Source organism: Hetaerina americana, unplaced genomic scaffold (assembly GCF_022747635.1).
Source record: "Hetaerina americana unplaced genomic scaffold, ioHetAmer1.1.p SCAF_4, whole genome shotgun sequence".
Taxonomy (NCBI): Eukaryota; Metazoa; Arthropoda; class Insecta; order Odonata; family Calopterygidae; genus Hetaerina; species Hetaerina americana.
In genome coordinates, this window is record NW_027286985.1 from 14,959,116 (window position 1) to 15,031,204 (window position 72,089).

Consider the following 72,089-nt stretch of genomic DNA (forward strand, 5'->3'; position numbering starts at 1 on the left):
TTAACACTATTGACGCTCGTTTTTGACCTTCAGGCACTGTCTTCTGCGCCAAAATTGTATTTAATAGCCGGCGCCTCATTAATGGTTATATTATATAATATATGTAATTCGATTATGCAATGCCGGTGGGAACACTCAACTAAAAATCCAAGCTTTGTGATTCGATGAGCAAAGGTTCACACTTGGATCCCGATAGCTGCACAAGGAAAAAAGTTTGCACACCACCTTCTTACCTTAGACGGGCGATTTGTATAGGCTGTAGTGCATAGAATGGGACAAATTAATCATGTGATATAAAAAAATATAAACACAGTAATCAACCTGAAGGTCGGTTTGGTGGGTGATGGTAGAGTTCACTCAGCACTGAGCCCGATGGCGTGTGATATTCGCACGTCAGGATAGGGGGGGCAGTTCCTTTCCTTGTGCCGGTTATGGCTCCCCAGGAAGACCTGGGAAATCGCTTAAATTGGGAGGAGCTGTAGATGCCCAGAGAGGCTTGCCCGGGAATCGAACCCAGGCCCTCCAAACCCGGGGTTTAGAACCGGGTCAGTAGTCCAATGAGCAACCTCTGGATTACCGCGCCTCGTGCAATCTAATATAATGACCCAATAAAATGTATGATTTACATCAACAATATCAAAACATCAGTTTCCACTAGGTCTAAAGTAACTAATTTAGAAGTATTTTATCCTGCTAGTACAGAAGCTAGCGAGTCACTTTTAACAATTTGGTAAGGCACAATAATATCATATATTATTTCGAATGTACCTAAAACCATGAGAGTAATAAAAGTAACTTACGAAAATGTGTTGGGAGAGAAAGATTTAACACACTTAATACTACATTCTTGTCTCGTTGTATGTTTGCAGAAACAGCTAAAGAGAAAATGAACGAGCCCTTAGACCAAATAAAAAGTCATGGTAATATGGAGACCAGAATAAAAAAATAAGCGATCGGCCCTAGGCCCTAGGTGGGATAGAAGTGATGCCGAAAAACATGCAGCGCAGAGGGTAAGTAATTCATTGAACCACGACTGACCGTGTATATTTTGCCACTCTTTCCGAGGAATTTAATTTCACTCCCTACGAAAATTTACAGACACAATAGCTGCTCTTCAAGGTTGTAAATTCATAACTTATTTCTGCATCATTATTTGAACAGTTTATGGTAACTATTGTGATATTAGAGGCAATGTAGTTCATCACCAGAGATGTTTTGCCACCCAGCTCTCTTCAGAACTTGAGCTTATTTTGCTTTCCCAGGAATTTGTTTATTTATTATTATTTTGAGCACTTTTTGTCGAAATGAAATAATAACCATGCATATCATTTCGGAGGATCCCCTCCCAAATATTTCTTTGCAAGAATTTTGTGAAATTTTGTCCATGACGTATGGGTGAGATGCCTTTAATTAGCGCTAGAGTAGGAATAGGGCAGAATAGGCTTACTCACTAAGATATTGGATAAAATATTGTCAGTTATATTATTTATTTAAAAGTACCAGTGAATTTGGATAGAAAATCCAGCCTCATTTCAATTTAACAAATTATATGCAGTAACCCAACCATGTGGAAGTTTTTGCTTCTTACGGATGTTAATGATTTTTGTATAAAAATATTTTCCTAAGGTTTTCTTTGACATTTAATGCCCCTATTCTTACCTAAGGGATCATTTGGCCTTTCTATGATTGTTGTACTGTTGTTTCTTTGTTATGAAACAAATGAATATATATCCTTTACTGAGTTGGAGCAACAATAATTCTGGCGAAACAATTTCCCTAAAATATCACGTAAAGGTTATATTCCAAAACTCATGAGAAAAATATTTTTTCTCATGAGTTTCTGAATATATGCCCAGCGTTAATGCTTATTTTTAAAAAAGAGCGACGTTTTCAATTCTCCTTAAAATTCCATAACAAATCCGTGGAAAATATTAGAAATCGTTTTCTCTGAAGGTTTTGGACAACTAATAAGTAGAATAATGTGCATACATATTTTTTCACTTTAGTAAAGAGAAATCCTGTTAAAAAATGGGTGAAAGTTAATTTATATGAAAGTTTTTCCATCAAAATTCAGGAATTATTTCCTTCGTATTTGGGAGGATACGAAGAAAATAATTTTTATCATTTTTGTTGTGAAATTTTTTTGTTTGATTCGGTGATTTATTTTTATTTTCAATGAAAATCAATGACGCACTTGAGCACGGTAGCCTACATGACGTTGAAAGTTCAGGATTTCTAAGATAAACTTTTGTTAGATCAAATATTTGAAGAAAATACTAATTCTTACAGTGAATGATCATGCCAACAGGCTTAATGAAATGAAATCGCCTCCATCCACCTCCGGGATTAATTTATTAAATGCCTTTTTAAAATTAAATAGAATAAAATAAGGCAAAACCGCCAGGAAAGCGCTTTATATTAAGGGTTTGAATTGAAAGTATTCATTAAAATCGGTAAATCTGTTTATCTATTTATTTTACACCTATTTATTTTGTGGGAAGAATAGTTTTTCAATATTATCGGATAATTTAAAATCTCTCATTAGTCAATTTTGACTCTATTTTATTTGTTTTGTCTCATTATTTAACGGCTTCATACAATGCTAAAAAAATTTATTCAATGGTGTCTGGGAATAAGTACACTATTTGACACGTGAAATATTACTCTGTGGTAAAATACGCACATAATTTAAGAGAATGTGGTTAATGGTTATGCCCAACTGACTGACTAACTCTGCCAGACTGTCTCTGTGGTTATCAGATCTCAATTAGTCACAATTTTTGAATTTATTTTCTCTTTGATTTATTATTTGTCCCAGATATTCTTTCAGTTATTGTTTATGGAACAATGCAAAATAGACGTCCACATTGACATGGTAAAAATGGTAGCATATAAGGGAGCGTGATAGGAGGAAAGTTGATCTAATTACCTATTCCTAAATTTAGACGGTTATAAAGTCTGCATTGGTTTCAAACCCTTGTGGTATTGCATCATCAATAGTAATGAATGTGTGAAAGTGAGAGAAAATTTGTTTCTACTTTGAAAAATATATCTTCTAAAAAGAGTTATTATTCATCCCGACCATGGGTGAGCGAACAGCTGGCTCATGCGATTTTGTTATCGGAATATTTTATTTATAAGGGCATGATTTCTATTTCAAAATAAATCCCGCCCAAGTAAAAAAAGTCAAATACAAGCAAAGAAGAACCATACCGACGAATTTCACCCTATAATTTTTACTCCACGACGGTTAGTAGAGTAATCCAATAATTCAAAGTGACTAGATTCCACTGCGTAGTAAACACTTGAAAAGTTAGTGTCGAGCGCCTCAAAAATATTTTATTGAAAATACTCTTCTTTTAGACAAATATTTGGGGAAAAAGGACCTCATTATTCACATATAACCTAAAGATAAGTAGTATGCTTCTAAATGCATGCATTAAAATATACTTCCCTTGAGATCTTCAGGGAATGAATCGAAGAATTACAATCCAAAAGAGCCGTGACCTCTCATAAAGTAAGAGGTAGCATATGCAATTTAATTTAAAAGGTTTTAAGATTACACTTTTATATGAATCCTAATACCAAAGAAACATATTCGAGGAATCATACTCAGATGAATTTGAAACAATTATCCCCGACGGGAGTGTTAATCATAAAAAAAATCTGCGACCGCATTTAAAACATTTTACTCACGTAATCCGAAGACAGGTTACCTTCTCTTCTGCAGGTGCCTCTCCATCACACCTTTTCCGAAAACTTAACAGAGCAACGAATTGCAAAACCATTCATTTCCTCCTTCCGGTGACAAATCCGGTGACGTTTAGCATCACCGGGCGAATGACACGAAGAATGCTTCATGTCTAAGATCCTAATTAAGACAATTCTGTAACAGCATTAAGGCATTGTCTCCGAAATGGGATTTACCTACTCAAGTGGCATAATATATGTCCCCCCGGAGCCGACGTCTTTTCGTCATGGCGTGGAAGGAACTGAACTGTAATTATTACCATTGTGTCTGGCTGCTGGTGACGCAGGGGAAAGCGTCTCGCTGGAATGAAATTTCGGTCTCTCGCTCAGTCGTCCACACATACTCTCTCTCTCTGCTCCCCTCCAAACTCCCTCGCTTCTCACCGCACACAACCTCAAGGGGTTTCTTTCTCTCTCTCACACACCCCTCATTCTTCTAACAACCAACCCTCCTCCCTTCCACCTTGGGGACCCACCTTTCATTTCTCTCCTTTTGGGTCCTTTCAACTTACCCCGAGTTGAACCTGCCCACCCATGTGCCATTCTCCCCGTTCGTCGCGCACCCTTCCGGGCGGGATAGGAATAAGGGGTGAAGGGGGTGAGAGAGAGAGTGGGCTCTGCTACGCCTTCCTACTCGGCGGCACCTAGCACCGGCACCGGGGAGTCACACCTTTTGTCTCGACGACTCCGCTCCCTCCCCGCTATAAAACAACGCTATCACCAAGAGGCAAGCATCGCTGTTATTTAGGGCGGCGGCACCTCTACCACCACCACCACCGCCATAGCCACCGCCTCATCCTTCTCCTCACGCACGAAGAGGGAGGGAGGGAGGTGAGGGTATGTTTCGCCCTCACGCCTCGCCTATAAACCTGTCGCTCCGAGTGCGAGCAACGCGGAAAAACGCGCCCCAGGAGCACACACCAACATGCTCCCGTGCAGCGTGGGCCGTAATGAGTTCAGCCTCGTTACCGAAGGCTTCCTTCACGCTCTTGCGTTCTTGGGTGTATGTAAATCGAGCCGCGGGCCAGACATTTAACGCTCGCATCGATGAAGTATGCTGAAGAGAGGGGTGGAGGACGATGGCTCGACTTGCATGTAACTCGCGACCGCAGTTGTCACGCTCACTGGGTATTTTTCCAAGCGCTTATGATTAACGTCACCATGGGTTCTATGCCGCGAATGATGAGATTTTAAACCTAATAGTATATCTCTATTTTATTAAGGGGTACCGGAGGATTTGAGAGTCTCCATTAGCAACTGACCGCTTCTCATGGTGAAATCACGGCCCAAATGAAGGTTAAATTACCAAAAAAGGAAACACTTTATCATACTTAATTATGATCGATAATCCCGCTACTTCAGCAATATAATTTAATATATAAAAATAAAAAAGAATCCCGCAAATATCGGCTTCCAAATCATCTCCAACAAATAGATGATACTTGAAGAATATTCTAAGAACAAGGAAACTGTTTTTGAGGCATGAATATCGTATAAAGATGCGGAAAAATGTATGATGCTTAAAATCGAACTATAACTTAAAGACGAACAAGTTATATTAATTACACCAGTTGAATTAAAATAGGTACGCGGAAGGCTTCGTGTAAGATTAATCGATTAAGATTGTTATTTGTTTCCGAGGGAATTTATACCACATTCGTTTCCTTTCAAAGGCGAAACTTTAAACAAACAGGAACTTAAGAATTTAAAGTGCATGCTAACGCTGGCATTACATCCCACAATTGGCCGCAAGGGGGTGTGGCATGGTGGTTTACTACGGTATACATTGAAAATTGGCTAGAACACATTCTGTTTAGGAAAGATATCTATTATATATCATGTTGCTGTTAGACGGTGTTTCCGTTTTTCTTGTCGTGGTCACGAAAAGCGCGCGAAAAAAAATACATAGCCTTCATTCTGCTGTTTTAGCAGTCTGTCTTAGTTACTTTGCTACCTGACGGTTACGTCCATAACGGAGTTGCCATTGGCATAAAAACAGGATTGTTACATAAGTATTTCGGCATTTAGCGTAATATAGAATCGGGCTACAATTCAGCGAGAAACATTACCGAGGCAAAGAATTGGCGTTATGATGATATGATGATCTAATGTGCTTATGACGCAAAAAAAACAGATGAAGCATCACGCATAGAGAGGAAAACATTCTTTGAGTAATTTCGTGTCTATCTGGATTGAGAGAGCACTCGGGAACACCAGCCGCCCATTTCAAAATACGTATCGCCCCGTTCGGCAAAGGGCTGGGGCAGAGAGAAACGGTGTCCGAGAAGACCGATAGCTGCGGCAGCGGAGCAATGACGGCATGCGGTGGCATGCAAGCAGAGACCCACAGAGAGAAGACATCGAGCTTTCGCGGGATTAGCCCGCTGAGAATACGTTCATCGCCGGGATAAAATTGCGTATCCTCTCCACTCCTCTGGGGTGACGCGACACAGAGCGTGGGATTGTTGACAGACGGGATTGGATTAGGATTGCTGGCGGTCTGCGGGAATAGAACGTGAGCAACTTCAGGGAGGAAGCCAGATTTAAGGCTTTTAAGAAGGTACATGGCGCCCGAGTTTACTTCTGGCACTGAGGGAATTATTACTCTGTTCCGGCGGAGACGACCACCCGGTTGAAATGAGAGAAATTGACTGCGGAACCTATAGATTTAACTTGGTTTTCCTCGCACAATCCGCCTTCAAACCAAAAAGTTAATAAAAAACCGTAAGAAGAAAACGGGGTACCTTATCTTCACTTCTGCGTCATACCGTTCAATTTTGGGTTTTGCCATTCACCAAGAAAAACAACGCTTTGCTTTAAAACGGGAAGAGTGGCTCTACCAAGATTGCGCTTCCAATTTTGCACGGTCTCTCCCGACACTATTAGTATTGGAGAATTCATAAAACACACTCACAGTGTAGTTATTAGGTGAATGGAAATTAAATTGCACGACTAAAGAAAAGAAATAAAGTCCTACGTAGAAAAATAAATTCTTCCTTTTGCGATCGTAATCGATAAACATGCAACGAATGTGTAATGCAAGTACCCATGGTATGAGTAATATGATTTAGAACAGACTTCCTTAAAAATTCAAGTACATCAATAATTGCATACGTATATTTCAGCAAAATCTGATTGGGCAGTGATGGAGGGGTGAGACGAGGTGAAGGGTAGGGGTGGATATAGGAATGAAAGTAGGTAAAAAACCAATTACATTTAGATTTGTGGATATATGAGCATATATATCTGAGCAATCTGTCAAGAGATTAAAGTTATTATGAGATGCGTATGTGTGTGTGTGTATATATATATATATATATATATATATATATATATATATATATATTTGTATATACGCGTATATATACACACATACGCATCTATATATATAAAGAAAGAAAAAAATATTAAGAAAAATATTAATTTTTTTCTTTATGATACAGGCTTGAGCGGTGACTCGTGATCACGGAAGCGGGTATGGGTCTTAAAAATAAATTTTTATATACAATAATTATTTTAAAACGTTTTCTTTGGACACTCAATCAATTCTTCAGAGAAGAAAGTTTTTATACAGATATTGACCACCAACCAAAATGTTCTCATTGGCACCGTTCACTTATGTTTGGGCAACACTGGTGAAGACAAAAAGAAAACGGGGAAATTGATTTATCACCCAATGGTTGATATTTATTTAGGGTTAGCTTAAGGGGCTTTAAAGTTCAAACTTGTCAAAGAGCGCGTAGTAACTTCACATTCACTGGGCATCGTTAGGTATAATTCTACCGTATAGGCTTGTCATTCTCACTTTCACCCGGGTAGGCCGGAGCAACGCAGATTCATCATTTCCGTTGCAATGGCTTGTTTATCGGTAATCGTTTTATAATATATTCATGTTTGATTCAAGATTGATGTACTCGGGGAAGAATAAATTTATAGCTGCGTAAATCAGAGACAAAATTTATTTGCAGAGATTAATTTGCGTGATAGAATGAGGAAATGATAAACCATCAAGTTTACTTCTATCTGGGAAGGGGTGCTGGCCCAAAGGATATTTACGGACTATAAAATAGTATTAAGTCAATGGATAACACGAGTATTTTACTAAGGGTATCTTATGAATCATCAAAAAATTTCAAATTAATTATTTATAAAAAAAGGACTCCAAAACTAAACAAATCTTGTGATAGGGCAAATATTCACATTATTAACAATTTTTTTATTGGTTAGGATCTAGATTTCAAGAATGGTAGCAAAAGGAAAATTGCCGACTCATTCTTACGGATAAAGAAGTGCCCAGAGTTTTTTTTTTAAATTTGGTCCGGATCAAAATGTTGAAATAAATAATCTTGTGGACAGTGTCTGAAATGAACCTTGTTGCTTTGTTTACCTGTTGTTGCATCGTCAACATAATACAGTGAGTATACCTAAATAATATCGACTTATATTAGCACTCAAATGGATAAACCCAAAACATACGACCTTGGTAAACAGGGAGACTATGGTAGAGGTGGCCAATAATCCTAAATAAAGCCCGGCTATGATTATTAGACCAAGGTTAATCTGGATAAGATATTTGGGCGATGAGTCGAAGTTGATCATAGGAAAAGTTTCCAAATTTTTAGAAGGTAACACTTATTACGCAAAATTCACCATATAAATCCAAATGAGGTATGCTTCGCCGCGTTTTATTGCAAATTTCGCCACTTTTAGTGCCCTACAGCTCTTCTTGAGTCTAAAGATGAAAGCACTTCGTTAAACGAATGGAAAAGGAACCATTAAACATTTGGTATGGTCCAAAATCCAATTCCTTTCCGTTCTCCCAGAATAACAGCTGAAAATACAAGAAATCCTTTCATCATACCCTATTCTTTCACCCTTCCCCACCCTTACTCTTATCACACCAGCATATGCAATTCTCAATCTTGAATCTCTTGTTACTTTCCGTACTAAACAAAAACAATTATATAAGCTTAAAATTAGAAGTATCCTTTAATACCAACAATCAATACTGGGCAGACAAACTACGTACTTGTTCACTGACATTTTAGAATCACTAGCTCTCGCGAGTGAATAGCTGCGTGCTAATTGGTGTGCCTGCCTGCATGTGACTAAGGGCTGAAGATGATAAGGAGTACTCCGTTTGAATTGAGTGCCACGATCTTCCTGCAGCGAGAGCAGTCTGTGTCTGATAGGTCGAGTGCACAAGTTTCATTTACATTTTCAAGTATTAACTTCGCCAGCAAAAAAACCGAGACGTGTTTCTAACTTCATACTTCATACTTACGCTTGAATAATGACTAGACCTCTACGCCGCTGGATATTTCAGTATTTAACTACAAGGGTAACTTAATTAATGTTTTCCAATTCAAGTAGTGAAATTATGGCAAACGAAGGTGGTTTTTCCTATTCAACTGTCCTACATGTATTTCCGTGAAAGTATTTTCCATCAATCCATTAAAAGAGACAACTTTTGGTGAATCTCGCCTTTGCTTGCTAAATCACTTCTTGCAATCAACTCCGTCCTTTTTTAAAACTCTAACACATGATGTTGTAAGGAATTGGCAATTTATTTTGTTTTCCATTATTTGATTTTCAAGAGCTCATCTCTGCTCTACATATACATTTGTTGGGTAATAACAAACATTGGACGTTTTTTCTGCAGAATTTCGAAAGAAATTCAATTAAAATAAAGATAAATGAACAGCCAAAAATGGTAATTCAAAATTCATCATAGTGTTTAAAAAGAAATCAAAATGTATAGTCTTCCTTATCTGAGGCCTCGTTATTAACAATATTGAATTATCAATAATAATGCGTTTTAAATACTTTTCCAATGCTAATTTTTAGTAAATCCTTGGTGTAATATTGCACATAAATTTACTTCTTTCATATCATTGAAGAGACACTTTCATTTATGTTATGCCAAATGTTTTCTCCTATGTTTTCCTTATGTTATCTTTATGATTCTGAACTTTCCTTTTCACTGTCTCAACTTTATGTCATTGCCTTATGTTCTTGTTCTGAATGCATTTGTATTCATTTTAACATGATGCCGGAAAATAACTTCTATTCTTTGGCGTACCACTCATTCCTTCTTTCTTTCAAATTAATTGCTCTGTCACTCATCATGTTTTACAAGCTATTTCAAGTCAAATCTGGGTGCTATTTATTAGTGGGCGTTATCGATTTCTTAAATAATACCGCTGAATAGAGAAGCAAAAATTTAGACTGGAAAAATGGAAGCTTGATGATAGTGAAAATTGATAAAAATCTCTTGTAAATTAACTTGATATTCGAGCTCGGGAAAATGCTGAGTAAAGAGATGAAGTAGGTTGTTCTCGTCACAGTTATGCCGAATAAGAACCCTTAACTATGGAAATCTCAGTTACTTCATTAAACATGAAATAAATGCTTGAAATCTCATGGCACTTAAAACCTACTCTAAACATCGCGTGATGGGATCTTCACAACAGTAGTAAGTGGGAAAGGCACATATTTGAAATACGTGGTAAAAATTATTGAAAATTTTCTAATGGTGAAAGCATTTATAGGAAGATTTACTAGAGAAAATACATCACCAAGGAATCAGAAAGATTTGAGAGCTGCAGAAATCAATACTATGATCGAATGATAACATCAAATGGAAGTCTTTTAGTCCCCGATAGAAGCCCATATAGAAAATTGTCATTAATAAATTTTCATTTCATCGAAATTAATTGAATTCTTTATGTTTACAATTTTAATTCAAAGTAAAAATATTGAAGGCTTTAATCCTTATCCTTCCGCGACGTCTATCTGATGAATTCATGCTGCTTCTGGGAATTACCGTCGCGTAGGCGAGCTGATGGACAACTGTTTCGTCCCCAGTCCTAGAGATTTCTTCAGGTCGAAGTGACTTCCTTTTTGACCTAAAGACGTCTCCAGGACTGGGGGCAAAACAGTTGTCTATCAAATCACCTACGCGACGGTAATTCCCGGAAGCAACATGAATTTATTGAAGGCTTCATTCAAGAATAATGGAAATACCATGAAATTTAAGCATTCAACTTGAAAAATCTGCAAATGACGTAGATACGAAGGTTTTAGTACCAATCAATTTAAAATTCGTGATCATATTTTGAAAATTTTAGGTCTATAGAAGATCTGACATCCCATTTTTTTAAACGTAGTCTTCGATTCTGATAAACTCAGCAATTAAAGATCGGGCGAGGATAAATTGAAAATCTGACCTAGAAATTCAAGGAATTATTGAAATTTCTTGGAACAAATTTGACCAGCTATTTATCCAAGCCATTTAATAGGTTATTTAGTAAGCCAGTATTTTATAGTTTAATAAAACCGTCATTCCTCTATGTAAGGGCTATTAAAAGTCGCATGGAATACCAAAATCTTCAAATCCTTTTTTTGATTTTCACTCGCCGCACGCTCACGATGTCACTTCCCTTCGATTTTAAATGCCTTATAATGTCGCACCACGCATTGCAGTGAGGGCATACTAACACGAAGGCAAGCCAAAAAGTCGCCACCTCCAGTTACATCCGGGGGAGTGCCAGAGGGATATTATATATGGGTCACCATCTTCTTTAAGGTCTAGCAGTCCGAAGACTGGTCTGAGACAGTTTCCACGATCTATTTATTTATTTAACATTAGTCCGAAAACAGCACATTTCGGCCTTTACATTGGACTATTATAAATTATAACAATGGCCACATTTACAAACTTCCAAGCCCTAGATAGAGGAAAAACCCACCGAGGCCGGAATCGAACCCGCGACCCTTGGAATGGCTGACGAGGACGTTACCCCGCCTCCACCAGAGTCGGTATTGCTCTCTTGTTACCTGCCTCTCTCTCCGTAGCCACTTGCGTAACGTATTTTGTCACGTGATTCGCGTAATTCGTCTGAGAAGCTCATTCATCTATAACACTATCCCGCTATTGTGCCTCCCATTTTTTCTACAATTATTAGTGCCTTGGGATACGTTCATTTAATGTATTCTTCTCTTCTTGCGAAATTATTTAAATTTTGCCCAGCGCCAAATCTAGGAAATATTTCTTAAGTTACTCATCCTATCCATTTCATTTTCCTCATTTACAAATAGTGTAAATTTTTCATCACTTCTTACATTCTCTCAGATATTGATATCGCAAAAGTACGGGGGTCATTAATTAAAAAAAAAGTTTTTATGACCTTGCGCTATCTTCACTTCTCCGCTCTGCGCTGGTCACAACCTCTTCTGTGATTCTTTCATTGCTGGTGATAATATTGCCTGAATATGAATGATATTTAGTAAAAAATATGTGAGGCAGTAATTTCTTTCATGAGAAGCCAATGGGCAGAATATACTAGCAACGTATCAATCGCAACGCAACTCTTTTTTTGCCAGTGAGTGAGCTGTGGATTTGGTTATTTATAATACCGTTACTATACTAATTCATCAATAGATTGAGATATCAACATACAAAAATAAGTCAAAATGAAGTCAATATTAACGGATATTTTAATGAGATGTACACTGCGGTAGCTATAAAATACTTGGTAAATGTATCCACTATTCCAAACAAAATAGTAGCAAGAGAATAAATCTTCACTAAGCTTCACACAATAACCCCATTGTGGAAGCTCTGATAATACCTTTCCACATTTTGATAGTTAGTTTCATGCGCGCAGTGGCACAGATTAGAGAGAATTTCAATACAGACTCGCATTTAGATGGCCCGCGTCAAGTGGCCTCATTTCTTTTGTAAAGTAGTCACAAAAATCTACACCACACCATTCATTTCTTTCAAAATAAAGTATATCCTCACCCTCTATTTAATCTTGTTTTACAAATTCCTTTCTTTGGTATTAGCGGTCTTTCAATTGAAGTATACGGGAAGCGTCGATGAAATGATAAGGAAAATACGAACCCAGGCCAACTATTCATATATTATTTTTAACATTTGCTCCCGGAAATTTTTTAATCCAATAATTCTGTTTACCTTGGAATCAGAGCCTCAATCAATCCCAATTATTGTATATTAACCCTCCTCATTGTTAATGTAATTTTTTTTCGATCCAGCCTAAGTCACACATGGCAGAATATTCAGTTGTTCAAATTAGATTGCTGATCCTTGTTTTATGTCTATTGGCGATTTAGAATATGTATATATATATATATATATATATATATATATATATATATATATATATATATATATATATATATATATATATTAAATACATACATATATATATATATATATATATAATTTTCAATTTTTAGGTGTTTTCAGGAGAAACAGTAAAAACGGCTGTCTAAAAACTTGCTACGGAGTTAAAAGAGTGAAATTAGTTGGTCTAGGTTAAAAATTGTGTCCAATGCTTTAGAGAATTGGATTTAGATTATTATGCAATTATTAAATCCCCATAACTTAGTAATTTTCACAATGTTTTGTTACGTCTTAACAAACTACCGGTTTCAATCGAGGCGACATTATCGGGTAAACCTTAAGTCCATGTACATAGTATATATCTATTCTGTATACATGAAATTTTAATTTACAAAGATTGCAGTTAAAGTAATTTAAAAATAATTTTTTTCATATAGTGGACAGTATAACTACGAGTAATAAATTCACCGAGTTAGCTAGATTAGAAAATATATTATATTAAAATTTGAAAGTATGCCACCAATACAGTTTTTGGTTATGCGGATAAAAATAATTCACATCACAATTGTAATGCTATTGGTGAAATTCCACAAAAACCTGTAACACTACTGAATAAGTACTCTTCATAAGTCTTTTTTTTCAGACTTTTCAATACCTTCCTCTTTCCGCGTGTATTCCTGAGAATGATAAATAGCAATACATATAATCAATTATCTAAATAATAAACTATGTCAATTCATGTAAAAATAATTTATCTATTTGAATGTAGTCATTCTGAGGAATATTAACGCCATGAAAGCTATGCAACTCGGAGAGAAAATTTAGCAAACAGAGCCACATGGTAAAAACGATCTTTCCTAAACAAGAGGTCAATCGACCCATTTATTTTTCTCTCAAATTAAGCCACTGACAGATGATTCAATCAATAAAAGTCAATAAATCTGGTGCATTTAGCCTACCAAGATTTTACCTCAGTGCAGGATAAAATCTGTAGAGTATAGGAAAGAGGTGAATTAAGCAGTCGGTTCGGACGTGTTATGCCAGATACATTTTAAGTGCTGACGTGCGTTTATGAACGTCGAAGGAAGCGATGCAACCGGTGAACCAGTGGGACAGAGAGACAGGACGTGCTGTCACGCAACCAGTGACTCGATGTTGAATTTACAAATTTGTTTTACCATTGTAACCTTACGAAGAGACAAAAAATTACACGCAAATGCATATATTTTCCTAAAAACATCATTCACCCCTCGATAAAAAGTCGGAACAGTTCTGGGAAAACTCAACTGGCTTCTTTTCTCGCGTCAGCCAAGTTGGGAGAACGCGGCTATTTGTATAATGAAATTCAGAATGCGCTAAAAAATACTTTGCGTGGGCTCGATCGAGTTTTGCCTGGTTATGTCCTCTCTGCCATTATTTCCTATTTCAATGCATCAAGATTTTGATCGACGCCGGTTTTCCAGTTTTCTCATCATTTGAGAGACCACGTCAAATTATCTATCCTTGGCGGAGTGGTAAACTTTATAATGGCGTTGTTTCATTTCAAAGTTGAAGAAAAAACTTATTCCCAGGCCTTCATTCGCCCTCTCATCTGCCCCAAATCCCAGAGTTCCGCCCGCAGCGTCCTTGACACGTTTCCCGTACGGCCAAATATGGCACCAGGCAAATGCGACGCCGAACGAGAATCGTGGCACCATCGCTCCTTTTGTTTTCCGCCTCCGTTACTACTCTCTCTCCGGCCTTCCCTAATCCCAGCAACTTATCGGATACCAGCATCTCCTCCTCATACTCTAACGCCACTAATCTCTCTATAATCCTCTCCTCACCCTCTCAGATTTGATTATAACGATTGGAAGTTTCTCCGGACCGCGCAATTTCCTTCTGCGATCTTCATGGCCCTCAAAATTTCCGACTCAGTTCCAGAGAAATCGCTGGGTCTTTAGGCATTCTGTGTGAAGAGGGGGATGTTTAAAAGTTTAATATCGGCTCCCGATTGAGTCTTTCTTTGAATGCTTAATCCTACTTCCGAATGCTTCAACTTACCCCATCCTGTCAAATTTGTACACTAACTCATCAAATTCCTTAATTAAAAGTCCGCATCTATGAAGTGCATTTCATTCCGTCAACAAGGCCCACCAGAGGAGGACGTGCACTCAGAAGAAATGGGATTAAAAAAAATTCTACGAGAAGAGAACCTTTTATTCAATATATCAATGTTTCCTCTTCCGTTTTCTTTTTCTTCTGATATTTGCCGGGGAAAAAATTCGATCGTTCGGTAGTGGATCTCTCATAATTTGTCATGTTTTCGAACCGGCCAATGTATTTGCTGGACTTTGATTATTCTCTCGTGGAACTATTTCCTTCAAATGGTGAAAGGGCTTGCGCATTCGCATGAACTTTACTCTCCGGAGTAATAATAATTACTCTGATCAATAAATTTATTTCCAGTACGGCAAAGATTGAAGATTAGAGGCCGGGTGAGAAGTAATCATATGTAGCGTCTATTACTCAGTGAGGTGTCTATAATTGTGCCAAATTAAGTAGCCATCAGGTCATAACTACATAGTCACTATAGCGCTAACTACATTGTACATGGTTTGAATATTTATTTGAGTAAACAAATGAAACAGCAAACGCCGTGCGACTCATGGGGGTATTTGAAACTAAATCCTTTCTGCAAATACGTAAGCTACGTATTCCTTTAATTTTTAACTCTCCTTAGAACCCTTTTTTCTACTGATGATGCTTTACTAATACAATCGTAGCCGGCAGCTGTTATTACTCAGATCATTCCCCAAAAAACGTGTGGCTTTAAATTTGATGATACGATTAAAATATTATCCAGTAGTACTTTCTCCAAATCTTAACTAGTAATCCTTAAGCTTTTCGCTTGAATGTTATCCTATTTCTGTCTACCATATACATACACGTATAGACTGCAATAATACCCTTCATTTTTACACCTTTTGCGTCATTGACTCGTTCCAAAAGTGCTTAAGGGCTAAAAATCCATTTTTTAAACATCAATTCCATCCACCAGATGAAAAATCATGAATCTTATTTAAATAAAGATAATATTATAAGACTTTATTGAAATTAATATTAAAAAAATCATTGTATTCAACTCTCTAAAGTATTTGGAAATAATTATTTAATGCTTCTAGCTTTTAGTAAAGGAAAGAAATAATGAATAGCCTTTTGAGTGAATTAAAAGGAACGGTAACTATAGGGGGTCGAGATGGTGCGGTGATCTTACTGGCTTCCCACCCAGAGGGCCCGGGTTCAAATCCCGGCGGTTTTGAATATTTTTAAGTGTTATTTCGATCCGTACTTGAGGTGCTTTGTGGAGGGCACTTTCCCTAATGGCGCAAATGGCCTGAGCTGTTGGCCGCCTCCCCTAAATACTACTACTGCAGAAACAATGGCCGTATGAATATTCTGGGAAGAATCAACCCCAGCCGTACTCTAAATTCTAGGATTAAGAGTGCGGTTGGGGTTAATTCTTCCCATAGTAAAAAACAGTTTGAGTGTTGTAATTGAAGCACGCTTTCAATACGTAAGTGTAGGCTCATGTTGACGTTTATATCCACTCAATCGACATGAATCAACTGATGATAACTATTTGGTTAATGAAATTTAGAAACGTTGTATATACGAGAAAATTCATGCATTCAAAAATAGGGCAAAGGAATATTCTTACATGAAAACTACCTAGTAAATTAGATGGATACATATGGATGGGAATCCTACGATACTGTACCGCAAACTCATTCAATGGTTTCAATTATCCTTTGCAATTCTTTAACCAAATTAACAAAAATAATTCGTTTTTGACACTAATATTATTTATATAATTAAAAATAATTGGCAGAAAAGTTATTGAATGGTATATTTAAATGATTTTTACTATCTAGTACCTCATAGAAATTCTCGGCATGGATTGAGCTCCAAGAGGTGGGCTAAAAAAACATTTTTCTCTGGCGTAAAGAGCGGAAAGAAGAGGGCGAGAAACGGAGATGGAGAGAGAGTGAAATAACTCTCAAATTTGGTAATTTCTTTTTATTTTCGTACGGTAACCGCGCAACGCTGCGGAATTCCGCAATGTTCGGATTCGGTTGGTTTATCACCACACACCTCCCTCCCTCTCTCGCCCTCCGTACACCCCCCATCTACCCCCGAGCTTACTGGAGGAAATCCGGATTTCCGCCTCGCCTTGCGGGGAACGCCGCGGACTGGCGTCTCACCCTGCCCCGGGAGGCCTCTTTCACCTGCACACACCCGCGACAGCACGACGCACTCCCCCTCCGTTGGGAAAGGGGGTCGAAGGAGGAAGGGACTAGCGGCCTCGAAGGGGTGTGGAGAGTGCCCGAGGAGGGGGGAGCTGGGGGGATGAGACACGCTCAGGATTTACGGGGGTGATGCCACGGGAGGGTGACGTGGAACGCGGGCGCCTCGGCTCTCCCCTGAAATTAATTTTGGAGGGGAGGTGTGGGATTTCGTTTCCCCAGGGCTCCGACTTCCAAGCTAACTACATGGCGACTTGAAGCGCAGGAAAAACATAATTACTGGCTTGGGGGGTGTGTTTGAGATAATCTCCATTCGCATCCAAATATTCACGCGACAACAATGAGACTGCTCGAGATCCGTGCTGACGACGCCTAGCGGATGGCGAATGCCGGCGCGACTTGCCTCTGTTGGGAAAACGACAATTCGCCTCGTACATTTATACACTATGAGTAAACAGTGTTTAACTACACTTTAAGGACACACTTTGTACCATAGTAATATATGCAAATATATTTTCCTTATGTCTATGCCCCTCTTACCTGCTCTCTAGAGCCCCCATTCACTTAAGTATCTGAACATTTTACACGCATACAGTGTCTCAAAGAGGGAACTACAATAATTGGGATCTGGACTTCCGAGTTTCTCCGTGGGGATAGAATAACAGTGTTTACAACTTTTGCACTTGTATCCGCTTAATTAATATGTAGAGTGGTTTTCAAACCAGTATACAAACATTTTATATTATTCCATAAAATAAAATTAAATTGTTTCATAGATTTGGTTTTTTCCCCTGCTCACGATCGCAATGAGGTCTTCGAGGGTTTTCACTTAGTCGAGGGACTGAGTTAGTCCTGAAAATGTCGGCGGCTGACATTCTGACTAGGAGGAAAACCCGCGAAGACTTCACCACAGACATTCCACAGATCTCAAACTTCGCCAAAAATACGGTTTAAGTATTGAAAAGTCTTATTCATTCAAAGTTTTCTCATTTCTCACTAGAATTATTTAAAAGAACAATGTATAGAAGTGCGAATTATAATTACTTTTATTGAATTCAAGTGGTTGGTCACCGTAAATATTTCATTTTTTTCTAGAAATATTCGCACCCGTTGCAACAAATCATGAGTCATTAAACACCACAAACAAGCTTGTCAGAGAACTTTCAGGATGACGAGCAGTGGCTGATAGGTCTTGCAGTGATTGCGCCAAAAACATGAGTTCACAAGTCTAAAATATAGGAATATCGTGCATCCATTATTTAAAATACATTATATAAAAAATGGTACCATGAAAACTATAATACAATAATTAGGCAACTGCTTCCCAATAACATCGAAATGAAATAGCACCAGTTAACTATATGATAATGACGTAAATCGAATAGCAGATAAAAATTAATATAATAAAATACCATTTTGAAATCATGCTACTATCGCAATATTAATAGGTTATTCTTTAAATCTTTATCATAAATACGACACATTTTAATGAACTCTTAAGATTTTGCAGATTGTAATGCCTCGAGCAGTCACTGACCAAAGATATCAAGGAGTCAGGAATTGCATTCTTACTGGAACCCCACATTTCTCCCACATTTCTAAAACTCTCCCATTGTTTTCGAGTTGTGATTTCAAAAGACTTGACCGCGGACCGCGGCTGTATACTAAACTCTTCCCGTGGCATTCCCTCTGCATAACCATACTACCTCGATGATGGCCATATAGTTGACATAAATATCGCTATTAAAGAAACGTGACTTCTATTATAATATCATTGTCTGTGTGCAAATTCACCTTTTGGCCCTTGGCGACCAACAACCTATGAACAAGCGTTTCTTAGCTCGATTTGTTCTCAGCGTATGTTCTATCGAGAAAAGATTGTGAAGGATACCTTGTTCGTTGGTGGGGATGCCATTCGCTGGTATTTCCTCCGTGATGTTCTTCCAAAGTGAGCGGAAGCCAAACCCATACTTCACACTTTCCCATCCAACGCTTCCTTATTCCATCCATTTTCCTTAAGCCTTAGTCTGACAAGTACCTTCCAATGTGAGCCATATTCCTCCCCGAAGACTGGTTTGATAAGTGAGGGTAGAGCTCACCTGGGGTTAAGCTATAAGGCGCGTGAAATCCATATATTTCAGGGTCGAGAATCAGTCCCGGCGTTCATCTCGAAACCCTTTTTCCATCATCCCAGTGGAAAATTTTTATTCTTCGAGCAACAACCTTACGGGGTCAACTTTGGATTATAAAAACCAAACCCTATCCTGATACCAAATACTAAGCAATTAAGAGGTTTAACTCTATATTAGAAGTGTCCTCCTCACCACTAACCGCTCCGGACCCTAAACCATAGACACAAACTCGTCAGTTTAGCTGAATTCGCACGAGAGGTAAGAAGATGAATCGGAGACACAAGTCGAAAACAAAGTTCGCAACTGTGACGCACAATTAACCAAATCAGAGGAAGAGTAATATAGTCCTTGGTTCGTATTTGGAGACGTCACAAGTCGCTCGCTCCTTACGATCTTCTTTTGTCCCGGAAAAAATAATTAAGGAGGATAAAGAAATTTAATTTAAATACAGATCTCAAAGAAACAGAAAGAAGGAGAGGGCCAGATAAAGGATATGTTGAACACACCTAATGTTAAACACAGACTCTGGGTTTTCCATTCATCCAAACGCTCATTTTTGTGCTTCTTTTTTCCCATTGTTTGCAGAATTGTCATTCTCCCCACGAGAAAATTAAAAAAAAAATAGATCCAGAACGAAAGTGAGAAAGAAAAAAGGGGAAGGGTAACAGGGTTGCAAGTTGTAGGTAGGAAAAGAATGAAAGAGGGAGAGAGAAGGAGAAGCGAGAAGAGGAAATAAAAAAAGAGAAAAAACAAAATGGAATCCGTTATCCTTCGCCGCTCGTAAAAGTCGGCCGGGAAACGGAGGTCGACGGCACAGTGCTCACTCGTGGAAACAGTTAAAACACTTGAAGTCAAAAGATAAAGACAGGGGATGGGAGGAGGGGTTTGAGATAGGGAGGCTTGATGAAGAAAGAAAGGTTCCGAGGAGGGACGAGTGGTGTGGGGAGTGAGTGGAATGGAGCTGTTCCTTATTATTATTTTGGAGATGAGGGCCATTGTGAATGGGAGGGGGAGCCATTGAAGGGTATATGGGATGGGGTGGGGTCAATGAAATGGGGTAGGGCTTCTGTAATGTGAGGGATTCGCTCTGTTATTCTTCCCAGCAGTTTTCTCCGACGCCTTGAATAAGAACTTGCTTGAAAATTGAAGAACCAAGAAAGAATGAAAAAATTCGTATGTAAATATCAGATTATTAGATTAATTAAAAATAGCAATTTTCCACAAAAATCATCATATCATATTTAAAATATATAAATATATAAAAAATATATACATATATAAAAATCATCATATTTTTGTGGAAAATTGCTATTTTTAATTAATCATGATATTCCACTATATCACGCCTGAAACGTCTCTTTTTAGATTATTAGATGTTTATAAACTGCACAGTTGTCCACAACACTTATATGTTTTCAATTATTTATCCTTCAATATCAACCCTACATGTAGAGTTAATTATTTTCCGCTGAAGTTGCAATAATGAAGATGCACTTTAAAAAAAATACTATGTTACCTTCAATTTCAATGACATAGTTGTCCAGATAACTCAGCACATTCTTACATTAAATCGGGAGAAAATGAGCTTTATTCCACCTTTAGTAAAGGTATCTTCGGCTTAATATTGTGACGGCAATTATCAACCAGTTGACGAATTAAAAGTAAAAACACACAATTTAAAGACAGCGTACTGGCCAATATTGACAATATGAAGATGTTGGCAAATCCTTTGCTCGAGTTTCGATAATCATACAAAATGACTCATTAATGAGTAAGAGACGGCATATACGTATAAAGAGCACCATACGAGATTATATTACCCAGACAACAGGCAAGTTGAGATTAGAATTGGAGTCTATCATCTAAAATTTGTTTGCATATCTAAATAAATACGCATTATTCAAGAACGGTCAACTTCAGTATACTAATCTGCTGATTGGGAAACATTTTCTCTACACCAACTATTATTTATCAAGAGTTGGGTGGTAGAAGAGACTACATAGGTTCAATCTTGTCCAAAAATAAAGACAAATATTAATCTATTATTTTGTATCAGGCAGATTCAGACAGATCAATGGCAGCAAAGTGACAATGCTTTTACTACCTCAGGGTTGCAAAAAATACTTGGGCAGATGACTTCGTCTTTGCGCTTAAAAAGGCATGCTTCTACCTTTTGGCTGTTAAATTCTAATGATGAACATACGTATGCTATCCTTATCAAGGATTTTTGATTACTAATGGTCCTTTCAATTACAATAAACAGTTTAAGGAATGAAATCACTCTCTTCCAGCTATAATCTTGTTTTAGATACACTATTTCTTCAATTTTAATACCCTCTACCCATATTCCCGATGCCCTCAACGACCATTCCTCCCTCCCTCTTCCATCCCTATCAATGATATATTTCTTCTACCAAATCTTTCAGCACTATACTCTCTTAGTTTCCCTCTATTCCCTTTTTCTGGTCTCTTTGAATTTTCCAAGACATGTTTTCTTCTTCACCCACCACTTGGAAGCCTTCATAGTAATTCTTCTTCCCTTTCTGACATACGAGATAAGGTGAAAAGTTCTCGGCCAGATAATGAAAGACTGCAATTTTCATTTACAAAATTATTTTATTTTTCGAAATAATCTCCCTTGATTTCAACGCACTTCGTGTTTCTCCAATATCAGTATTCCTTCCCGGAAATGAGATTCTGGAAGGCTGCGAAAATATCCATCTACGGCCCTATCAACTTCTTCAGTGGATCGAAGCGTTTCATAGAAACATTTTTTTTCAAGTTTGGGAAAAGATGAAAGTCTGAGAGTGCTAAATCAGGAAATTAGGGGGGATGGCCGAGCAAATCGCACACTAAATTCCGTAGTTTTCCTTCGGCAAGGCACCTTTGTGAGCATGTGCGTTGTCGTGGTGGAAGATGATTTTTTGCTTCTTCAAGCCAGGCCATTTATCGCGAATTTTGGCATCCAGTTGGTTAAGAAGGTGAAGTAATATTTGCCTGTAATGTCTCTGGCTCTTTTAGAGTAATCAATTAACAGGATCCATTTCACACCTCAAAACACTCTGGCCATGACCTTTTCGGCAGGTGCAATCGACTTCGCTTTCTTTGGCGCTGAACCACCGGCGTCCACCCACTGCTTCGACTGCTGTTTTGTTTCTGGCGTGTTGTGGTGGACCCATGTTACATCCATGGTGACAAATTGCCGCAAAAAATATGTATAATCAGTCTGAAATCGGTGCCAACACTACTGCGAAAATCGTTTGGGCATTTGCCGATCGGTTCGGTATTCTGTGAATGCGGCACCTAACTTGCGCAGATATTACGCATCCCTTATTCTTTGTGCAAGATGTTTCGCACCGTTTCCTCCGATATGCCTTGGCTATCTCACTCACCTATCGTCCAACACGATATCGTGGACCTTTAAGATGGTTTCCAGTGTAGTTGCAGATTTTTCGACCGTCCTTCACGTGGGTCATCTTCGGGGGAAGTGTGACCCGTACGCTTCTTTCAACTTTGGATGAAATTCCTTGGGGGTTATTCTATTCAAAACAACGAATTTAATGACGTCGCGCAATCCAAGTTTTTTCATTCAAACAAGTAGCAGGAAATACATCTATCTACTGCAAAAATACGTGTAAACGAACTACTTGAGAGAACAAGTTGAAACTTATCTCACGAATCGAAATGAAATGAAATAGTTTACTTTGTAATTCCAAACACTTTATTTAAAAAACACGACCCAGATTTCGACGTTGAACGTCATCGTCAGGTGGTCCTCATAGAAGCCCACTGGCTATACTATAAACCTTCTGATCGAGGGAGGGCGGTTGGTCAGAGAGATAGGTTGGAGGGGTAAAAAGGAAACGATGTAGCTGGGAAGATAAGAGAATTACATCTTTGACTTAGAGTGGTAGGTCTAGGAGTGGGGAGTGGGAAGAATACAAAATTTCATTGGCAAGTTTAAATAAAGTGTGTGGAATTACAAAGTAAATTATTTCATTTCATTTCAATATGTTATGCAAATTCCATAAAGTTACGCCTGAGACAACAAATTTTGTCTTACGAACTAATGACAGGTTCACCCAGGCAGGAATCATTAATTTTTGCTGATTGGAACACCACCCCTGTCAGGCCGAAAAATCTTTCAATTTACCCTGGTATTTCATCAATTTTCTTTCACATCCCCAAATCTTTCAGCCTACCCCCATTCACTTCCTCAAGGATCATACAGCCTCTTCTTGGAATCATTAAATATGCTTCGCTAACTTTTATTATTTACAAGTATTCTCATCATTTCTTCACTTCGAGTTTTTGACTTCTAGAGTTTTTTTTGGATTCTTCTCCTTATCCAGAAATTTCACCTAAATAGTACCCAACCCGAGAACTGTTCTCTATGTCCAATTTTATACACCTCAATGTCAATATTTATAGATCAGCTTTCCTATCAATAGAGATACCATCAATTTTGGTTTTGCTAAATCATATGATAAATTTCCAAACAAAACTAAGCGTACTAAACTCAATTTACTCAACAATAACTGCGCTGTCTTGACTGTTTAGCTAATATAATCTTAATCCGATTCTCTCCAACCTTCGTTCCCTCCTAAATTGCTTTTATCAATAGTATCTTTATCGTGCTAACATCGCTACAAATTAAAATTGAGAAACATTACAGCTTTTAAGTTTTAAACAATAAAAATATGCTCAAAAGAAAAAGTATGCCTTTCTTTAGAGGAAGCTAAATCTAGACATAAAGAATTCTATCGAATGTCTTCCTTCACCTGCGGACCAAAAAATGGAGTATGCGAAGTCGGTCTTGCTTTTAGTACCAAGTTGACTTTAAGGATGCTAATTATTGTAGGAAACTCAAAGATCCACTCTAATGGGACAGGAAAGCCCGTCCCGTTTTTCGTACAATTCCCTCCTTGCTGGCCTTTTGCCTGGCGTTGTTAATGATCAGGAGGTCAAATGTAACGCATTCACTCGTGACATTGATAAGGATGACGTTAACAGCGAACCTATATATGTTAACGGATTCTTGTCTTGATAAGTGCATACTGAGCGAGAAATAAGAAAAGAAAGGGTAAAACATTGTTCCTGGGACTGTAGGACTTACACCAAGGAAAAAGATGACTGTGATAAAAAGGGTAGCGTACGGCATTGGTTATAAAGCAAAAGCATGATAAAATGAAGTTTAATTATAAAAAATGGGAATGGATTTTGGGGTAAAATTCTAGTTTGCGCCGTTACATTTTTCGATTTATTTCATCGGTTTGGCATAAGTTAATTGTAATCTAATCGCTCCATCAATGGTCGAGTAAATGATATAATGATCTGAATGACTAACCATAATTTGTACATGATATTCGATTGGTCACATAAAATCAAATTAAAGAGGGTTAGAGCATCAAAAGAGATGGCAAAAATGAATTGTTATGTGTCAACTTGTTCCACCTTCCCTTCTATCACTTCTGTCCTCAGTGAAATCTGAATTAATTGTTTCGAAATAATTGAATTGAAAGTCCCTTACAATATTTTCATTATATTTAAATTGCTCTCATCTATTAAATATCCTATGAAAAAAATTCTAGCATAACTAAAGTAATACCGAATTGTTTGCCTATTTTTATACGAATCAGCTATTGTTCCTGGGACTGTAGGACTTACACCAAGGAAAAAGATGACTGTGATAAAAAGGGTAGCGTACGGCATTGGTTATAAAGCAAAAGCATGATAAAATGAAGTTTAATTATAAAAAATGGGAATGGATTTTGGGGTAAAATTCTAGTTTGCGCCGTTACATTTTTCGATTTATTTCATCGGTTTGGCATAAGTTAATTGTAATCTAATCGCTCCATCAATGGTCGAGTAAATGATATAATGATCTGAATGACTAACCATAATTTGTACATGATATTCGATTGGTCACATAAAATCAAATTAAAGAGGGTTAGAGCATCAAAAGAGATGGCAAAAATGAATTGTTATGTGTCAACTTGTTCCACCTTCCCTTCTATCACTTCTGTCCTCAGTGAAATCTGAATTAATTGTTTCGAAATAATTGAATTGAAAGTCCCTTACAATATTTTCATTATATTTAAATTGCTCTCATCTATTAAATATCCTATGAAAAAAATTCTAGCATAACTAAAGTAATACCGAATTGTTTGCGTATTTTTATACGAATCAGCTGTGATTTCCACTGTGTCACTGTTTATCTAATAATGCCGCTGATATGGCACTATTTCAAAAAATTGCTACCCTACTTTATTCTTTTATTAATAGATAGAACGTTGGTAATCCTAAAATATGAGATTAATCTAATACCATCAGTCAAGCTATATTCTCTTCGGAGTCCATATGCAATGTTAAAATTAACTATCCAATAATATTTAACAGGGGAATATTAATTGATAACTTCAATACAATATATTACTGATAGTCGTTCCATTAATGCACAATGTTTTTTAAATCACCATGTATTTAACACTTAACACGTCTTGATAGGATGATTGGCATGTACCTTGACTCTATTCTCACTTGTCATTGCAAATGCCCCCCGCAAAGTTTTCAATGAAATCTCCTTGGTGGATGTGGCTAGTGAAACGGAAGCCACGTTCAGCGTTAATGAAGTTAGCAAGATTCAATCAAAACCCATAGATTCTAATTTTTTTGTTTGTCATTTTCTCTTCAGGACTTAAAAAATCTATTTTTGGTCGATTAAATTAAAATGAATTTTAATTTTTTTGATACGTATTGAATTTAGTCAAAATAAAAATTGATTATTACAGGTATGAAAATATTAAACTTATCATGATGTTCGCAATTTTATACAAGGTGCCTTAAACGGCAAGTTTATTTCGGAAAATCCCATAAACCTTAATTCTTTCCTTTCCCTCCTCTCCGCAGCACTGTGATCAGAATGTTAATCACTTCTTTTTGACTAGAAGCGTAGAAAATGACCTTAAAATTTTCGATTTAAGCTGGTAATCCAAAAGCTCTCTTTAGGACAAACATTAATACAAAAAGGAGGATATGGGATACAACATCGGGAGGGGGCAATAGGTCGTCCTTTTTCTTATTCCAAGTAAAATTATCAGTCTACTGAAAACTTAACCAACTTGTGCTAATAATCCTTTTATAACTTTTCAACCCCCCAAGTACTATTTCTGGCTAAAGTGCACTTTGCCATACTGATCCTGAAGTACTTCTTATGTTTCGCCGATTTATATCTAGTTTCCAAAAAACTGAAAATGTGTTCTTAGTTCAAGTGTTTCATGTATCATATTATTTGTTGAAAATTTAAAAATATAGCTTATAAATTTTAATATCAAAGCTAAATTAATTTTGTATTATAATCATCCAAAAAACGCTCATTTAAGTATCGAAAAAATAGCTCGCAAGCTGAATCACTAAACTTTCGAAAGCAAGAAAATGCCCTAGTTTGCTTCAGGATGGTTTGCATTACTTGGAGTCAAGTAAAAAATTGTTAAGGTAAAGTTCATGAATCACAAAACCTTTTTTAAGTGGCACATTTATAAAGAGCGATTTTTTACATTTAACACTTTTTTCTGAACCGTTTTTAATATGCAATTGTGGCATGTAACTCGTGCATAAAAAAAGTACACCTTTTAAAGATACTGATATACTCTAACACCTCGGCCATGCCACCAATCATTTGTCCAAAAAGAAACATAAGAATGAATGAATTAAACATATTTTTAAGGTGTCCTCCAACAATTATTTTCCTATTTAACTTGATGCCGCCCAAAAAAAAATACAATGGCAGCATTTTCCGATTGTGAATGAGATTCGCAGACTTTGAATTGTCGACACATACACAGTTGCAGCGGTCCACCATTTTACGCGGTCACTTGATTAATCACAATTATAGAATTGCACAAAATAGATACATATCTAATTCATCACACAAAAAGCCACGAACAGATGCCTTCGGTTTTTTCGTCGTCAGCTACGGGCCAATATGTAAATCGTAGCGAATCGTAATCCATGGCCAAAAATAATGCTACTCTCACGTCATATCATGCTTGCTGAACCTATTAAACGTTTGCATTTAGTTTTGAAAAAGGTTTTTACATATAAAAAGGGCATGAAAATTCGTTTATAAATATATAATGAAAGATATTAGCTTCCATTGAATACTGGCTTCCCAATTTTTTTTTGTGTAGAAGGAAATTATAAATCTTATTTGGAGTTGAACCATTAAGAAGGCATATGCATCATTTTTATCTTTCGGTTTTAAAAAATTATTCGAGAAGTTATCCTAGAAATAAATATGGTTGCATTAAGAATCTGTATCGATATATTGGCTAAAACCTTTTCAACAAACTGGATAATTTTCATATAGTTTAATTACTTTTTACTACAGGTAATATACTTTTTGGAGATAAGTCTCGGAGCTCTTTGAAAAATGATTTTTACTGTTATCGGCTTCTAAGCAACACACGCACAACAGCGTTTCTTCGAACCTTTATAATTTATGTATAAGTAATCATTTTCAGCATTTCATTGCGTCTACCCTCTTCATGATGACCAAACGCCTATTCTTATCCTCCTTATGCTTTGCTAACGTTGCATTATTACTTGCATAAGGTTTTAACCAATCAATATCTCCTCAATTCATCTTTTTTGCCTCCATAAAATTTCCCCAAAAACCCTCTTTTTCACCCAAAACTCCCTCTCCAGCTCATTTTCTCCATCCCGCTCCACATCAATTTTTCTTTCCCCAGATACTCAGTTTCCAAATCATGGAATGAAGTGCTCCAAATCATTATTTTCTATTTTTATTTTAATTCTCTGCAAATATTTAATGCGATCAATACTGTTCTCTTTTAACATGCTTCTTTTAGTGACAAAAGTCATGCCACAATGTAACAAATTAAAAAATATCTTTACAGTCGTGTCTAATTCGTTATCATTTTCCCATTTCTCTCACACTGATCCTAAATTGCACTTCATGGATGCTTTTATTTGCTAATGTGCATTTAGTGCTTGGGTACAAGCGGAAAATCTTTTTGGCTCAACGTTTCTCTTGCACCGAGCAAAGTAATTGCTTCAGGAGCTAAGTAATTGATGCAGACTTTTTTCCTACAATGCACTTTCTCCTGGAAACGCTTGGTGCAAAGAAAGAGAAACGATGAAAAACATAATGTTCAATGGCCATGCTCGAAATTCGCCAATGGCACAGCTAAAGCTTAAAATCTACTACCATCCTTAGTTTGATTGACTAGCTTAAGGTTCATCACTCGCAATTTCACTTAGTTACAGATAGTAAATCAAATTTGTACACAGCCTTCAGTTCCTAATTATGAATATCCGAAAACTTCTGTCGACTGAAAAGGAAGAATGTTCTATTAATAATTTCGATTAGTTGCTTCTCTTGTATCCCTCCTTCAAAAGTAACATTGACTTCACCATGCGTCTAACATCATTCACTGACTGAAAATATCTTAAATCTAATAGTAAGCTGTTCGGTACACCTCGATGACGCATAGAAAAAGATGGATGATCCCACAAATCAAATAAATGAGACCAGATGTTAATACATCGAGATAACCAATATTCCGCCATTCTTTCCAGATTCATCAGAACTCCTTCTATTTTTTGCTCTTGTTTTTGTGACGAGGGGTTGCTGAGTAAGAGAGGAAACAGAATCAATCAATCAAAATGTTGACAGTTTTTCGGTAAAAATCAATGATGTTCATCTATGAATCAATGCTCTTAAAGCCCTACAGTCAACTTTGCGTACACCTCTTTAATTGCTTTAGAAAATAGTACCTCTACATAAGTTTACCTGAGGCAATTCAATAAATAACAGTCAACATTTACAGCCAAGATCACTCAGTAAAGGACTGGGAAGAAGTTACATTTCGAACATAAATATCCACCTAGAAATATAAAATACATTCCATCCAAGGAAAAAAAATTCAATCTCACAATACAAGACGCGCCTTTATGTATCATGATTATCTTCTGCGTGGATTCATTTTCCTCGTCATTGCATATGAGTACTTTTTAAACGCCAAAATTTGTGAAACAGAACTAACATTCAGAAGAAAAACCTTATGGTGAGATACTGAAATCTGATGTCATGCAAACGCAATTTTCTAGTGTTTCAAACATGTTTCCGTATTGAAATATTGCTTCATTAATAACAACGTTTCTCACCATTTAAGAGTGTCGTGCAATCATACTGCAATTCTGTCGTGCAATTTCTTCTCCTTGAAATTTATTAAACTATTAAAACTGGAGTGAAATACTCTCAGAAAAAAATAATGGCATCAATATTCTGGAAACATCTGTATTAACGCGGAATATATTTACTCAATATGCTAAGTAAAGCAAGTTGACTTGATAAATGCCCAGTTCTTAAATATAGACAAAGAAATGCTACCTGAATTTACTACTAAGGATGAAAAATTTAATATCCAATTTAGCGGAATTCTTTTTTACTCTAAAAATACGATTAGAATAAAACGTCGCCCAGGTTAATCAATAAACAATATATGTATCTAGTATCAATATCAATTCAAGTTGATGTTTTTCAAATTGAAAAATATTTACAAAGGTTGATTGTACCAACACCACATTCAGTTGTAAACCATTGGAAAATAAATATTTAAACACATAACTCAAAGCAAAAGTATTATGTATTTAAACGTTAACGAAGTTAGGGTGTTCTGCAATTTAATTCGTGGAATTTCACATATAATGCTATTTTCATGCTAAAACTTATCTTTGATAAACTTCGTCAATTTATAATTGGACAGAATTATCAGTTTGACGCCCAGCTATTGACTGCATCTTTTTGCCAACATTCGTACAATATCTTGAGGAAAACTTTTGAATAGCAGCCAATTTTTCCCTGGGCGCTTTCTTAAAATATGCTTCGCGAATATAATGCGTAACTTTTAAATTTTTGAGCTCACCAAATTACTACGTACGTTCTAAACACCCCATGTAATCAATTTCCTTACATTTTCATAACTTCTGAAACTTATGGCCTTTGAGCGTCAGGACTTTTAATTAGTAAAAAAAAATTCGCATTAACTCTTGACGGAGCAAGTAGGGACCCTCACGAGGGACACTTTATGAAAACGCATTGCTGTTTTCTTTTGCAATTACCCGGCGCAAAGGGGTGACAAAGCAGTCATTATTCTCTTTTAGTGCGCTCATTAAAATTATTTCGAGATAAATTGAAGTTTAAGTATGTTCCTCTCCCTTCCTTCCCTCACCTTTCCCGTCCAGCCTCCCCCACCCTTAAGCTTTATAACCACCGGTTAAATCTTCAATAACGGTATGAATTACTGCCGTCTCGAGCAATTTGGGGAAAGTACCTCAGAACTCCCAAAGAATGGCGCCCGGGCAAATTTAATGGAAATTTCGGATTGCCTTGTAAAAGCGGCCACTTTAAGGCGCGGACGTAGGAATATGCGTGAGTGAGCCAGATGAGGGGTGAGATTTTGAGACGGCAGTAGATAGGCAGTGAGAAGAGGAAATGGAAGGAGTGAAGAATGGAGAGACAGAAGGAAATTGAGATAGAGAGAGAGAGGCGGGGGGGGGGCGAGGAAATGGTGTTGAACAAGGGAGATAAATAGATCAGGGGACGGAGATAGGGAAATATGGGAGAGGGAGTGAGAGGAAGAGGTGTTGATGGATTGAGATGGGCGCGGAGTGATATGTACCGCGGTGATGTGGCTGAATCGTAATCCTTTAGCATAGAATTCCCTCGGTGGATGGAGACACGGGAGGAACGTCTGGTCCAATCATTTGCTGCTCACTTTTTCCTTTCACTGACCCTCTCCCGCCGTCTTCTCCCCACCCTCGGCTTCATGCGCCCAGCCACCCGTCTGAGAATGGGCGCTTGTATGGAGGCGAAGGGGTGGAGGAAGACTTACCGAGGGGCTCCGAGGAGGAGGGCGAGAAGAAGAGAGGGAGAGGCGATGTGCATGGAGGTCTCAGGGTGTGTGTGTGAGGGAGGGAGAAAGAGTGAGAGAGAGAGTTTTAAGCGACGGGAGGGGTTTAAGGGGGTGGAGAGAGGGAGGGAAAAAGAGTGAGTGAGGTGAAAGGGGAATCTCTTCCTTCAAACAATTTCCCCGCGCGTGAAAAGAAAAGAGTTTAGAAAAAGGAGGGAAGGGGATGAAGGTAGGTGGTGGGTAGGCTATCCCAACTTTTTCGCTGGGATCGCTCCTCCGACCAACCCCGCGAACCCACCCCCTTGGATGCCCGTCACACGACCCCCTCCCGCCTTCCTCCCTCCCTAATACCCTTCTTCTACCCTCGTTTCCTTTAAACTATCCCTTCCTGTCTCCCTCGTCGTCGTCCGCTCTCCCCCCTAGCCTCTCCCCCCCGTCCGTCCCTCGAACCACTACCAACGCCCCCATTCACTCTCGTGCACCTCTTAGTTTTTCTTCTGCCTGCCACGCCCCCCCACCCCCTCCTCCACTCTCCCCAACTCTTTCCCCTGTCCTTTTCGTCCACCTTTCCCTTATCTCTACCACCCTCCTTCTTCCTCCCACTTACCTCCACCCCCCTCTCACCCCCTTTGCCCTACTCTCCCGCTCAGACCCGTCGCCACTGGCCAACCCACCCTCTCTTTCTCTTCCCGCCATTTATACCGCGTCGCACCGCGTCACCACCATCTTTTATCATCCAGGCTAACTTATTTTTTTCTCCCCCCCTTCCTCCATCCCCTCTCCTCCCACCCATAGGGAGGCATCCCTATTATTTTTTGCGAATCTTCTTTGAGCCGACCCTTTGCCTCCTCCTCTTCCACCTCCCCCTCCCCTCACTCACCAATCTCCCCGGCCCTCTCACTCTCTCTCTCTCTTTCCACCTTCCACCATTATTTTCTGTGGGGAGGGAAAGACAGAGAGAGGGAGAGAGCGGGGAGAGCGAGCGCCATGGTACCCGGGGGCTTAATCTGGTTTCTTCCACTTCGGAATGGAAAATGGGAAGGATGGGGTTTTTCGGGTTGGTCGGTTTCGGGGGCGGGGGGTTGGAGGGGAACGGGGGAGTGGGTGGGCGGGATGTGTCAGATCGGGGGTGGGGGAGGCACTGGGAGAGTGGTTCGCCGTCGAGGGGAGGAGTAGGGCGGTGGAGTTGGGAGGGAGAGGAAGGAGAGGGGAGGGATGGGACGGATGAGGTGGTGGGAAGAGGGGCGAAGAAATGTACGCCCGGGGAGTATGACGAAGAGGGGAGGGCGAAGACAGCGCGGGTGGGAGTGTGGAGGAGGGGTGGCGAAGAAAACCTTTTGTGGGGTGGGTGGGGGAAAAGTCGTGATATCAAAGTAAAACCATCCCGTGGCGGATACATGAAACAAAAATAGTCCATCGAAGAGAGAAACTTTTCAAGCCAAGGTTTTTTTGAAAGGGTTTTACATGAGAAATTAAGCGTGGACGTGCGCAAAAATGAGCAGCGTTCCCTTCATTCCCTTCGACGACCTCAGCGGGGGAGGGTAAATAAAATTGTTCATTGAGAGGGCACTAGACAAGGTCAAGCGAACGTCGAGAGAAGGCCGGGCCGGCGTTCGGGGTACTAAAGGGAAGAGAGAAACATATATGCCGGAGTAATCTAAATATTTTTGTTAGTAAACTTGATAATATATATTTATTAAATGGTGAGGATGCAGCATATTTTGAAAAGTGATTTTTGCATAAAAATTGCATGACGGCGCGGGAAGAGCAATGAGGCATAAATCCGTATGGCGTAGACCTTGGAGTGCGGAAATAACAGTGGCCGCGAAGGCAAGGCTGGATTAAATGGCAGTAAGTAAAACACGTGTGGCGAACAAAAGAACAGTGACGATTACTGTGCGGGCAAAAGGCTGCCCAGTGGCTGATCACACAACAAAGTTTGAGGGGCAGAATCCCACTTCTGATAGGTTAAAGATATTTGCCTCTAAGATATCAGTACACAAAATGAAAAATTAGGTGTATTTGCTAAAGAAGCAGATCAAACATAATTAGTTCCATCGAGTAAGTTTTAATTGTCACACTCAGAATGGTGATAGGTGCAAAATGTAATGCCACATTGCCCACATAAATTCACTTGTCTAAAACCGTAAATGCATAAATTAATATGTCCATTTTTGCGTTAAAACTTTGACAAATTTTCGCAAAATATGGAGGGGGAGAATATCGCTCAAGAGTATATCCCTTGGGTCTTAGATTCTGCGAGGGTTGCAGTGAAACTAAGGAGCTCAGTTATAATGCATATTATATGACATATTTGCTGTAGTTGCGAATTTAAAAATTAAAATAGCTACGCCTTGTATTTATTGAGTGTGTTACTGCTGATAACGTGACGCCGATGGCTAGCAAATATGGAGAAGCAGCCATATCACAGCCGAGTATGCTGCACAACTCATTCCCTATCTTTGATGTCCGATTGTTTCTCAACCAACTCCTAACGTCTTTTTCAGGGCGATTGGCTGTAGCATTCAATATCATTTAACCTTCTAAAAATAACTGACTTGACTGAATAGTAGGTTATTAAAACAGCGAGCAAGTAAAGTGGCGATAAGAAGGACACCCGGTACGCGGAGGAAGTGAAATAAACCCCTTGGGTCATCGCAAAGAGAGCTTCGAAGGAAAGCTATATGAGATGAGACAAGATGGGATGAACCGATGAGGGCGTTGGTGTGCGTGATTGAGTGATGAGGTAGGAGGGACCAGATGCCGAGAGGGCACCAACGGAGATGGACGGAAGAGAAGCGGTGAGGAGAGGATAAGGAAGTGATACAAGTTGAGGGGGAGGTGAGCAGATGGGCGGTGAGATAAGTGTGGGAGGCGAAGGAAACGGAAAGGGATTGGATGTATGGGAGGGTTTCAGGAATGGGGGTCAGCGTGAGGAGGGAGATTGAGGACTTGGGACACTTAAGAAGTTGCCAAGTGCCAAAATATTCGAGACCAAGATTTTTCCATACAAAGGTGTCAAATACCATTGCCAAAGACCCTGAAACTTCCACGAAGCGCCTTTTCCATTCTGCGAAGTAATACGTACTATCCAACTCGGGAAGTGTTTACCTTCTCGCCGGATAAGAATGCGGAAACTTGAAGTATCGCAGTTCAACATTTTTAGATGCCCCTTCCATTTGTAGCCTTCATCTAAAGGGACGACGGAGATGGAGGGAAGGGCGTGGAGAGAGAATTCGTCAGAAATAAATGGCGGAAGAAGGAAGAAATACGGGGAAAATACACATTGTGTCGAGTGAAAGAAGTTGAATATTGCTAGTATGGCCTAGAGTTATTATTCTAGGGACCATATGCCATATGAGTATTAATATTTATACATACGGTAGCATGAATAATTTTTATGCTTCGATATCAGTGTGCATAATTTTTAAATAAAAACTAAAAATCATCTCTCACATGAAGTTTATTTATTTCTTTATCTAACATTACTACAATTTTACCCGGCATTTATCGAAAATATTGGAATATATTTTGAAAAATTTATATTTCGAAATAAATATGAAATTTTCAAGTTAGATCAAAAGAATGTACATACTCAATTGTAAGAACGTTGTGCAGGTGGTATTACCTTCCAGATGATACCGTGCAAATAATGTCGCGAATGAATTTGAGTGATGATTATATTCAGCACTGCATTATGCGTTGAATGATTTTAGCAATTTGACACTAAAATTCGCTTGGGTATGACTACGCAATGTTGACACGGCGTTCAACTTGTTTACAGATTGATTATTCCTAAATTCAAGTCCAGTCACATTGGTTGAGCAGGTAGTTCTTTCGGATGGAAGGGTAGTCGTTTTTATAACGAAATGCCTAAACACATGCAGTATATGTAAGACATATATTCAGGCAACTACACACATACATATTTGCTAAATAAACAATGATAATTTTATATACCAGCGTAACATATTGTTACCAAACATGGAAAGTCATGAACTTGTGCATGTCGGTGAACGAGTTATCGATCCTCTCATAGGGTAAGCGACAATACATACAAGTACTACATCGATGATACCGTTGTCACCAATCTTCGAATAACACATGCAATTTTACTTCCGAAGTTTAAATACTTCAATTTGTTACGCTATGCATACTACAAAATCAGCGGAAACAAGTTATGTTGTATCGACAGAAATATAATATCCATTTTCATTGGCGTAAATCGATTTCACTTCGAACATCAATAGACATGTATGAAATTCAAGCACTAGACTGAAGTAATATCACGCCAAAATATCAGTAAAGACGTCGCACATCGGTAAGAATTTGATGATTTAAAGGATCGTGAAGTATTAAAAAGAACATAGTATATTAATTCTGATCTCATATTCATACGCATGACCTTTGATTTCTTTATTTAAAAACTGAAAAACTCTGCATTTCACGGAATAATATCTTCATTCTCTTTGCCATTCAAATGAAATAACGTTATATAGTGTCTATTGAAAAACTGCTCTTAGAATTGAAATAGGCTTAATTACATCGGAAAAAAGAAATAGGAGCCGGGACTTCGGTGCTCCAGGTAGTTAAAAGTGCTTCTTGTTCTAATATCGTCGTCAAAATTTTTATATTCTTTTTATGGGGGTTTTCTACCAGAATTTCTCATCCTAGTATTTCCACCTTTTGAATGGATTCTAAGAAACCTCTGGCCTACTTTGTACTTTAATTGCCGTGTTTATTTCCCCACCGTATTTCTGTAACATTTCCTCTCGCCTACAACCCATCTTCATGATACACGTATGTTGCTGGAATTCAAGTCCCAATAAGTCGCATCGTAACTATTTAAAGCTTTTTTTCTAAATATAAGAATGTTACAACAAAAGTAGCGATAAAGTTTTTTGATAATCTCTCTGACTTTCTGTGCTTCAAGAGTGGGTTCAATCTTTCCAAGGAGAGGGCGAGAGGAATTCTTCTAACGGAGGTTTCCGAGAACGTATTTTTTATAAAATAAATTAAAACGATCCCACGGTGACTCGCTCAGTGTGTACCCAGGAATGACTTGCGGACAGGGCGTTAAGGGAGCGCGGAAACGAATAGGCATCCTCGCCAGGATTACTTTCGCGCCCGCCGAGATGGATCGGCTAGGGAGGAGGGTGGATCCGCGGAGACATCTGAGGGAGGGGTCGGACGCCTGGAGAGCGGGATGGGTCGCGGTGAGTAGAGAGACAGGGCGGGCGGAGGGTTGGGGTTTGAGTAAAACGTGATATTATTCAATCTCTATTATTTTCTCAACTTTATCATCGTTTACCGCCTCTTTCCTCACCTCTACCCACTCCCGCTCTATCTTAATATTCCATCCTGCCGCGCCGTTGCCGCATTTTGTATTCCTCCTTTTTCATCCCTTATGGCTCTCCTTCTCCATCACCGCTCTCTTCGTCCCCTCCTCCATCTCCTTCTGGCCTCCCGCTGGAAGCTCTAGCTTCTCGCTTTAGCCCCAGGATTTTCGCTTAAGCTGGTCTCGAATCGGATCCTTTGGTAAGCGTCGGAGTGAAATGTAAAGGGTCTGCATTTCAGTTCCAACGAATATTGTCTAAAGAGGAAGTTTTTAACGCTAAATTTATGTTCCGCACATCATGAAACATGAACTTTATATTTCCTGTATTCCTCCAGATAGTCTTAAAGCGTCTAGATAAAGGCCATTCAGGGTATTTTGGGTTGATTCATGTACGCACCTAATTTTGAAAAATAGTCTAAATCGTATCAATGCACAATGATTTGTGTGCTCTGGTCACAAATCATGCGCAAAAGAAGGCACTCGTAGAGGTTAGTTAGACTGTCTATTTTTTTAACATGTCACTGTGAATGATTGCAAATCTCGCTCATCGATTAAATAATATATTAAAATTATTCTCGCAGTTTTAGCATAAATATGATTAAGGGTTGTATATTTCTCAGCATAATACAAATATTATCTCACTTACATCAGGGGACGTAGTAGTCCAGTAGAGAGCAATCAACTTTTTACCGAGTATCCAAGGTTCGATTACCAATTGCACTTGTAATCATCCTCAGTTTTTACCAAGCTGTGTGGTGTTTCGGGTACAAGATCATCCTGGGGAACCATAGGTGGAACAGAGAATTGTCCCCGCTAACCTAATGCATGAATTTCACACGCTATTGGACTTAGTTGAGCTCAACTCTCTCCCACTAACCAAACTTAGAGTTTGTTACTAAGGATTTGTATTACCAACATGCAGTGACTAGTCCTATTTCTAATAATTACGTGACCTTTTCAACTTTATTATGGTGACATTTAACAAATGGGCTTTTGAACTTATTCTGTAATTTTTAATTCGTAAATATTATTTTCATATCTGATCACAAAATAATTTTTTCTATCCCAACCTACCAAGATAAATTTGTATCCATTCATGAGTTGTTTTTGATTTTTCACTGACTGTGTGCACACAGTTCTCGCCTTAAAAATGTCATTGAAATAAAATTATCAAAACAAAATAAATTTCTCTCTGCCGTGTATGGAATGGCCATTGGGCCTTCACTTGAACTACACTTAAAGAAAACTTTTGCGCATTTAAAATATAATGTGGAAATGAAAGAACCCTTTAAGAGAGAGATAGCTCCTTCTCCCTCCGTTAAAACGAAAAAAAGTGGCACTTCTTTTAGTGCCGTGACCGAGTGTAATGACTGTTGGAACGATTTTTTGCTTGAAATATCTTCCAAAATAAGATGCTCATTTTGAAACCACTACTTTTTCAACTTAATGGAGTAATTACAGATTATTCAAACAAATAATTGGACTGTGAATATTTTAAAAAGACTCCATAAAAAGCATTGGGTAGCATTTACCGTTCAGTTGCGAGTAGGAGAATGTACTTGAAGGTTGGCTGTCAAAAGAAGATAGAACGAAAAATCGAGAGAAGAGGAGAGGGGGAGGGAGGAGTGAAAGAATTTGGAAAGAAGACAAAAGTAAGAAGGGTGAGTGAAAAAAGTAAAGGATTGCCTATTATTATTTTCAACGGAATCAACGCACCCATCCTCCAGATTTTAAATTTCCATACATAATCCACGACATCCCTTTTTGAATAACGGCACCTTTCTATCTACTTTGTGAAGTAATACCAACCTCTCCTTATAAAAATAATCCAGTCATCTTGAAGACCGCTTAACAAGGTTAAAGAATTTTTTGAAGAGGGTGAAAGAAAAGGTCTTCCTATTAAAATAAATAAGAGGTCTAGGAAGGAGAGTATAGGATTGATATGGAAATGTAATAAGAGAACATGCTGGAATATTCATCCAACCTTTTTTTTTCTTTTAATACCTTCTCCGGCTTCTAATCGTTAATGTTATGAGCGCAGAGGACGCTCGAATCAAAGCCTCAACGAAGGAGATGTTAAATTCACAAAGAGATTAAAATAAGGGGGTACGACTCCTTAATTTAATTTTTTTTGCGAAGTGTTTTTGCTCGAAAGAATGGCCACGGTGGATAACTGCGTCCCTCTCAGTCTCCCTCTCTCTCCTCCTTCCTCTCTTTCTGGGTTTTTGCCTCTTATCTCTTATAACGCAAATCGGGCTATTAATTAATTGGTTTCTCGGTTCAGCATGCTTATTCCACTTTGTCCTCTCCGATGTTGTCCCTCTCTCTATCTCTCTTTTACCCTCTCCCCTTTCCCTCCCGCGCCAATGCCATCCGTCCCTTTCACCCTCACGATTTCGCCTCCTCCTCCTGACACACATACGCACAACCTCACCCTCAGACACACCCGCACTTGCCCTCCCCCCCCCTCGCTCCACGACTCCCACTCCAATTCCATCATTCCCGTCCTCCATTTTCCAGCTCTCACGCACAATTGCCTACACGCCATCACAAATCCCACTGCGGCTGAGCTGCCCCCTGGCTTCCACCGCGCTCTTTACCCCCTCCTCCCCGCACTAGACTCTCACCACCACCTCCTCCTCTCATTCTTCTCTCTCCCTCTCACCCGCTCCTTCCTCCAAATCCTCTTTCCGAACCACACCATTCCGCTTACTATTCCCTTGTCCCGTTCCTCTGCGGCCCCCTCCACACCCCTTTTCCCATCCGCCTGACGCACCGAAACACACCAAAAACACACATTTACGGAGGAATCTCTCCGCTGCATATTCGCGCTCCTAAATTCCCGCCCACTCTCCGTCCCCTTCCCCACCCCCCGGTCCCTCATCCCTACATCCACTCACACACAAGCGCGGCGGTTCTTCCCGGTTCTGCCCCCCTTCCCCCCTCCCCTTTGGCCCCACTGCTGCTCATCCCATACCATCTTTTCCTTCTCATTCTCCCTCTTTCTTCCTAGCACGACAGTCGTCCATGTCTTTGCGCCTTTTATCGGCATTTTCCTTCCTTCGCTTTCGAGAGGGAGAACACGTCTCTCTTGTCTCGCTACATTACCCAATATTTTCCTTACCATCCTCCTCTGCTCCTACTTATTTTTTTTTGATTCTCTTCCCTCTTTCTTCAGATTTCCCTCTCTCGGCCGCGCGAACTTTTCCCGTTTTTTCCGCCTCGCTACTTTTCTCCGCCCCCTTCACTAAACTTTTACCCTCTGATTCACGCTCTCCTTCTCCTGCTCGACATTTTGTTATTTCGCCACCACAGCGCAATACATTCTACACATTCCATTTTCCGCTTATCCTTTCTTCTCTGATCCCCTCTCCTGTGTTTAATTTTCTTTTCTGCGACTGCATAGCGATTGGTTCTTCTATAATTATAGGTCTCTAAAAATGTTGACTTTGATGAAAGAAAATAGATAAAAATTTATTTTTGGATTCGGTCAATGTACCTCGTTAACTCCCAGAGTAAAAATCTACATTAGGAAATAACTTAAGTGTATACATAATACAGTATAACTTAATGCATATAATATGAGTAAATAAAGTCTAAGATTGAACAAGGTACCACAAAAATTGAAATTTCCCCGGAGCGTTTAGAAAAAATATTTGACAAGTAATCGTGGAATTCGCTTCTTATTCATTTCTTATCATTCATTTATTAAAATTTTGGCACGCCTGTCAAAATTAAATTGATATGACTTTGAGATATTTCCCATACTTAAACGCTTCACACAGATTTCAGGGTACTTGAAAGAATAGGTTTTGCCACAACAAAGAGAGTGAAAAAACTATTTCATCTCTTTACCAGGTACTACCGTGTCACACGCATAAAAGTAATTTTATAGTCAAATTATATTTTTCTTTTACTCTTTTTAGAGGTATAAGAGCGAGAGTACTTATTCCTTAAATTAAAATCTCAATTTATTAAAACTTTATATGTTTTTAACAACGGCATTCATTAGGGATTTTTGTTTCTTTTGTAAGGCATTCTGAAGCTTGTCACAAAGGAAGTTAAGGTTGTTATTAACAATTCGTGGAACCTTTGCCCACCTACTACGAAATCCTTTTCTGATGCTCAGCACCTCCGTGTCCTGCCTCAAATCCAATTTTCTCTTCTCTCCTTTCATTTCTTCCATTTTGTCTTTCCCACTCCACCTAATTCTTAGATGACAACTTTTGTCCATCCACCCTTCGCCCTTGCCTCCCCTCCCTCGCAATCTCCAATCTTTCCTCCCTCTGCTTCCTTTCGCTCCCCTCTTTCAGGCTCTCCTGCCGTTCGAAAATACAGCCAAGTACTTCCAGAGGCAAATATGGCGCCTGGCACGTCCTGCAGCGTTGTATTGACACGATTCCGTATGTAAATAGAGGCAAATAGGCCCCTCGAGTGACCTTGTACTCAGATGATCTCCCTTTTGGAATACTGTTGTGCTAAACCGAACTTTTTTTCGCCCAGAAACAAATGTCCCTTAACGTCAGCAAAAAGATACATATCCTCTTGGTTAATTTGACCCTGAAAAAAAGATGGAGATAGGGCGGGGGAGTGGATGGTGGGGAGGGGAAATGAGAAGTGCGCTTTCGTCTACGGTCGGATTCCGCCGAGTAGTTGGTAATTGCAAATTTTAATTGCTTTCGACTTTAAGCTACATTAAGCACTTAACTGGTTCCCTTTGAACCTAATGACGATTTCCTCATTTATTAACGCGTATTTTATCTTTTAAAAGCTCCCCATGAATTTACACGTTTTCCAAATTGAACATTACTACGTAGCGTGAATTGCCCTAATTAAATTAACTAAGTTTCCCTTGCTTGACCTTATATCAAATAAATATTACCTCTGCTGACCTAAGTCCATTTCTAAACATAGCAAAATTAACTCTCTATCCCTGTATTATGCATTGAAGTATTTTTGGTCATTGGTTTTAGCAAGAGGCCTCTCCAAGCTCTCGACTCGTTATTTTCCATAAAAGGGTATCCCTTTTACGCCCTATTTCTCCGACTTCCGTGGCATTCCAAATGACCACTCACTTAAAGTGAACAATTCATTGTATCACGCGCATGATTCATGGCCTGATTCAACAAGTTTACATTATGCGGTTAAGTATCGCCTTCTCTGTTGAACGGGAGGTAAATGTTTGCGCCGCGTAAATTCAAACTTTAACTCAAAAAGCAGAGGGAGCTGCGTGTTGAGGCGTGGAAATATTTCCCCGAGATGAACGCTTATACTGAGAGAGAAGCCGAGTCCCGAATAAAATTACTGTACTCCTGTGTTACCCGGTTCATAATGGGGATATTGCTTTAACCGCCGAGGACGTTTTGAAGGAAACAAATGTTCACCTCCGGGTTTTGCATGTCACAATCGGATGTTTAAACATTCTTGCCTCTTTCACTGCAATCCAGGTATTGCAGAGTAGGCCACTCATCTCGGTTCGTTTACCGGTCCAAAGTCTTATTCCTGCTACAATGCTAAGCACGCAGTGGGAGTTGGGTAAATTCAGCTTCTCTCCGAACAATATTAATTCCGTCTCCGGGGAAGGTCTCGATTCATTCTTGCCAGCATCCGCTCACTCTCGCCTCCCCTCACCCCCGTGCTTTTCGACGCCCTCTCCTCCCACCCCTCATTTCGTCCCCTTTCCTCGGCTGAACTCCTCTGCCTTCCGCTGTTTTCTCTTCCTTCCTCCCTCCCACCTTCCAGCCATTACTCCGGTTACATTCCTCGCCACCTCAAAATGGTGTCATCTTAACCTTGCAAGCGGACGTCTTCACCTACAAACCAAATTTTCATGGGTTTCCACGGCTATGCCTTGATTCAAAGCTCACTGATTGAGTAATGAGCCTAAAACAGACACATTATTTTTCTCCTGAACCGTCTAAATTAGAGCATAGAACTCATTGCCTAACCTTGAAAAATGAAACAAATTTTCTTTAAATACTACTCACCGAGTTGATATCAATCATCGAACAACGTTGTAGCCAACCAGAACAGTTGAATTACCTTAACAATGGAAACAGTCCATCTTAACTCGGGTTATCAATACGAAGGGAAACATGTTCCTTATATTCTATTTTGTGACATTCCAAAGAATTAAAACGATAATTGATTGTGAGCATACAAGTTTTATTATAATACTGAGGAAATATTACAACTCCACACCAAATCCAAATATTAGAACAATCAAATAAATTACGAAAAACGTAGCAATAAGGCCACAAAAGAGGAAACCTTCATCCATAGCGAACCAAAGGAACGGTTCTAAAACACTCCATTGTTCCCAAAGTGTGGAAGCTTACTGAAGACGGATGTAGCTGAGCATATATATTTTACTGCAATCATTAACATTGCTTTCCTCTGATACCATAGTAATCATAGCCACGCAGTTAAATGAACATTATAATCACAGAAAGGCGCAACTGGTCATATTCACAGGGTCACCCCTAAGGTATGTTGGCAGGTAGGTCAGCCAAATGCCAAACCACACGATATTGACATTACATTCTTGGGTACGTTTTTACACAGCCGTGTTCCCACAGCACTTTGAGTTTTACCAAACTGTGCCTCTGGCAGGAGTGAGATGAGTTGTAAAGGAAATAAATAAGCAAGTAATTAGCAAATAAATAAACTACGTTTCAGTTATTGAAAGGAGGCCTTAAAAGACAGAGGTCGTAATCCTAGACGAAAAATACGCCTAGGTGATTCCTTATGCATTAGCCTCGTTGATTACGTTTCGCATTTTCTCTAACATATACTCCAAAGCATTCTTCCCCTCGTGCTCCCCAAGGCTCCCTTTTTCTCTCCATTTCGGTCCCTGATTTCACTTCCTTTGTCTACGTAATTATCTCTCAATTATCCTTCCTCTTTTTCCGTCCTCCTCCTCCAACCGAGCCCATCCTTCTTCGCCCCCATAGTTCCCTTCACCTTGCCCTTTCGTGCGTTCCACCCCACGCCCTGCTGGCTTCAACATTTTCCCGTCCACTCATTCCACCCACGGAACACCTTCCATTTTGTTTCCGACCGCCCCTTTTCTAAATAATTTTTCTCTTTTTTTCATCTTTTCCTCTCTTTATTCCTTATTCTCCCTCTTATCCAGGCATCCTCATCCCATTCCTTAACCCATCCTCCTCCTTTCTTTCCAAACCCGGATTTGTGGATCCACTTTCTGCCCACGCGGATGGAACCCAACGTATTTCCGATACCGTCGCCCTCCCAGCCCCCCCGACCGAGCCCTGGGAGTCGTATCGTAAGCATTCCTTTGCTAACACTGTCTCTCTTTATCCCTCTCTCCCTCTCCCCCTGAATATTCATCCCTCTCTCTCCAGCAATCGCCAAAGGGACACTTTCCGAGTTTTCGGTCGTCATTGCCGTTTGATTTTATATTCGGTCGTGTGTCTGTCTGCCCGAACATCATATTCACGCCTCCATCCCCTCACACCCCCTCCCCCCCTGCCGCATCACCATCGCCGAGTGCCCGTCTCCGCGTGTGCAAAGTGAGTGGGATGGTGGGGAGAGAGAAAGGAGATGAGGAGGAAGAGGAGAGGAGAGGGACTCGTCGTGGTCTCAAAGCCCACCACCGACATTGGAGGCTATTCACGTCGACTGGAATCCTTTCCGAAGGAGTGCGTTTACGGTTGCGGGGAAGGGCGGGATTACGGCCCAAAGAGAACAATGATGGTGAAGCGAATGTATTCTCAAAAATCTAAACGGGTCGCGATGTTCCTGAAAAGGTTTAGGGTTATTCATCCGCGGTGTCTGAAAGAGGGAGAGAAAACAATACTTTTTTCCGTAAAACACAGTCCTTACTCTTCTACACGCGGCTAATATTAGAGTACTAGTCATTACAAATAAGAGATTAGGGGGCGTCTTTCCATTAAAAAATTTCAGCAAAAATCTTGAAGATGAAAAAAGGTGGAAAATTCCTCGCGAAGAGAAGAAATGTATGTTTAATAATATTTATAACGGAGCGAAAAAATAACTACTAGGTGAGTGGTGCTAAATCCAATCCTTTTTGGTTTTAATTATAGTACCGTCTCAATGTATACCCATGTCATATCCCTGTGTAGTATGTGCTAAGAAGTTATATTGCGTAAAATATAGTTTGAAAGAAATTTTATTTCGAAAAACCCTGCTATGAATTTAATTATGCATCGCTCCAAAAAAATATGCTGTTATTCACGTATTACGGCCATTTTGTCTTCATCTTTCTCACTGTTCCACTCACGGCACTAAAAATGAGCCTCGAAATTCTAAAATACATCATTAAAATACGTATACATATGGAACTTATATCTCTACGGACGACGGATGGGGAAAGAGACTTGCTGAGATAAAGCTTGAAATTCATGTAAGATTGGTACCACAAGATAACGAGTGAAATCATACTTAGGGAGCAAATAGATTAATACGAGGTTCTTAGAAGGGCAGGGAAAGAAAGAATTCAATTGGAAGTTGTGAAACTATGGCGCATTATACATACGTATGTTTCTGATGTCATTAAGTCCGCTAAAATTAATTGTTTCGCATATTTGATCATTCAGTTGAGTAAATCGATAAAAAACTATGTGTTGACGATGCGCAAACACACGTAAGAACTATTAGAAATTTGGGATGAGTGATGGCATTTCTGAGTGATTGCTCTAAAGGTTCACACGGACCTCAGACAAATTTTTTTTTTGACCTCAGACAAACAAAGGTTTTTGGTCTCTCCAAATATTAGTTCTGCCAGCAAAAGAAAAGCTGTACATCCATAATTGTATAGGTACTCCACATTAAAGAGTATCTTGATCATTACTTCAAAACTATTGAATTTTAATGCTTCACGTCTTCGATTGCATTACGTCATCGAAACGAATGCTAGACAGGAAACAGGTGCTCTTCTTGGACTCTTCAGGTATCTTTTTGATTTCATAAAAATTAATCAACAGCTATTACTAATTTATCGTTAAAAAACCGCCCTGTAGCCTAAAGTAATTGCCGCCCTAAGTGACGCTTGTTTACTCCATGCTCGAACAAGTATATTCATCATCACATTTTACTTATCAACCAGGGGGCTGGTTCTGAATCGTGAAGTTATATCGTAACGCTATCCATTACAAGTACTAGAAATTCACGTATTCACGGTAGATGGGGTACATAATTTCCCCATGGAACTATTCAATTTGCGTACAAAGTTCTTGTGGTCAGAAATCCCACCGTTGGGATTTTAATGTAATTATCCCAGACCATCGCCCGGGATTTGAAGGCGATACCTTCTCGTCAGTAGCCGAAGGATATACAGGTATACCTGTCTTTGCAACCACAACCCAAATACATATATACCAATAATTAAAATTTGTGAAACCATTGATTATATTATTTCTGCCTCGTAATTTTTTTTAAATATTATAAAAGGGATGTTCAAAGAGTGATCATACCAATTTTACTCATAAAAATTTCACACATTTTATGTTACGTGTTAAGTTTATGCGCCATGTATGTGCGAGTATACTTGGTCCGAGTGGTATTGATTTGACTTCAGCATCATATCGTCGGAATCCGTTAAAAGTTGAAACATCTCCAGTTCACCTACACCTACTTCTGATGATGAAAAGCTACTTCCATGTTGCTTCTTCTCACAGGGAACAGGAAAAATTCAAATGGTCTGGGCTGTAGGGAGGACGAGAAACTAATTTCCTGTGACATTAATATTTACCCTCTTCGAACATTTTAATCCATTTTCTATCTGTGCTACATGGCAGAACATATTCTCCATAAACCTTATGTGGCGTTTTATAGGTCTTCGCCGAGTAAATGTTAAGGCGAAAAAATTTCAATACTCGTAGTAGCTCGTCGCATGTTAACTCCATCGTTTTGTGTGCATATTGGACTTTAAATGGCTGCTACAGACGCAAAAACAAATCAACGAACTGCACATTAATTTAAAATTAAATTAATAATGAACCATGTGATTACTAAATTTATGATAACTTAATTAGATATACCTCGTAGTTTAAAAACTATATAAATGCGATCAGAATTACAGTCTAATCATATTAATTCACAACTGTCGTGATTTGAATTTAGTACATCAAGCGATGAATTCTTTTCTCTAAAATAGACTGAACAACTTAACGAAAAAGGAATATGACTTTCAGGGCAAATTTAACAAGGCATTCCAGTAAAACGACAAAGACAGCTCTTCCTGTAGTTTTATCTTCCTTTCATATATTTCATATACATTGGATTTAAGAACAATCCCTCACGAGATAGATTCCAGGCATCAGTTCTGTAATTAAAATGAAACGTATTATATAACTAATTCACAGCCTTACAATGTGGAAAAGGCAAGCCAAAACTTTCAGTGTCAAAAATGAATCAGTCACACAAACCCGTGGTGTAATGCAAGCAATTCGGGAGCGATATGATTATATAGGACTCAAAAAAAAGGTAGTGTATTGTGTTATTATTTCAATCCTTTATGAGGAGCAATAAAATTGTCATTTGACGGTTTTTGCAGAGAATATCATGAAGCAAAAGTTTTAAGGTGAATGAAAAAATGTTTGTGGATATACTAGTGCGATAAAATAAAGCTTCCAATCAGACTCTTTTCTATATTAATAAAGGAAGCATTTACTTCCCAGTACTGTGTAATGACTATGAATTTGAAGCATACGTGTGTCATCTATTACTGCCTCGGTGGAGTCATTAATAGGGACCGGCAACATGCAACAGGCAAATAATTTAAGTTCTAAATTTTCATTTGATCTGGAATCTCCTATTGCAGTAGAATCTATTGTTTAGCCTGTGTATTTCCAACAAGCATAGGTCAAGTGTTTCCCTTCTGATAACACCTTAAAAGGAGGTAGCTGGAGGTAGTTCTAATGTGGTAAACGTCATAATAAAGGAGCTTCAAATTAATATTCTGCCCGTAGAATTATCCTAGTCAACGTCTTTAAATATTTTTCATAAAAAGGTGAATGATACGAAATGCATCAAATGTATTTGTTAAAGGAAATTTTTTTGTAGAGACAAAATCTCGGTCGGAACTATGAAATTATACTAATATCAAATATTATACCAATATCTACGAACAAAATAGTAAATAGAAAGCTTTAATTTAGGACATTTACGACCGATCAACTCCAAGAAAGCGACTGAATTCCAGGAGTTGTTACTTGCGGCTCGACAAAAACCAACTAATGGTCTTAAACATTTCTTTTTTTCTTTCAAAAACATTTAGCAACTTAACTACTACGTAGAAACATCACCCGCATACACACAAGTAATAACCACAAAAAAGTTTTTTTGCACGATATTTCCAAGAGCGTGCAAAATATCAGCATTGGCGTCACCAGACATTTTAAATCCAATAAGTTATGATGTAGGTTAAAAAGATCCATTGTTCCGAAATAAGTAATATCCATCACTTGATTAGGCTTGTGTACTTAAAATTAATATTAATTTATGATTACTGGATGCTTTATAATGCATACCGGACTTATGACTATTACTCAATGGATACCTATATACATACATAAATATATGTATATAGGTGAATATATATATATATATATATATATATATATATATCATATTTATGTGAACAGCTCTATTGTATGAGTGGGTCAGAGAAATAGTATGATGCCAGTACATAATTTGGCATCCAATTTGAATGAGAGATGAAAGGCATTATGTGAAAAATATTCAACAACCGTTCCTCGCCGGGTATGCTAACAATTACGCATCTTAAACAGTGCCTCCTCGATCCTCGATAAATAAGAATCGAGCTCACAATGTTGGCTGAATTAATAAACTCTCATCAGTAAATGCACCACTAATTAACTATCGAAATTATTGCTTACAGAAAAGCATATTTATTTGTTTACTTAAACAACACTTAAAAAATGTAAAAGGACGATAATACTACGGTTCAAAAATTAGTCTATTTTTTTACAAAGGGATCGGTTAAAAAGCTTCATCAAATTCCTAGTCATTTTCATGATCCCGTTCATTTTATTGAGGCAAATACACTGCATAGTTAAAACGTGCGTTTAATTTAGTGTCTCTAGGCATTATTCATGCTATATAAAAATATACCACTCTAAATTGAACGCGATCACATATTTTTACCTGAAAGTATACAGAATCAAGTAGTAAGATTATAAGTATGCGTGCATTTGAGTTCCGAATTTCGCCTCACAAAATTTTGAAATCCCATCCAGGCAGTCAAACGGTCCGTAATTAGCAGCCGCATTCTTCCGCATCTCACAAATTCAACTGTATAGCCAGTGCATCATTTTCAAGCGAGCTCGCGGAAGAGCCATTATCACTCCACTGCCCGAATCATCAAATAGCGATCACAGTTCGTCCCTCCGAGGGCTGGGTGCGCAAATTCGTTCGGAAGGACAGGCGGGAGGAAGTGGGGGAGGAATGGAAAAGCGTTGGGAAGAGATGGACGTGGTGTGGGAGTTCAGGGGCGGCTGGAGACTTCATTGGACCCGGCAAATCAGGGAGTTTGTGAGAGAGAAAGGAGAGGAACGGATGGGGAGAGGTCGCGGAATGAAATTAACAAGGGCGACGCCGACTCCTACTTTATTTTTTGACGCGACATTTGATAACACTGCGCGCAACATCCTCCGTTGTCTGCGTGTGTGTGAGTTGGGGAAAGGGTGGGAGCGTGTTGTCCTCCAGGTTCCGAGGCATTCCTGGCGTACCATCGCCACTTTCACCCTCGGACCCGCCACTCACCCACCCTCGCACACCATCCCCCTACTCCGGGGAATTTTCCGTTCCCTCCCATTTCCTTACCATCCATTTCTCCCTCCATTCTCCCTCTCTCTCTTCATTCCCCATCCCCTCTTCCCCTCACCCTTTCGCCATAACGTTCTCCACCTCCCCGTGCATACCCTCTGCCGCCACCTCCCCTCCTACCCATTCCACGTCTAGCTACGACACCCCTCCTTCTCCTCACCCATCACCCCTACCCTCCCCGTCTCCATCCTTTCACGGAGCAAGAGTTACGTCTTGTCAAGGCGATGGATTTTTCTCCTTTCTTCCGCTTGCGTCACGGGTTTCTTCCCTTTCACCCCATCCTCTTCCTCTGCCTCATACTACTCAGTTTCCGATGTCCCTTTTCAGCGAAAAAGTCTCCCCTACGACCTCCCTCCAGCTCTTTCTCCTTCTCCCTGTTTCCCTCCCTCTATCCTTCTTTCTTTTTCCATCTCAGCCTCCCAAGTAGACGACGACGTCCTCGAAACACGAGATTTTTCTAAAAAAAATACTCCTGCGAGCTTCCGTGAATAAATCTCGGACAAAATCCCAACTCACCCCCAAACGCTCCCCCCCCTCTTATTCTCCCCTTCCTCCCGCACTCCCACCGCCTTCTTCTCCCAGTCACCCCCACCCCAACCCCCCAACGCCCACCCCTCCCTCTCCGCCCTTCATCCTTTCCGCTTCTGACGATTCCGATTCGATTAATGTAGGTTTCCCTTCGGGTCCCGCGTGCTTCGCCTCGCACGCCTTTCGGGAGGAGCGTGCACCCGGGGCGGGAGGAGGAGAGGGAGGGGGGGAAGGGCATCGCTAAAAGATTTGAAGAGCTCGGTTCGCACGGGTCGCTCCAGCCGAGGGGTTCAAACCCGGAGGGAATGTTATTTTTTTTTGGAAATCCACGTCCGCAGATAACCTCAAAAGCCTCAGCGAAAGAGCGACGGCGGTGAATGTCAAATCTCCTGAAAGGGTTAGAAATGCGGAGGGTTGCGTAGGGAGATATACATTTCATCCATAATGGGATGTTCATTGACATAATTTCGGATTTTATCTTTTATCATGGGACGTGATCCATTCTAAGGAATAGAAAAAAGGCTTTGGCAATGACCAAAATGCGAATATATGTATGTGCAAGTATATAAAAAACACAGTAATCAATCTGAAGGTCGGTTTGGTAGGTGATGGTAGAGTTAACCCAGTACTAAGCCCAACGGCGTGTGAAATACACTCATCAGGGTAAGGGGGGCAGTTCCTCTTCCTGTGCCGGTTAGGGTTTCCCAGGAAGTCCTGGTACCCGAATAATCACATAGAGGCTTGCCCGGGAATCGTACCCGGGCCCTCCGGTCAGTAGTTCAACGCTCTACCCCTGGACTGCCGCGACCCATATATATATATATATATATATATATATATATATATATATATATATATATATATATATATATATATATATATATACACCTATATACATATATACACCTACAAATGAGTATTTCTTCTCATTAAGAGCTTTCCCTAACGAAGCCTTCAGCAATGGGGAAAAAAGTTGTGCTCTTTTAAGAAAATGACGAAGAGTGAGATTTTATGGATACATTCTAAATACCAGCAAGCTCTTTCGTACAAAATTTAGCTTGAAATTATCACTTTTGATTCCTGTACGTATATACTCTGTCCCTTTTTAAGCTGTTAGATCCTCTTTCATCTTAAAGAGTCTTGGAAACATTTCACATTGATACATATTTATAAGGTTTTATCAATTATTAGGTTTGAATATTAAAGGGTTTATTTTTCGTCAGATATCTAACGAAACTATAATTGTGCACATGTATAATTCCACTTATCTACATTTCCCATACTAGAGATCCATCTGCCACCTCAATAAAAATGAGAAAATCGAATAAATGATTACGGCTCTGAGCTACAATGTGACGATAGTTGCAGATGTAACTTCAAATGAGACCCATGTACGATTAAAATTTGACTAACCAATTCATATTTTTACATACCGTTCATACGTGATTTGTTTTGAAGTCTCGTGACGATATTCGTTCAAGAAGATGAACACCCTCCAAAATTTATTTCTTTGGTTATTAGAAATAGTTTTTATGCCCACGTACTCTGTTTACTCCATATAACCGGGAGAAATAACTGGAATACTGACGGAAAAGCACCAATGACCAACGAATTTGATGGTTTAGGAACTGGTGGAATTTGAAACTTTTGACGAAGTTGCTCTCGCTGCAAGAAAATATATTTTGTGGACATACTGGAGGACAATTCGTCCTGAAGAAGCCTCCATAATTTTTTCCCACACATTCAACTGTATTTCAGTCATTTTCAACAGTATTCCTGGATATGACAGTATGGAACTATCGTTATTATGTCGTTGTGGCCTCGCAAAAATAATCTTGCCACAACATGAAGAGATTTCGGTGGAAATCTACGGGTTAGCTCTAAACATCATTTACGGAAGAGTGATTTTATTGGTGCCAAAACTTAGTGGGCATCCGCCGAGGGCAAAGTAAGTGGAACTGTTTCTTGGACGTGCGTGATTGACACACCAAATAGAACGTAGCACACATGCAGCTAGTCTATTCATGTCCATCCAATAACTTTTCAGCTTGAAGACTACGGATTACTTTAATTTTGATGTATTGTAAATCATACTCAATGTAGAAAGGAATTCAACGACTACTGACTTTACCGTCCATTTAAACTATACGAATAGGGTTTTAATTAATTATAAAGTCCATGATTACAAAAGCGTTTAGCGCAATGTAACCCATTATACGGCAATGAATTACCATTCAATAGAAAAAACAAAATGAAGGTTTCACCAGGAAACACAATAGGATACCCGATATTTTTAATTTCACCTTTCTTGGCCACGCTGCATTTTTGATAAAAATTTTATTTTGTTTAGCAGTCAGATCATGGACCACGCATAAAAATATTCCAAGTGGTCTCCAGTAATTGACATGCCCAACACGTTCTCTATGTTGACTCTTCTCTATCGATCCATATTTTGATATTCAGATTGGTTGAGAGAACATAGGCAGACGTGTAATGAAATTTTAAGGGTCAAGGTTTTACAGTTGGCAAACAGTAGAACTGTACGGAGAAAATTGTCAACAATACCTGTTTTACAATGCAAAAATTCCAGAGTGTAAAAATCATTTGCCTGAACCAGGATCCCGGTCTGAAATTTTCGCATTGTAATGCACACTTAGCGGATGACTCCGTCAAATGTTAGGGTCGCGGCATCTTCCGTAGTTTCTTGGGATACCTATTTAATTCCAAATGTCACGTTCAAAAAACTACGAAAACGGACTAAGGAAATATGCACTGTATGATACAAGTGTCATGAAGATTTCATGACTCCAATAATGCAGGCTGGCAAACAAACACTCCAACGGACTTCAAGTGGGAAAAGTTGAAAGATAGATACGTTGGTGATTCAACTTTCTCTAAGTTAAAAGGTTCAAGCTCCGATATTGCCGGTCAAAACATTAATAGTAGTGATGGGCATTGTTTCCATGGCCGTCTCCATTGGGTTTACCTGTTATTTTTCTCTGAAGGAAGAAAAATTACATGTTCAAAAGAAACCTAAAGTACATGGGTAACCAGTAGTTTTGTTGAAATACCAAGTACTTTAAACCCTGCCTACCAGGACGAATAGCCACGTGACCTTGAATTAAGTGCCAATATACGAGGTGTGTAAAAAAGTGAGGGCAATTTGAGTTACTTGGAAATAATTTTATTTATTCATCCATATCAATGATATCCCATTCGCAGCGGTCCCCATTAGATGTTACATATTATACCACTAATGCCAGCGCTCTTTCCAATCCTCAAAACAATTCTGAAACTTGATCTTCGATGTAGCTTTTAGCTCTCCCAGCGATGCGTTTTTAATCTTATCGATGCTTGTAAAACGACGGCTCTTTAAGGTTCTCTTTACTTTTTGGAACAGGAAAAAAGTCTCACGGAGCAATTTCCAGCGAATATGGAGGATGGGACATCATTAAAGGGCTGCTTTTGGCCAAAAATTTACTAACGAGCCGTGAGCAGTGTGAGCATGCGCATTATCTTGTGGTGTAAAGGCTATTAATTGTTTCGCCACGAATATGGGCGTATTTTTCGCATTTTTTCACGCAAACGGATTTGAATTCTTAAGTTATACAGGGTTCGTCCGGAAAATAAGTGTACTGACTCCTGGGCTGGGCGCGCCGCTCCAGGCACGCCGAGCACCGCTCTGACGGGCTGCGATTGGAGGGGGGTATGTTGGCAAGTGACGCTGAAAAAGGCAGTCGGCTCTGAGCTGTGGTGTAGTGAGGAGCTCTGTTAACGCGAAACTCCACGCTCGACCCACGTCACGGAACGCGATGCCGAAGTTTTTGGAGCAGTGTTATTCCATCAAATTTGCGGTAAAGCTTGGGAAATCGTCTACCGAAACTGTCGGTATGATTAACCAGGCTTACGGGGAGTCAGCCATGTCCAGAAACATGATCTTTCAGGGGCACAAGATGTTCGTGGAGGGCAGAGAAGAGGTCGACGACGAGTCTTCGAGAGGTTCCCGGGAACGTTCCAGGAATGGGAAGGCCGCTGGAACAAGTGTATCGACTCAAAAGGGTCCTATTTTGAGGAATATTAGCTTAAGATATGTAAAAGTGTAATAATTTTTTTTCCTGAGCTCAGTACACTTATTTTCCGGACGAACCCTGTATTTTTTATTTATCATTTGACCCTTCGAAAAGAGCCCATTGTGCACATACAGTTTGCTATGCAAAATTATAAAATTCCTGTTACCTTTTAGCATAACTCGTGTATTGTCATATTAAGGTTTGAAATGATACCCTTGATTAACGTGTATAATCACGCATATGGAGAGAAACTGATGGCAGGACTGGTGACCTCCGGTTTCTGCATACCTGAGAACATGATAGAATCGAAACTGGGAGAAAACATTTAATGGATATACCACTAGATGTATAATTGCTCTAGATAACCAAACTATTATTCTTGGCATGATTAGTTATATATGCGAATAATTTCAAATTAAAACTTTCTCCGTAGCTTCAAAGCCACGCACCACCACATTACAATCTAATTGTATTAGAAATAACACGAAACTAATGACTCCCCATAACACGTGACATCCATAAATATGGAAATGTTTAAAACCACTCTAGGTATTATAAGGATGTTTCAAATTTCATTCTGAGCACAGACATTTTTTGAGTGTTTTTTCTTCTCGTAGGAGTTTCACAACTAAAAAATGAGAGGTAGCTCAGCCTATATGTATAGTTATGGTATATCTTTATATCGCTTTCATTTCTCCTTTTTGAGATTGATGTTGCTTTGAAAGTAGCCAAATAATTATGTGCAAGTTCTTCGACACTGTCGTTTAAGTATTCAGTCTTCGTCATAGTATAATAATTAACCTAGCACTTCAATAACCATTATACTTTATTTGGTTTGAATACAGAAACTTATTGCCATACTGGTAATCCAATCGCCGGTTGAAATCCCTCACATATGTTTGTCGTTCATGATTCAATGGTCTCAACCTCATAATTTACACGTTCCTATGAATCATATCATACAATGCTGCTTTCAAACCTGCATTGGGTAGATTTATGAGAAATATGATATGATGATATATTGAAATTATCAAATATTAAGCGGATGGGTCCCATATTAATTGGGTTTATCTCTCATTTCTTGATTTATAAATCGTTCTTCCTGATGATATTTGCTCACGTTGAGTGAATTACAGGGCTTACTTGCAGTCTTACTCCGGTTTTTATGTCATGTGTCTCGTCTAATCGGGCCCAATCGTACCATATACTCCCATCATCTCAAGCAAGAAGAACCTACCTCGGGGAGCGCTAAGAAGTTATTGATTATGATTTTAAAGATATTGACTGCCATCAACTTCTTCCTCAGTCTCCATGGTTCTAGAGGGGAAAGTTCACGAGCGAACAACTGTTTTTGATTGGGGATCTCAACTTGTTATATCCCCAGGAAATTCCCATCACCGCAACACCGACTCTCCTCCCTTCACGAACAAATTGAATGGGGCGACCTACCCTGCCGAATTCCGCACCAATATCCGGTGTATACGTAAAACGACTTCGGAAAAAAATGACTAGGCTGGGTCTTGGGACCACGGCAGATAATTGGACAGAATTCGGTGCGCGAATTAGCCTGGCGCCCGTAGAGAAAACCCATGGATAATATTTCCAGGCATAATTAATCATACACAACCGCTTTCATTACTCCTTTTCTTATCCTCGACCCCGACCAACTTCTTTCCCCCGGCCTACGAGAGACTCCTCTCCCTCTTTTCCTATGTCTTTCTCTTGGTTTCCTCCTTTACTTTGTCCCACCCACATTGCTTTTCATTCTCCCCCATGATTCACCTTCGTGATATTCGGGGAGTTTCCCTCTCTTTCCCTCACAAGCCGTCAGCAGTCCCTGCTTAGTATTGAATATGAGTAACCTTGGAGGGTACACTATAAAATTCTATTTTTCCAAGTTATTATACAAAAATCAGTACTCTGTAAATTTACAATATATTGGTGGTGATATACGTGCAGAAATCTTGTCTCCCATCTGGGTAAAGAACACAGTGGATAACAAAACAAGGGATTCATGAAATTTAAATGAAAGGCTTTAAACGAATTAATACAAAGAGTGGATGGAGGTTGAAAAAAAATTATGGTTGGGGAGTTGCCTCAAACTAAGATAATTCAACGAAGGGTGATTATTTATTGCGGTAAAAGGAAAGGAATGAAATGAAATAGGGAAAGAGAGAATCTTTGATCTTAGGAATTTTTATTCTAGCCTAATACGAATATTTAATTAAGTTAAATATTAATACGCAGATGAAATGTTAGATTTTATGGTACTCTTAACTGTTCATTTGCAATCCCATTGAAATAATGGCTAAAATTGCTAAACCATAGAGATATATGCCAATATGAATTCTTGTATCCCAATTTTAGCTTCGTAAATCTCCTCTTATTAACTGACATTTATCCTTTCACTTTTGTTTCTTAAGCTTTTCGATTGAAATAATGAAGTCATTGTAGGCTTTTAGATTTTACATTTACCTTGGCCCAGCTATAATTTTTGTTCTAGTTATTTTCTTGTTACATCCCATCAACTCCGGGATATCCTTCTCCTATTATTGGAAAATAAAATACTTACTGATTTACCCATTAGAGTAAAACGGATGAGATTTTAACAAAAAACTGAATTTTAACAAGTAACTAAGCGCATAGCTTCTGAATAAATACCCCCTATGATTTCCATAAATATATTTACTGGTTTTTACTGCCTTGCGTCATATTTATTTGATGCTATTAAATGTCCCTTGAATCCTATCAACTCTTGGGAAAATATTTTTGTACCTTTATGGTGAATGACTTCCTAAGTAAAGATAAGTTCCATTTTTCAACTCCAATTTCCTCTGTGTTAGATCAGTTTGAAGTATTCCTATTCACTTCCTATCTTTTTCGTTTTCACCTAAGATTCGCATTCTTAAAGATACTTCGACCGCTGAATACCTCCGGTTCTCTCTTCTCCTGCTGTATCCATATTTCAACCACCTCCCCCTCACTAAGTGTACATATCTCTCCTCCGCCTGTTTTTCTTCTGCCCAACTAACTTCCTCCGATCCTCACTAAAACAACATCTCGGGAGCCTCAAATGTACACAAAACCTCCGCCTCAAGACTACACGAGACCCAGCCATATTCCGTTTAGTACTGAAAGATAATACGACCGTTTTGTTAGCAAAAGGTCAATAGATAAACGTCTTCATTTATGGCGAAAATTAGATCTCTATTTAAGCCAGTATTTCCAAGTACGCATAGTAATATTTAGGACGACTGCAGTGGAGAGTTAAAGTAACATAAGTAAACAGAGATAAAAAAATGAAATAAAAATGAATATACATTACGATTGGTGCAATCTTTTGCTAACACATAGAACAGATTAAATTCATTTTTGCATTCAAACGTGGGAATAAATAACAAGAGGATTGCCTATCCATAGAAGGTTGAGAGTCAATAACGATAATTATAACTTTAATTCAAACAATTGTGAGTTCATGGAGTCATCCAAACCATTTGAAGGCTGCAATGACTAAATTGAAAAACAAAGGAAATACTGAAATAATTTAAACTGTACTTCAACGGCAAAAATCAACCTATTCAGTTTTTCAGATTCAAAGTAAAAATTGTTGGGTAGAATTAACTGAAACGTGAGGACTGCAGAAATTTTTATAAGCTAAGTGTATACTTAATACACGCCTGCCCCTAAGGAATCTACTCACAATTTCCCGTGTATTCCTCATAAAGCTGTCGCAACGTCGCGGGTGTCGATATGTATAGAGACACACTGCCCTCCATGGTAAGTCCGGAGAAGATCTGCCATCAGATGGACGCACTGCAGTACAACGATACATTTTCAAATTATCGAATTCAGACGCACCACCAAATTTCCCAGCATCCCGGTATACCCAAGAATTTCGCGTCGCCAGCCTAAACGTTCACTGCTGCCCTTCTGACGTGCGCAGTTCTGCCTTTCCTAACCCAGAGTTTTCACGCTATGGGAAGGGATCCTTTTTTTATATCTCCCGGATTGAATCCACTTGGCTCTCCTGTTTTCATTTTACCCTCGATATAACCGTGTCATACCTCCGTCCTCATCTCCCGTCTCGGTCGGTGACAACTTAGGTCTTTCCGGCGTGGAGGACACGGTGACACTCGGGCACTGAGAGGCCAGCGTAAAGGAGTGATGCCCGAGGAATGCGAAGTGACACCATGAACACTTGGAAAATAAATTAAGGATGTATTTTCGGTGCATTCAAGAAGTAGTCGTTCTGCGTGAACGTCTTTTCAAGTTGAAGAGGAAATGTTGGCCAAAGATTGTAATCCATGCGTTTGACTGACTGACTTCTGTCAATTTTTGGCTAAAAATCATTTATGGTCTTGAGATTTCATAAAGCTTACTTGCCGTTGAGACAGGAAAGACATTGTTGTCTAGACTGAAGGCTGACTATTATTTAGTGATGAACATGAGAATGCCTTGTGAACGTAATATAAATGGAAAAATGTTTCAGATATTCATGTTATTTATGATGGTGATTTATAAAATGAGAATAAAAGAAAACAATAGTAAATTAAATGTGTTGCTCTTGGATTACCACATCATCTAGCTAGAAAAAAGGACTATTCTTATATGCATTGAGAGCAAAATGATCATCGGCTTGTTCTAAAAAGAGTATAAAGATTAAATATTAAATGAACGAAGAAGGCAGGTGTACAATTCACTGAAGTGAAAATTAAAAATATATATTATTTAATAGGATAAAGCTAGGCCAGCACAAGTGCGGTTCACAAGGTCACTCGCCCTCAAAAGATTAAAGGTGTCCCCAATATATCTTTGATCTTTTTACATGCAAATTCGTGCAGAGAATGTAAAATATGTCTCCTTTACCTCACTTGTAAATTATATCTTTGTTCTAGTCCTTGAAAAGATAATGCCGTACATACTGAGTACATATTTCCTACATGTATGTTATCACTACCACAGTAATCAACTCCAAGTTTGATTTTGAATGGTGAGGATAAAGCTCACCCAAAACTATACACTAAGACATAGAATTAGCATACTCCCTGCATGGGGACCCCTTTCTCTGTGCCACCTTTCGGTTTCCAATCAAAATCTAGCCACCAGAAAATTGCAACGCTTTGATTTAGATGGAGTTGCTCAAGGGTATCTCTCGGGATTTGAATCTGGAATTTTCATTACAGTAGCCGATGACGATTAGCATGTCCCCCCCTTTGTACACACACGTGGTAATTAATATCAAAGTATAGTGGTGTATTCGTCGGTTATTACTCTAATACTAGAAATAGCTTGGGCTATACCCTGTGTATGTGATAGTAGAAATATAGACACGCACGTCTTGAATCATTGGTGTGAAAAATATTCTTGCAAAAAAAAGGAATTTTTTCTCCAAACCAACACCACTGCAAAAGGAAAGATATCTCGTAGGCGAAAGAGGTAAAACTTGGCGGATACTCGCAGTTCCTTAGGTTATCATAAGTCGCGAAATAATGTGCTTCTTAAGCGAAAATAATCCATGCGGCACGATTCCAAATTCAGGGGAATGTTCTCACGACACCCACCGCCGTTGCAGCTTATAGGTTTCAAAATGGAAGACCATGGTTATCTGGGATAAATTTCGATGGACTTCCCTGGAAATTTTCCAGAGGTTTTTAGAAAGCCAGGAAAGGGTAGTCTTGAGGTGAGAATATAGGAAATGGGTCAACGGGTGAACCTGGTTGACTGCAATGTTTTATGGAGTGACCATAACGCGAATGGTGAACCAGTTAGTACTGTCAAGAATATCTTATTGAAATCAAACAATTTGAAGTTGATCTAAATTTAAATAATATGGCTCAAAATTAACATTTATGTTATTATTAGGGCATTGCTTGTATATTACTCTTTTCATTTGATATTCAAAATGTGTATGTCATTGTTCAAAATGCCTTCCACACATAATCTTGTCAGAAAATATTTTCAATAAACAAGAAATATCTGTAACATTTTGATGATTAAGATAAAATACATTTATATATATGCGCCTGAAATTATCACAACATGCCATACTGCACAATCTAAAGCAAAGCTTAGCCTTTTGGGGTTTTAGAAAACAGTTCAGTCTGCACGTGGTAGTATTTTTTATTTTTAAATAATTTAGACACATAGCTTTGGTTGTGAGTCGTTTAATGTTTTGTTTGGTAGAATGGCTCTGTGCCTGATAAGAAATGAATTACTTCTTAGTTTAACTTTACATGAAAGTCACGGAATGCTAATTTTGCATTTAAAAAAATGCATATCGGTTATTTATCTCTTTTTTAATATTATTTATTTACGAGAAAGATACTTACATTATATGTTAAACTAGCTCGAGTGAGTTTATACCTGAGGCGCATTCAAATTTTCCATGGTCAATATAAATGTGGCTGTCGGTTTATATGATGAATCTCATAGAAATTTCTCCTAGATAAAATTATATTAAAATTCTTATTGGATGGAAAAAAGTAATGCTACAGAAATTACTCTTGGTAAAATCCTAATATATCTCACAATGATATTGGGTGTTTTTTCTATGGTTTTGGCAAAAGTATCAAGCCGAGAGTTTATGAGAACTGTCGTGAACAATAGCTCTAAGTACCAAATGTGGGCAACGCAGCTTCGAAGAGGATCGATTATGATGGGAAAAATTCGCCGCCGACGGTGGAAGGAGACATCTGAACTTACCGACCCATATGGAAAGCTCTCCTATCTCAAATCCTCTTTCAGGATGTTTACGAAAGATGGAAAAATCTTGTAATCGTCTTAGGAAAAAATTTCGTCAGCTTGACGGAAAATAATTCTTCTTAAGCTGATCGTGCGACTGCCACTAAAACGTATTTACTTTCTATAAACCAGGGAACTATTTTTTAAAAATATACATTTCTTTAAGCTAAAGAACATTGGTCATAGATAATTTTGCATTACTGCTAGGTGGAAAGGCTGAAACGTGGTGTGACGGTAGTCGTCTTATGGAATAGGTGAGTTCACAATTTACACTCGCTGCTTGTACTTTCTTTCTAATTTCAATAAGTATTGATAAGAAAGCATCTAGGAAAAAGACAAGTCTCATGCAATGGCATCCAGTAGATTAGTGAGTTTGAATATCACACATTATGGGCATGATATCCATAAATAGATAATAACTACTAATAATTGAAATATATCATAGGAAAAGTTTGAAGTAAGACAATGAAAGTACAAAAATAAATGTAAAAGAAAAAATTCTTAATTTTTTATCCGCCTTGGTCTACCATAATAGGACTCATGATTGAATGAAATGGTTGAATAAAGGTTGTGTGCATAAATATTTTACTGTAATTGAAGGTGTTTCAGTGTCTTGACGGGTAGGACTTAAAATATGATTGAAATCAAGTGTTTATCATATATTGACTAGAGAAAAAAATTGCTTAAACCTAATAATAGCATCAGCAGCTAAATTTTACTCTCAGAGCTCAGAAATATTCAGTTCTTTTAAAATGAAAGTAAACTAATTGACACAATGCTCTAGATTAAAATTGTTCAAATAATATTACAAACATTATTTTAATGTAATTTAAGAAAACTAAAAACCATATTACATGTTTAAATCACAATTACCATACATTATTATGATAGTGACTAAGTATAATGGGCATGTTTGTTTGGGTAACACTTTTGTTCAAAAATCATTGTTTAAAACCAATAAAAAATATTTTATGTATGGTTTTACTACTATTTTCAGCACAGATGTTTTCCATTTCACCCTTCCAAATGCATCTGAACGACATTCAGAGCAGCAGTACAGTTTCGGAATCTATTCATAAAAATACACTCCATCCGATAGAATAGCCACGCTAAGCGTGGTCATTGGTGGTTTTATTTCAGCAGGATCGTAGCGTCCCCTTCAAGATCAAGCTGGGGCAAACCGGGATGGCCGACATGACAAGTTCGCATGTCATCGCTCGGAGAACATGCAGATTCACGCCGGTCTCAAGTTTCGGGTGATACGCTTACCTCATCCTCCCTCTTTTCCTGGCCAAGTCGAAAGACTCGCTCAACAAACTTCCAGCGAAGTTTGGTGGCAGGCGTGCGTAAGGAAGGAGATATTCTGTATACATAAGGAAGGAAGATTGGGATAGAAGAGTCCAAGTAAAAGTTATTGATAAGAGCGGGGTGAAGAAAGAAGTATAGGGCGAGGAGGAGATGACAGGAAGAGAGAGGGAGAAAGATCGAGAGAGATAACAGGAGAGAACGCGGGGATAAAGAGGTTGCCGGGTATGGAGGGTAGGAGGATGGGCGGGAGAGGAGACCGATGGTGGGCACGGGGGTTTTGGGAGGCCGTCGGCGCTCGATTGATTAGCCGTGCATCGAAGAGCTTGGAGATAAGAGTTGAGCGTGATAGCGCCGTTTATGTGAGGTGAGGATTTGCCGGAGTGAGCAAGGCTGCTACAAGGACATAAAGTGCTTTTACGAGAGTCGGAAGGGGATTCTTTCCCTCCTTTTTTTTCAGGCGGTGCGGAGTGAGAGAAAGTGAGGGAGGCCAAAGCGGCTGCGGAGGGGGGGACGCAGGGGAGAAAGTAGGAGGAGTTAGGCTGGAAAAGTTGGCTTCCGCAGAGAGCGAGGACCAAATAGCGAGAGAAAGGGGGGATTGGATTGGGGGACCGGGGTGGAGGAAAGGGGTTTTTTTTGTGAGTGCGCGGGTGTTGGGAGCGCGGTATTTTTTCCCCCTTGAAGTGCGGCGGAAGCTCGTGGGGTGATGGAATACGGCGGAAAGGGGGAATTTTGTGGGAAAACCTGGGTGGTTGGAGGGAAAGAGGTCTGCACTGGGGGAAGGGTGGAGGTCGAATAGTGGAAGGGATGGAACAAGCAAGCACCAAACCTCCCGCCCACAAGCACACACACACACTCACATACAGGCAAGGGTTTGGATATATTGTATGTGGAAGAGGGAGGACGTGTGGAGAGGGCGGTGGTGGGAGAGGGTTGCTCGTGGGAGGGGAGGTCGATTTAGGGTGGTTTTTAGCGAGCCAGACGCTGCGGATCGAGTGATGAGGTTCCGAAATGCGGTGGTGTACGGGTTGTTATACACGCTCTGGATAAGGGATGAGTGGAGAGGGTTGATTGTGAGGCAACAGGGCAATGGGGCAGGTGAGGATAGCGAGATAAATAGTTGGCGTGGGAGAGGAAGGGAGGTGGAAAACGGTGGAAGGGGTGTGTACAGGGTTTTCTGCTCTTTCTGTCACCTGGATTGGCTACAAATATGTTTAACGGGTAAAAGGCGAAGTATCGGTCGGATGAGGGTCGGGTTGAGGCGAGAGATATAGGGAGGGGAAGGGAAGGGAGGGGTGGAGACCGAGGGGTCGGAGTGGGATAATCACGCCGGCCATGAAAGGTCCTCCTCTCACGGCTGTTGACATAATCGAAGTTGCGTGTGCTTTGGGAGCGAATTCGCCCGAAAAACTGAACATTCGCCACGGCACCGCATTGTTTCCGGAGGCACTCCCGACCCCTTTTCCAGGTAAGTGGACGATTTCAGAGTTTGGAGGGTGGCGAGGAAGAGTGTGGGCCCGAGAAACGTAAGCAGTGCGTCAACGATAATTGCGTCAATTATGTAGGAGTCCATTAGGTCATGTGGTTTTGTGTGAACACATTCCCCGAGCACCGTTCCTGCGTAAAAATATTTCTAGAGGATGTTTCTCGACACAGGAATATCCGCTCGTCATGTAATTTATATAAGAATCCCTTTGGATATGAAGTTTAAACAACCTCTCGTGGTAGACAGCGAATGGGCTGTGCTCTAAGGAGTCCATGGAAATTTGCTCCCCTTCCCTGGAAACTGTTATGGTTTCCGTGAACTAAATGACTTCTTCTAACTAAATTAAGTCCCCAACTTCACTTCTCAGAATTAGCTGGATCGTATTCAGAATAATTCATCAAAAACTACGCGAAAAGTAAAATGAAAATTTTGAAATGGCCTGCATGTAGTTGCCACTTAATTATTGAGGGTAAGCGGACCAAACCTGGGACATACATCTCATATATCGTTAGAGAGCAAGAAGTGAGCTGCTCTTTAAGATTAGCTAAATGAAAAAATTGATCAACGAGATTTTTAGAAAATTTTCACTCAATGATTCTTTTGAACACTGTCTACCAAATAAACGGAAATTCGAGCGCTGGTATTTTAGCGAAGCATTGAAATTGCTGGTCTTGGAGAGAAATGTGATTGAACAAAGTTATTTGAATGATGAGCCAAAAAATTTTGCCTGAAAATATTTTGTCTCCATAAAATTTGATCATTTTTCCATTTAACACATATACTTTGCTTTTCATTAGTCTCCTTGTTTTAATAGTATTTTAAATATATTTATATTTAATTATTTAAATTATGCAATATAATTTAGTACTAAGCATTATACTGCTTAGCAGGCTGAATAAATTGGCTCTCGTCATCTGAGGCCAAACACACGGATACTGAAATGCAATAAATATTTATAGTCATCGTATTACGCTCCCACCAAGACGAGGGGTAAAAATACTCGTAAACATATCAAAACACCATATTCATCATTGAGATAATTACTCCAAATAGCCACCCTACTTACTCTCTTTCTCTCTCAAATACATCCAGTCTTGAGGGTTGATTTACGCTCCAGTGATATGAATTCCAAATTTTGCAACTACATCTCATCCTTGCTCGTCCTCCATTTCGGCTGACTCGACTCTCTGGAAAATCCCCTCGACTCCATCGCAGTCAACCCTTTAAGGGGTCTCTTGCCCTTTTCATCTCTTGCTTACCGTCCCGACCTCGAGGGCCAGCCTCTCGCCAACCGTTCCCTCTCTCTCTTTCTTTCTCTCACACGCCCGTTCACCCACTCCTTTCATCAAATTACACTATCCCTTTATTTCACCTCTCGAGACGATGACTCTTCGAATTTACTTCCGCCATCCCTCAATCACATTAATCAAACGCAACCGCCGCTCACCCTAAAAAAAGAAAAATAAAAGTCCCCAACAAATAACCACTCCAATCGTCATACTCTATATTTTGGTGTGCTTATGCACGTGCGTGCATACACGCAAATTCCTTTCACTCCTGTTTTTACAAGCGCAATCAATTTGACCTACGTTTTGCCAGCACACCCGCGTAGAATGACGTCGGTAGTTTCTCATTTTAATTTCTACAAATTAATTGAAAAGCCGGAGTGGGTCCCGCCAACGCTAACGCTCATCTCCTCCTACTCTCTCTCTCTCTCTCCTCCTGGACCTCCATCCGCTCGCCATGATTATTTTCCACCGCGATCCTCCCCCTTCTATCCCATCCATCCCCGTTACCCTTTTCCTACCCCCGTCCTTCTTCGGCCCCTCCCTGCTCCTCTCCCCCTCATTCCCACTGCTGCACCCCCTCCCCCAACACGGTGCGGCATCAGAGCGGCACGTCATGCTGACAGTACCAGCGCTCGCAGCTGCTTTTCCTCACTTCTCCAGAAGAATAGAGTTCTTCCGTTTTCCCCCGCAAAAATGTACAGAGAACACCCTCGCAGACAACACAATCTTTTTTTCTACTGATTTATTTATAAAATTATTGCGTCGGTGTTCCTGCTACCTTTCATGGTGATCTATTTTTTTCTCCTCTCTTCTTGAAGCTTTTCATTTCCCACTGCACATGCGATGATAATTTTTCTTCTCATTCTCACCTGTACGGTGAAGATGTGGGTGGTAAGTAACTAGAAGGATAGGTTTCCAAGAAAGCTACTAATATTTCTTTATTAATGAAAAAAAGGTTAATTATCTATTTTAGTTTCCAATTAAATTTACTCTTAAGTAGCTCAAGGGTAGGTCAGGGCTGTATTGAATTATAAATATTGATAACATCGGTGAAAATCATTTTCAGTCCTTCTCATGTCAACTCAAATGGGTTTAAAACAAATGTTCTTGAGCCACAATAAATAAATTGTAAAATACCTATTCATGAAGTACGTAAAATATTAAATATAATGTTCTCGCCTTTTGAATTTTCTGGAGGTAACACGTCCTAAGACTTCCACTATTCGGAGTATCATATATTTTCTTGTTACTCCTTGCTCATATAAATTCCAGGCTTATTCCTCATTACTTCAAAGAAAATTATAAGATATAAAGGTTTCTATTTCTGCCTATAACGAGTGAAAATTCAAAACAGGTGAAATGCTGAATGGAAAGGGTATATTTCAGTGCTCTTAGAAATACAAATTTCTTTCAATTTGTTTGGTCTTTCAAAAGCTACGGCTGGATTTTTTTATTGGTATTTTGCGATGAAATAGCTTGAAGATATCAAGATTGATCTAAAATGCACTGAAATACAGTGACATAAATGTCTTTCAATCGTAAGAAAAACTTAAATGTGGGTTTTAAGTTCTGGACGTTATTTGTTTTATGTTATATATCCTCAACTCGAGGTTTTATTCAAAATGAAACAGAAACATAACACCTATCACCAGGATTTCATAAAAAAAGCATTACTTAAAGAACATGAAAATACAGTTTGCATCCTTCTAAAAATATTTTCTTGAGACTGCTTTCCGATTCATTCATAGGTCATAAGGATTTTCCTCCTCCAGCATCGTTCAGAATCAATTCGATGGTTAAAAATAAAAAGAGACGTTTCAGGCATGATATGGTGGAATATCATGATTAATTAAAAATAGCAATTTTCCACAAAAATTGTGGAAAATTTTTTGTGGAAAATTGCTATTTTTAATCAATTCGATGATGTCACATAATAATTTTAAAATCGATTCAATTTTCTAACAATAGTTTTAGGGTGATCTCGCTGATTAATGTAGTGTAGTGATAGCTTTCTAGAAAACGATGAACTTGTAATGATGTGTTTTAAATAGGCTACATGCTATCTGGAAACAGCAAAATGCAAATAAATCGTTCTCTTAGGCATGCCCGTGGACTCACCACTCCACGTGCCTTGCGAGCTCTAATTTCAGTGAGCATCGTAAAAGAGCACTAGCGGTAATTTGATAGCGTCAGTCTTTTGCAACGACCACATTTTCGACGCAGCGGAGACCTTAAAAGAAAGAGTCTAATAGTGTCGAAAACAGGAATCCCTGGACCGCCTGCGTGAGAGGCAGCGTCAGAAAAGGTCTGCAGACCGCTGTTCTCTCTGGATGTTAAATTTTAAACCCGGTTTTCGTACAACTCTCCCTTCTCTACCTCTTTTGTGCGAGCTCCAAAATCCAGTTGGGTGGAAAGGGGAGAGGTCAGCAGCTCAGAGTCGTCACTAGATGCTTTGAAATTTTAAGATTTAACCTTAAAACCTTGCGCTTAGCCTGAGACAATGGACGGCAGCCGGCGAGAAGAGAATGTTTGCCTTCCCCTGGACCAAGGGCGAGATCTCAAGGCCGGAATCCGAGAGCACACCTCGAATCCCGTTTGAGTCCATTTTCCACTTATACTCGGCTTTTATCACTGGCTGGCATTTCATTCGGAAATTGTTTCTCTTCCAGAATGGGATTTCTTTTTGAAAGGCTCCCACAACGACCCTTATCTCTAGCGCAAACCCTCCTCCTCCTCCTACCCCCTTATTTCTGCGCCGCCATTCACCCTCATTTTTTATCCTATACCCCCCTCCTCCTACGCCCATCTCTTACACCCATTCTTTACACCCCTCCACTTCACACGCCCTCCCAACTCCTTTCACCCGGAGACCCTCACCGACGCTGTCCACCAACACAATACGTGTACCCCAATACATTCGTTCTCTGGCTATCAGTCTCCTTTTCCTTCTCATTCCTCAATCCCACCAGTCATTTCACCGCCATTGAAACCACGAATGTTTGGATAGTTCAGGCTGGTCATCGAGTGGTCGTTAAAGTTATAATGGCACAACAAAAACCGAAGCCCCGGCGAAGATAATGTGGGAAGCGATCGGGGAAATTTCAAAGTGGGTGGTTATGCAATGTATCTCGGTTGAGGTATTTTCACATCCATTTCATGGAATTCCAAACAACTCTCCAATCAAATTACTTGACAAAGTCTAATCATAGTGGTCCTCCTGTGAAATGAGGTGCTGCGAATCGAAGTTCATAACTATAAGACTCCAAGGTGTCACAGATGCAATGGCTCATGATTCCGGTATACAGTAATTAACTAATAAAATATAGCAAAGAGGAATTTAGGAAAAGTGCGACATGTATTTGATGGTTTCTGGCTCAACTTTGTAGTAGTTCATATTCATGGAATGAAGAATACAATGTATTTTTTCACCGTTCTTCATTTAGGCGTCATAACCAGGTACGGTACCTGATGATGGTGCATAATCGTTGAAACAAGTTGTACCTAAATACAGAACACTGGAAAAAACCATTTTGTTTTTCATTCCACTAAAGTACAAAAGTTGATAAATTAAACTAACACTAACATTTTGTCTTTCTCTTACATTTGGATTATACCGGTGCGTTGTTTTGTGGCACATCTTCTATAATTGTACCTTCAAATTGGGTAAATGCTAAAATATATTTCATACCTCATTTGACAAATCATTTCACTCCGCGTATCACTTTGATCCATATCGGGAGAGAACGATGGAAATTCCCTTTGCCAAGAATTAAAATCAAATGTATCTCCTAGAAAATGTTTTCGTAGTATCCGACTGCGTAATGAAATATTTTTAAGATTCAATTTTTCGTTCTCTTTAAAAAGAATGTCATGAGGAGCTGACAAAAGTCCATATTATTTTTTACCCTTAATTCCCTTCATTAGGAGGACGTTGATAATTTCTTAACATATTTATTTTTTTAATTAAGTAGTATGCTATTACTTATCGGTGGTTAGGTCACGCTTATTACCTTTGCTAACCAATTCCGGACAAAGTGCCAGGAGTTATACAAGAATCGATAAAATGAAGAAAACTACACATCTACTGCTATTAAAAAAATGTTATTCCACATCTCTGAACAGAATGGGTATATGATCCACGGGTGCACGCAATGAGATTATGGTAACCCGCGGCTGAAGCTGAAATATAACAAACCAAACGGTGAAGGTACCAAACGGTGAAGGTACCATCAGGCTGAGGTACCATAAAAGTCCACTCGAGACCAGGTTTATGGTTTGTATCAATGCAGAACATATCGCATCGGCGTGTACGATACTCTTCGAAGAAGTTTTTTATATTACGACTTAGGTTTCATTACAGAGTAATTTCTTCAGATCATCGAAACATACGTCGTGATAAAAAAATTCTATGTGTAAAAGCAAAGTGTTTTCTTTCATCATGAAGGATTTCCACCATGCTACGCCTGAAACTGTGCAATTTGAAAGTAGTGGTTAATGAAGTGTCCCTTTAAAATCTTACCATACATATACGAGATTTTCACTAGATCTTGCGATGCAAACAATAATTTAGCTTTGACTTTCATCTCCATCCGTAGTGCCAGTAAGATTCATTCGTCGAGCAGCAGTAAATTTTCTCAATGACCATCGTTAGGAACTCGACTACGAAAATCTGTGAGGCTGGGTAGCAATATACCGGCAGAATTTGATAATCCTGAATTGCGTGGTCAACTTTTTAGCCTTTCAATGGCCTCTGAGAATCTGGAAAAGAGTACTGCTCAGCCCGAATAGCATTTTCCAGCTCTTTCCAGCAGTTTCTTTTCCGTATAGTACGCCGAATTTGAAATGTTTTAACTGATACAGCGATTCTCCCATAATATTTTTCCAAGCAGTGTCTTGGACCCAAAAGCACGGGTCTAAACCAAAAATGCCTTGAGTGCCTCTTTGACCGAACAATTTGGCAGTTATGCTACATCTTTATTCACAAAACAATCTACATACACGTATACTGATTCGGTCATAAAATCTACCAAAAGGAGGAAGAAAAGTGACATCAGTATTTGTCGCAAACTTAGAGCAATTGAGTCATAATTGAGGACTTTTGGAATTTCAACAGTTGGCAATGGAAATATATTTTAAATAATTTCAACATGTTATTATATACATTATCTATAAATGTACATTCAGACTTCGGTTAATTCTCAATATATGCGTATTGTGATATATATGTCACGTAATTTGCCGCAGCGTGCATTTTTCGTGTTGATGCTTATCCGCTATTTTAACCTGAATGATAACTCTCATATTAGAAGACAAATACGCAAGCAACATTTCTACCGCTATTATATCTCGTTGTTTCATCTCTTTTTTGCTCTCTCAATAACTCTCTCCTTACAATGGAACAATTTGCTTGGAATTTACCACTCCCTCCTTTGTTAAGTCACAGCAAAATATATGTATTCGTCAATATTTATACTTTTCATTAGCACAAAAAGTAATAATGAGATATAAAATTTTTAAAAATTAAGGGAATTTGTTAAATTACGGTTGAAATAGTTCCCTGAGAATATGTTCAAAGCATTCGGGATCCTAAGCAGCACCTCTGAATCGAACAAAATGTGGAGGAAAACTGAGGCAATCGTTAAAAATCGTTATAATTGAAAATGAAGCGCTTATTTATTATTAACATTAAATTATTAGAAAACCTATTATGGGATCATCTCGAGGGACAACAATAAAATTCACAATGTAGTTAACTGCACACAATACAAATCCCCTGGATTAAAGCCGGATTATAAGGATTATTTGTTATTCAAAATTAGGTAAATAAATGCGAATACAATGAGAAACCCCTAGGGAAATCGACTCGCGCAAAAAGCAATTGGTGGTATTTATTTTGCCGTACCAAACTTCTGGTCACCTCTGTAAAAATCAAAAAGTGAAAATTTTCAAGTTACTTGGAAATATAAATAAACGTCTGAGCCCTAAAATCCACGATGCGGTTGCCAGTACCCTTCATGGCTGATTGTCCTACCCCTCATTCCGCGTGTCTCCTTGGGGTAGACGTGGCATCCCTTCAACTCCCTAGTTCCTGTATCCCCCTTGGTTCCCTATTAGCGTCCTCTCCTAAAATATTTTTCCGTCCGAAATTTTAACTCTCTCTTGACTCCTGTCTCGACGCCCTCTTCACTTAATGCTACAGCAGTCTAAAAGTTCATTTATAACTCCTTTTACCAAACTCTTTTAACGACTTCTAGTTACTTGAAAGCCTCTAACTCTTAAGTTTCTATGAACAAATCTGATCTTTTTCTTGGTTATAAGGCACGTCATTATTTTAAATACTGAATAACAATTTTTTTAGCCGATTTTCGAATTAATACAGCATACTGAGGTGATGAAATATTAAACAACTCTAAGGCGCAAGCCTTCTCCACCATGAAATACTGCCTTATCTTGGGTGGGAGGGCTCGTGTGTTCTGATAACCCTTACACTGGGAATCTGGCTCATTCAGGGGCTAGTACACTGGCTTCCCACCCAGAGGATACAGGACTCGAATGCCGATGCTAGCACGATTTATCAGGGATGATCCGAGCCCTACATGTATGCTTATTGAAATGTTTTTCAAGTGTAGTACAACGTTAGTCGGATGGGACATTAAAATGTGGATTCCTTGGCACCTTTCGCAAAAAGAAGGTTAACTCGACGACTTTTTCTCTCCACCCTTAATTTATTCCCTAAACATTCTACCTTTCTCAAATCACCGACCTATCCTTTGTCAGTTGTCAGTCCTATCACCAAATAACTACAAGTATTACGTATTTACCCCTACAGCTGAGCTGGCATGAGCAATGATAATTGCTACAGGTGTTTTTACTAGGTAACCGACACCTGCAATTTAGTGAAAACATTGATTTGAAGGAAATTTTTTTAATGATTCTATTGAGGAACAAAAAAAAGAAATACTAGGCACGATAGAGGAAAGAAGAAATTTTTGTGAAAATTTCAAAGAAAGATGCCAAGGGGATACGCGAGATGGTGAGAGGTGGTGGATTGTTGAAGACTGTGATGCAGAGGGAATCGTAATGGGTACGCGGGGAAGAAAGAGCAAAGAATTAATTAAGGTAAAATGAAGGGAGGTTCACAAGATGTAGAGTTGAAAATATTTTATTGCGCGGTTTGATTTTTGGTTATTAAGTATTATGTATTGGGGTATAGCAGCGATTATTCCCTGAACCCATAGGAAAACTA